Source organism: Gossypium arboreum, chromosome 8 (genome assembly GCF_025698485.1).
Source record: "Gossypium arboreum isolate Shixiya-1 chromosome 8, ASM2569848v2, whole genome shotgun sequence".
Taxonomy (NCBI): Eukaryota; Viridiplantae; Streptophyta; class Magnoliopsida; order Malvales; family Malvaceae; genus Gossypium; species Gossypium arboreum.
This window is the reverse complement of record NC_069077.1, coordinates 73,460,537-73,532,625: the sequence shown is the minus strand read 5'-3', so window position 1 is coordinate 73,532,625 and position 72,089 is coordinate 73,460,537. Positions and strand designations below refer to the sequence as shown.

At 38.4% G+C, this 72,089-nt stretch overlaps 1 pseudogene; it reads left to right on the top strand.

Annotated features, from left to right (window-relative positions):
- Positions 1 to 31,431: 31,431 nt before the first annotated feature.
- Positions 31,432 to 71,348, top strand: LOC128296618 (uncharacterized; annotated as a pseudogene).
- Positions 71,349 to 72,089: the final 741 nt, after the last annotated feature.

Genomic DNA, 72,089 nt, shown 5'->3' with positions numbered 1-72,089 from the left:
TAATAGTGATATTTTAAAAAAAAGACAAAAAAAAAGAAAATTATAAAAAAAAGTGAAGTGATCAAGTTCTTCTGTTGTTTATATTTTGACCCAATCGACAAAGTGTTCTTATCATCAACTTTGCACCCCATTCCCAAAATGCCACACTACACCAAAGACTATTTTTCTTTTAGCCTACCCGTACATCGTGACATTCTAATCTTTGTAACCATCTTGAAACCGACCCCAAGGCACCAAGACAAGTCGAAAGAAACAAAATACGAGGTTACGAGAGTAAGCTTGAGTGGTAAAAGGCTAGAGCGAGAAAGATCATTCGAGTGGAGGTAAAAGCCAAACGAGTGTAAACACGAGCGGGAGTGACACCTTTTTTCTTCTTCTTTCCAAGCAAAATTGTGAGGTTTGTGGTGAGGTACTTAATTTTTATTTATTTATTTTGTTTTGTGATCTAACGTTTTCTTTTTAGCAACAAAAATCATGTCACGTGAAGATTTCACCGAATCGAAATACCAATACTTGGTTCAAGAAATGCGAAGAATGGCGACTAAACGAGACTAAAGTGATCGAGTTTCTTCAAGTTGTAAAACGGAACCAAGAAGCCCACGGAGATATACCCTCGACTACTACCTGAAAAAAAGTTCCAATCGTGATTCCTTTTCGTCATCTACTTCGAGACAAAGAGATTCATACTATGACTCATATTCATCGGTGAATTAGAAGTGACTTGATCGAAAGTCCTTTTCATCAAGAAATTCGAGAAGGCGAGAAGCTGATTACGATTTTGATTCGTTCAAGATGGCGTTGAAGAGAAAGGCGTACTCTACTAGATCTTCAAAGAAATCTTACTCGGAGTATTCTTCACAAAGTTTTGATTGTGAATCATCGTAAATAGTTCTTCATCTTTCGAACAAGATTTGTATTCTCATTATTCTTTTGTACATTTTGTAAAGAAAAAAAAAAAAGAAAAGAAAAAGCAAAAGAAGAAAAAAAAAAGCGAAAGAAAAAGAAAAGAGAGGCAAGAGGCAAGTAAGAGAAAATGAGCGAATCTTGAGAGAACTTGAAAAAGCCTTTGAAAAGCAAAAGAAAATGAAAAAGAAAATGAGATTGAAAAGAGAGCGAAAAGAAATTTGAGAGTGAAAAGAAGATGAAAAAGAAATTGAAACAAAAGAAGCGAGTGATTCAAAAGAAAAAGAATCGAGTGAGAAAACAAGTGAGCAAGTGAGGATTATTTCTACTAACCCACCTGTTCGATCTTCTTGTGAATTAACTTTTCAGGTTCCTAGAAGTTTGTGCAACCAATTCCATCTACATTACCTTCCAAGCGAGAGGTGTTTTAGGTTGTTGAAAAAGGTAAGTTCACGAATGACTACCACCCACTTGCGATCGAAGGTAAGGAAGGTAAGGATTCTTTGTTTATCGAATCAAAGTCACTTGATTTGGATAATTTTGTTCACTTCTTGTTGTTAACGAATTTGTTTTAAAGGTGCCATATCTGACTTTTCTTATGACGATTACTACATTGGCAAATTTGTTGACAACATTGGATTAGTTTTCTCTAAGCGAATTTTGAACATGTTTGATCAAAGTCATCACGTAAAAATTCTGATGTGTTTGACCACGCAAACTTTTTGAACTCATGTGTTAAATCTTTATGTTTAAATATGCTGCTCAATTGATTTGTGATAAATCTTTGTTTGAAAAGTTGCATGTTAGTTAAAATTCTTTGTTTGGCATCCATGTTAAAAGATCTTCACATGATATGTGCAATTGTGTTCTTCATGAACTATCTTTGAGTTTTTGTGCAAAATTTTCATGTAGTGATTTACATTCCCGATTAATACTCTTGAAGTATGAACCTTTGCATTTTGGTATGCTCGGTTTTGTCAAATCAACATGTGTGTTTAAACTAGTGAAATATAATTCGTGTGGTGAGTTGATTATATCTTTTTCTAATATGTTTCTTGTTGGAATTCCTAAACAAGTTCGTGTGTTCAAGCCTAGTATTTGCTACATGAATTCATTTTATGGAAACATTAAGCACTTTGCATCATTTGCAATCAAAATATGTTTGCTTGATGTTCAAACTTTTGATAAGAAGGTGAAATTCAATGATTTGGGTTTCAATTTTGATTCATTTATTAATCACCTTGTTTGGCCACATTTGAAATTTTTGTTTCATTTCGAGAAGGTAAGGCCAACCTATGTTTTTGGAATTGAATCAAATTTCCATGGTAACTTTCCTTTTCCATTTAAGTCCATAGTTTTCGATAATACTAACCAGTCTTATTTTTGTGAATTCCACCCCTCGACGAGCAAGACATGTCATGGTGCGTCACCACCTATTCAAATTTATCGGAGTAATAGGTTTGTCTTACGTTATCTATCCAAAGAGAGAAGATTCATTTTGACCGAGAAAGGTAAACCCAATCCTCAATTGTCTTCTCTTTATATTCGTCAAGGTAAGTCATTTGAAAATTTTCAAATATCTTTGCTCAATTCGATTGAAGTTGAAAATTCCATTGATTGGTTGTTTGGAAATTATTTATACTTTGATGTGATGGATTTTTCCTTTTGGCATTGTGATGATGTGATTATTACGTTGGAATTTGGAGACTCCCCTCATGTTGTTCAAAAACGAAAGGAAGAGTTAGCATACCTTTGGCCATGGCATACCTTGCATGAGCAAGACAAGGGACCAAATGAGTTGCTATATTCGATTAAAGAAATTAAAATGTTTTGGATGAGGAATAATGTGTTTAAGTGCCTACCATCATTTTCAACCAATTATCCCTTTATCCAACTTAGTTTTCATGTTTGTAACAATGGTCTAACGAAACTCTTTGATAAATTTACGTGTGCTTGCTTTGTCCAATTGAGATCTTTGGCATATGTTCGATTGAATGAATATTTTATGAACTATCGAACACATTTGAATTTGACTCATTTGAGTTTCTTTTTACCGGCTGTGGTAAGAATTTTTCAGGTTTGTGTGACATCTTCCATCCCATTTGAATGAGGAAAACCATGCACAAGTCGCCTAAAAGAGGGGGGAATGATATGAGCACGCCCCGCGAACTTTATCGAGCAAGTCTGTCAAGCCGAGCAATGACATGTTGGCAAGCTGATCCAAGCTCGTTTCCGCTCCACGAGCTCAGTCCAGCTCAAATCCGACTTATTCGAGCTCAATCCATCTTGCTGAGCTAAACCGAGCTCACTCCTAGCTCACTTTCAACTCACAAGCTAAACCTTAGCTCAACTTCACAGGAGTTTAGCCTCGGCTCAACTTTAGCTCACGAGCTAAAGCTTAGCTCATTTTAGTTTAAACTTCGGTTTTGTCTTTAATGCATTAAATAAAAATTTGCACATATTTATTTAAGCATTAAACTTGTCTTATATTAATATTTGTTATTAATATGCCATAGTCATTACATAAATTGATTATGTTCACATAGCTGAATTAATGCATGACATTAATGTGTTCACATCATGCCGAATTTATGAGTGTCCATGAGATATCTTAATGACTTGTTTATTTCATGTAGGTACATCCCTTTCTTTGGACGGTACAATGTATGGATGAAGAAACATCTCTTTTGGGCATTCCACACTCATGAATGAAGAAGTATTAAATGCTGGTGCATGTACGGCTAGATGCAAGGTTTCTACAAATCCATGCATGTGTCGAATGCATGTATGGACATTAAAGGCTAGTCCATGAATGAATCAAATGCATGGGATGATAGAATGCATGAATGGCTTAAGTGCATGTATGGTGGCTGTCTCCTAACTTTCCAAGGCACTTATTCGGCCAAGAAGTAGCTATTCACACTTTCAATTGACCTATAAGCTACTACACATGCATGGATGGGTTCAAGAACGTCCAAAGGAAGGAATTAACTCAATAATTCAACACATTGATTGAATTAAGTGTATGCACAAAGGGGAGAACGAATTTACTAGGTTCATGCTGCCATTTATGAACCTACATGCTATTAAAGAGTTTAATTATGAGGATACATGTTCCATACAAGTGCATGAACGTCCCAAGGAGATGAATGCAACCTTTGGTGCACATACAAGTCACTTGAAGCCTTTCTTTATGATTAAGCATTCATGCACACACTTAGGGGGAAGAAAGTGTCCATTCAACTAGTTCATGAATCTGCCAAATTTATGAACTATTTTAATACATTAGTGTGAGCGTTTTTATTATTGTGTGAACACCTAGATGCCGAATTTGAATAGTCATCTATGTGCCTATAAGTATTTGTTTTCTTTTAATTGTAAGGGACTTTTTGCCAAATTTTTTATTGAATTTAATCTTGTGAGAATTTTCTTCTCTAAACTTTGTTTGAGACTTTGTTGACTTATCTACCTAGTAGTGGCGTCAACCCTATTTCTTTCACCCTTATACCGAGGTTCCTACTTTGCTAAGTAGCGGGTCGAGGTTTTATCACTTTCATTCTCCACCTTGAAAGCCTATAAGCAATTGGGTCAATACTCTCTAGTATTGGTTCGTGCTTGCTTTTGAGTTCCTTCTTTCCATTCTTTCATTTACTTTAAACCGAACCTTAATATTCATATTTTAAACCCTTTCTTTGAACCCCTTGAATAGCTTCCGTATAATTCATTTAGAAACATCCTTTTTGAACAAACCGAACGATACTTTCTCGTAGATGATCGGGCAAACTCGCATACGACTCGACTCTCCCCGAGGCGGTTCGTATCACTTATCTAGTTTGTGCTAGTGGCGTCTACCGATCTTGTTTGAACTTATCACCAGCTTTGGTGTGGCGTTCACCTATCCATCTATCCATATTTTTCACCTTAACCATATAGGAATCGGGGTGACACTTTTTAGTGTTGAATCATTCCTGACGTTGAGTTCATTTTCTATTCCCATTTCAAACATCTATCTTGTTAACCAAACCGAACCATTTAGCCATCATCCATCTCTGCTACATAAACCGAACCTATCACTAAACTTACCTACTTTGAAACCTTCCGCTTAACCTTTTCTAACTCTGTTATTACTATTACTTAAATCTGAGGCACGAACGACTTTCTCGAACTACGATCGGGCAACTACGTGAATTCGACTCACCTACCCGGGCCGGATCACATCAGAATATATCTTCAAATTCTTGTAACAAAGATACAATGGGAGACGGAAAAGAGTTTTCAATTTCGTTAGTATCCAAAAGACATTCTTTGTACATATGTGCAAGAATGGGTTGTCTCGCCAAGAATAACTTTTGAATTTCTCGCTTTTTCACAAAGACACTCATTTTTTCATTCTTACTCTCGTTCTCTTTTTCTTTTACCACTTGCATTTTTAAATCACTTTTCTCACTTTTTCCTCTTTTTTACCACTTTCTTTTCTTTTTATTTTTCATTCTTTTTTTCTTGCTCTTTTTCTTTTGACTTTTCTATAGATTGCTTCATCTTGAGCTGGTCTTTATAGACTTGCTTCGATGTAAGAGGGCTAAAGTGATGTTCCTTTTGAAATGCTTGAATGAGTATCTATTCGTGTAACCATCATGGACAACTCATCGGTCGAATTGCCAAGTACGACCCAACAGAAGGTGTCCCGCATGCATCTGCACAACATCGCAAATCACCTCATCTTGGTACTTTCCTATTGAAAACGGCACCTTCGTTTGCTTGGTTACTTTGAGTTCACCACCGTCATTTAACCACTATAATTTGTAAGGGTTTGGATGCTTCGTCCTGGCTACATCGAGTCTTTCAACGAGCATGGTACTCACTACGTTGGTGCAACTCCTTTCGTCGATTATCAAGCTGCACACTTTTCCTTGAACGTGGCAGTTAGTTTGAAAAATGTTTTCTCGTTGTTGTTCATCTTCAACTCCTTGGATGTTTAAACTTTGTTTTACAATGAGAATCTCTTCTTCGACAGGCATCTCAAGTTCTTCTTCTTCGTCGATAGGGGTTTCAGGTTCTTCCTCCATTTCATCTTCGAACTCAATTTCACCATTTGGTCGAACCACCATCACCCATCGATTGGGACATTGACTAGCAATGTGTCCCCTCCCTTGACACTTGAAACACTTAATATCTCAAAAATGATTGGAAGCAGGTTCGTTCTTATTCTTAATTGCCTCATCACTTGGTTGATTGGATTTAGTGGCTATGACAGGCTCCTTGGGACGAATGGGATCTTTGCTTGGCCCTTGACTCCACTTGTTAGCAGAAGAGGATGGATAAGCTCGATTGGCTCCCTTCCGCTTCAATTGTTTCTTGACTTTTATTTATGGATCATGTTCATCACTTCAACATAGTGCTGAATTCCACTATATTGGCGATGTCTTGATTCAAGCCCGCTAGAAATCTCGCCATTGCTGCTTCACGATCTTCCTCCACGTCAGCTCGTATCATAGAAACCTCCATTTCTTTGTAATAATCTTCAACGCTTCAGTTGTCTTGAGTAAGATTTTGTAGCCATTGGTACAAATCTCGGTGATAGTATGAGGGAACAAAGTGTTTCCGTATAGCAGCCTTCATTTCGGCCCAAGTCAAGATAGGCCTTTCTCTGTTCCTCCTTCGGTTAGTCATGAGCTGATCCCACCATAGATTACATAATCAAAAAACTCTATGGCAGCTAACTTCACTTTCTGAGTAGTTATGACACTCGAAGACGAGATCTATTTTTTCCCCACTCCAGATATGCTTTCGGATCATTTTTGCCTTGGAATGATGGTATAGACATTTTAATGTTCTTAAGGTTGTCGTCGGGTTGATCTCTTTCTCGATGACCCTAGTTTCGTTGACCTTGATTCTACACACTCCAAGCAGATGAGTGGTTGCTCTCTTGATCACTTGACTCATAAGGCTCTTCGCGATTTTGATTAGGTTGCCCACGTCCTCGCCTTGCAACCTCACGGGTTCTTTCATGTTGTTTCTGTGCCTCCACTCGGAATAGTCGATCCTCGATGGGCTCGAGCTTTCAATTGAAAAGCCTCTCCATTTTATGCATGAAGGCTTGCAAAGTCAAGTCAGGAACTCCTCTACCAGCAACATTGCGAAACCTTCATCCATTTGATTCCTTTTCGGACTTCTAGACATGGAATTTTAATCACTCAAAAAATCCTCACACTTCTCTCACAAAGAAAAGTTCACAGAATATGGATTTTTGTTCTCTTGGATAGTCTCACCGCACTTTTTCCTTTTTCCACTCAAGTTTACCTCTCAAAGTTCTCCAAGGACTACTTAGACAAATCAGAATCTCGTTGTGAGTCAATTTGCAAAAGTGATGTTGGGTGGGGTGAGAGATTGATGTTGGGACAATGGGTAGGCTAACAAAAAAAATGAAAGGTTTTAAGCGTGGCCGTTTGGTATAAGGAAGGATTGAAAAGATTTCGGGTAGAAAGAAATTGATGTAACTAAACTTCACTTTTTTTCTAAATTTCATAATTCTTTTTTTTACTATTTCTGAATTTTACACTTCAAATATATATTCTTTTCCTTTTTTCAATTTTTTTAGCTAAAATGCAATCCCGAGAATATCAAAAACATCAATTCTTACCTCAATTTAACCAACTCTGATACCAAAATGATACGCACTCGCCTCGGTTAAGAATTGAGTCATAAAGTTTGCCCAATCGTTAAATTGAGTAAGCTTAAAACGGTTTGCAAATAGGCTTGAAATTGAAGAAGAAAGGTTCAAATCGGAATGGGCCAAAGTTGACTAGGGAAAACAGGAATATGGTTCGGCTAAGATTCAAGAATGAACTAACACAATAATCATGTGTTAACCTAAAACTTATAAGAACACTTAGGAAAAAGGAATGGCAATGGAAAGGTAGGTGGATAGGTTAATGACCGAGACCCTTTATCTCTGCGAGATAAGAACCTTCGGTATAGTGAACGCCACACTTTGGGACAAAGTGATAAGTTTGGAAACAAAGATGGATTGACACCACAAGGGTTGCTTGATCAGCCAGGTCAGTCTTTGGAGAACGATGAGAGTTGAACTCACTTACAATATAACTTAAAGTTAATAAAATGTTCATTAACCTTTTAAAAGAGAAAAACATCTCATATTTATAGCCTAAACAATGGGTAGCCGAATGGCTATATGTGATGTGATTCGGCTCAGGTGTTCGAGCCAAGTTCACGTAAGTTTCCTAATCATCGACGAGAAGGATCGTTCACAAAATTGTTGATTGGTTTGAATCAGTTTAGTAGGCTGAATGTTAATGAAATGGGGTTCAAAGTTGGCTAAGTATATATAATGGTAGGTTTAGTGAGAAAGAATCAAGGATGGAAGCTAATTGAATGGACTCGATTTAGGATAATAAGTGAAAGAAGGATAGAAGATGGAAATGGAAATCAAACTTAAACTTCAGGAGTGATTCAACACTATGATGAGTGTCACTCCAGTTCCTATATAGTTTAAGGTGGAAGAGATTATAGGTAGTTGGATAGGAGAATGCCACACCAAGTGATGGTTATAATTTCTAAAAACAAGTTCGGTTGATGACACTAGCAAGCTAGATAAGTCACTCGAGACTCGTACGAAAGTTGAGAGGAAGTAAACCTCACAGAAACAAAGTTTCATTAAACAAATTGTCAAAAGTTTTTTTAAAAAAATGAAAAAAGCTGAAATTTATAGCCAATACATGAGCTAGCCGAATAGTCATTTAAGTCTAAATTTAATGTGCTAAAACTTCTTGGAAATTGCTTGGCAGCTTCCTTGAAGCTTCCTTCAACCTTGGAGACGCCAATGGATAGCCCTTTGAAGCTTCTAGTAGCTGAATATTTATGGAAGTGAAAGAGGAGCTAAAATGAGCTGAAGGGACATGCTTGAATTCGGCCAAGGGGGTGCATTTGATTAATTGGACAGCCATGGTTAGCTGAAAAGTGTTGAGCTAATTAAAGGCAACTTGGGGCACTTCAATAGTCCTTTAAGTACGAAACTGAATGTGAACAAACCTTTTGTGTGAACACATAAAACCGAACAGCCCATAGGTGTGATGATACGCACTCGCCTCGGTTAAGACTTGAGTCGTAATGTTTGTCTGATCGTAAATTGCGTAAGTTAAGATTCTTTCGAGAATGTTTGTTTAGAAAGAAAGAGCTAGGCTCAAAATGGTTCGATGTGGTTATTGGATAGTTTAAGAAATGGTGGATAGGATTCGGCTAAGGGTTCAAGTATGAACTAACACAATATCCGTGTGTTAACCCGTAACTTATGAGAACACCTAAGTCGGGAAGATGATGGATGGATATTGGATAGTTGATGAAGACCTCGACCCGCTATCAAAGATGATAGGAACCTCGATATAATTTGAAAGCCACAGTTTGGGAACAAAGTGATAAGTTCGAACAAAGACAGGTTGACGCCACAAGGTTACTTGATAAGTCGGACAAGTCTTTAGAGAACAATGAGAGTTGAAAACAAACTCACAAAGTAAGCAAAAATTCATAAATTTTTCATTAGCCTTTTCAAGCAAAATGAACTACATATTTATAGTCTAAAATAGGAGCTATCCGAATAGACACTTAGGAGACTTAAATGGACAGCAACTTAACACTTAACGAAGTGGAAACTTCCTTGAAGCTTCCTAACACTTTCCATGAAGCTTCCTTGGACTTGGGGACGTCAATGGACACTCTTGGGAGATCTCAATCAGCTGAAAATAATTAGAACAATTTAATGGGCTGAATAACATGGGTAGATTCGGCCAAGGTGATTTAAGGCTGCTTGGATGCTTCTTTAATATACTGCTTGGATGCTTCTTTAATATGCTGCTTGGATGAGCTAAAAAGTCTTGACTTTAATGAGCATTTTGGGGTACTCCAATGGCCATGCAAGTGTGAAACCCGAATGTGAGTGGTCCTTTGGTGTGAATGCACGAAAATGAATGGCCATTCTATATGAAAAGTTGCTGCTGTAATGTGAAAGCTCTAAGATGCTATTTTAGAGAGCTGGGCAGCCAGCCTTGAAGAGAGGAATCATCAGTTCCCTTGGCCCTTGATGCCCATGAAGAGGTGTTGAATAATGAGCACTTATGAACTGCTCAAATTCATGCCGTTCCATGCATGTTCCTAGACAAATTAAATGAATTAGTTTAAAACATCTTTAATTTGGTTGAATTAAGACAAATTAAATACTTAGATTTGGCTGGACAAATTAAATAGCTATAGCTAATAAATTTGTCCCAACTAAGACACATTAAATGGATGCATGAACTAAGACACATTTAATACTTTAATTTATTATGTCCAGATTTTGATATATTTATTTGATCTTAAATATTTTAATAATTTAATAATTTTATTCCAGCAACAATAATGCATAAATTTAAATAAAAATGAAACCAAGCTCCTTAAGCTAGCTTCAAGACGCCATGAGCTCCTTAGAGCTAAAACGAGATAAGTCAGCTTGTACAATATTGCAAATTGAGCTACTTGACACTTGATGTTCGGCCATTCCTTCTATTCCAAATCGAGCAATGTAACTTGACAAAGCTTCTTGAAACCTCTTGGCACGAGCTCGAGTGATTGGTCCCAATGGCATCTCCATAGGTTCGGCATCTAACTCCTTGGTTGAGCTCGCATCATGTGAACAGAATGTTCAACAAGTGTGAAAACATTCAAGTTGCTTTGGGGAGCTAATCGGCCATCTTGGGAACATGAGGGAGCAACTTGGAAGAAAGGAAACAACATCTCTTTTGGCCCTTGACATGCACGAAGAGTTGCATGGAAAAGATGAACCATCAGCACACCTTACTCGTGCCGTCCATTACACATTGCTGCACCAAATAAAGAAGAAAAATTAATTATTTTAAGAAACATTAATTTGGCAGCAACTATAATTAAAATTGCACATTAATTCAGCTTAAAGACACATTTGATACGATCTGGCTCGGAAGAGTCGAGTCGTATTAGTGTGCCCAATCATCAACAAGAAGTTACGTTAGGTTTAATTGAAAAGGTCGGATGAAGGAAGGAAGGATATTGGTTTTGGGTTCGAATTAGAATAGGTAAGAAGAATTTGAAAGTTTGGGTTTGGAGTCCGAATAGGTATGGATGAATGAATTGGTTCAATTAGGTAAGGGGGAATTGAAGAAAAGGACGTAATGGAATGAAGGGTAAGAATGAAATGGTATTAAGAAATGGTTCGAATAGAATAGTCGGTTTAGGTACAATTGGTAAATGGAGAAATGGGGTTGAACAAAAAGTGCAAACAAGAACCAATACCGATTTGGTATCGACCCGTTGTTTATAAGCTCTTTTAGTTCGGTTTGGAATTGGTAAATGAAAACCTCGACCCACTATCTAACAAGATAGGAACCTTGGTATGTTTGAACGCCACACTACGAGTAGTGATAATGATGTGATCCGGCTCGGGATGATGAGTCGAATTCACTTAGTTGCCCGATCGTCGTTCGAGAGAGTCGTTCGTGCTTCGGATTTTAGAACTAGAAGTGAATGAAAAGATACGGGTAAGCGAAAGGTTTCAAAGTAGGGTGAATTTAGTAATAGGTTCGATTTAGTAGCAAAGATGGATGATGGTTAAATGGCTCGGTTTGGAATAACAAGAAAATAATTCAAAGGATGGGAATGGAAAACGAAGTTAACGTCAGGAATGATTCAACACTAAGAAGTGTCACCCGATTCCTATATTGTTAAGGTGAAAAGCTGGATAGATGGATAGGTGAGCATACACCAAGATTGGTGATAAGTTCAAACAAGACGATTAGCGCCACTAGCACAAGCCGGATAAGTCTTTGAAACTTGTACGAGATATGAGAGGAAGCAACCTCACAAGAACAAATGTTCATTAACAATTTTGGCAAAAGTCCTTTACAAATGAAAGAAAACAAATATTTATAGGCACATAGATGACCATTCAAATTCGGCATCTAGGTGTTCACACAATAATAAAAGCGTTCACACTAATGTATTAAAATAGTTCATAAATTTGGCGATTCATGCACTAGTTGAATGGACACTTTCTTCCCCTTGGTTTGTGCATGAATACTTAGTCATAAAGAAAGGCTTCAAGTGACTTGTATGTGCACCAAAGGTTGCATTCATCTCCTTGGGACGTTCATGCACTTGTATGGAACATGTATCTTCATAATTAAACACTTTAATGGCATGTAAGTTCATAAATGGCAGCATGAACCTAGTAAATTCGTTCTCCCTTTGTGCATGCACTTAATTCAATCAATGTGTTGAATTATTGAGTTAATTCCTTCCTTGGACGTTCTTGAACCCATCCATGCATGTGTAGTAGCCTATAGGTCAATTCAAAGTGTGAACATGTTCAAGGAGCTCTATGGTCAACATAGAATTAGTTAGCGACTACTTCTTGGCGAATAAGTGCCTTGAAAGTTAAGAGATAGCCACCATACATGCACTTAAGCCATTCATGCATTCTATCATCCCATGCATTTGATCCATTCATGGACTAGCCTTTAATGTCCATACATGCATTCGACACATGCATGAATTTGTAGAAACATTGCATCTAGCCGTACATGCACTAGCATTTAATACTTCTTCATTCATGAGTGTGGAATGCCCAAAGAGATGTTTCTTCATCCATACATTGTACCGTCCAAAGGAATGTACCTACATGAAATAAACAAGTTATTAAGACATCTCATGAACACTCATAAATTGGCATGATGTGAACACATTAATGTCATGCATTAATTGACTATGTGAACATAATCAATTTATATAATGACAATGACATATTAATAACAAATATTAATATAAGACAAGTTTAATGCTTAAATGAATATGTGCAAATTTTTATTTAATGTATTAAAGACAAAACCGAGTTTAAACTAAAATGAGCTAAGCTTTAGCTCGTGAGCTAAAGTTGAGTGAGGCTAAACTCCTAAGTGAAGTTGAGCTAAGGTTTAGCTCGTGAGCTGAATATGAGCTAGGAGTGAGCTCGGTTTAGCTCGAGCAAGTTGGATCGAGCTTGAATAAAATTTGGATTTGAGCTGGGCCGGAGCTCGTGGAGCTGAAGCAGTGGGATCAGCTTGCCAACATGTCAATGCTCGGCTTGACAGACTTGTTCGATGAAGTTCGCGGGGCGTGCTCATATCAGATAAGTTCAGTTTCGACAAAGAACAACGGTTGACACACTAGACGCTAGGAAGCCAATCGAATCTTTGAACTAAATCGTCATCTTCTTCATCACTTAAAAAGCCAAAATACCATAGATTAGGGACTTATAGCCGAAACTTTAGATCTCCTGGATTCGAGTTCTACTATCGTTTAGAGGATAGATCTGCATCAGATCTGCGTAGAAATCAAAGAGGAATAAGTGGTAAGTGCTCATCACCTCAGATCTAGTCTTATTTTACGATTTAGAAAAGCCGAAGTCCCTAAAATCTAGGGAGGCTATCGATTTGGGCATAGGGCTTTAAGGGTCTTTAATCGACGATTTCTTTTGGTGATTAGTGTCTTCTAGAGGTTTGATCGAATGCTTGGATCTTTGGAACAACTAGACTTAGATCTAGTCATCGGCTTTCGATAAAAAGGTAAGATTCTAAAGGCTTAAGGGGCATGGTTCGAATATGGGTAGGTGAATATTGGGATTGGTTGTTGTGGTTTGCAAGCTACGAATTGTGGTAATCAATTGTAGGACATCGTAAGGGATCTCAGTAGCAGTCGTCGCAAAACAGGTGTGTATCGAACACCCTCTCATAGTTCAAATCGGCAAAAGCCAAAATGCCGAAAATCCGGCATTCCGTGGGCTTGTGAGTGTGCAAGTGCTCACAAGACATTTAGAAATCATTAGATCTGAAATCACAAAGTGGTAAGTTAGTCGTGTGTGAAATTTCATGCACTTCGGTAATTGGGCCTCGATAGGCTAAAACTGGGCCCAAAGGGCTTGCGGGCCCATACGGGTAAAATAATAAAAAAATAGGCAATAAGTATGTTCTGTTAGACTGTGGAATCGAAATTGCTTAAACCGGTAAACTGGTCATAAAACTTGAATTAAATGGGCTTAAATTGCTAGTGGATACTATAGGGCCCATTAGGGGTTTTAGGGCCCAATGGCTAAAATTGTGAAATTGAGATAAATAAATTATTGCAATGACAAATGGGCCAGTAAGGACTATAACATTCATGAGAACCCTTAAAATTGATAAAATTACTGAAATACCTTTATAGGTGGAAAATTTACAGATTTACCCCTAGGAGTAAAATTCTTGATATACCTCTAGGGTTAAGGTTGACTGAATGCATGTTTGGTATTACTATTTATTGCATGCCATGTTATTATCATTTGATGCATGAGGCGGGTTATTGATGGAGGAAATCTTGAAAGTGGCTTGTCCACGTATTGGAGGCTTTGCCTCAACTTCTTGATAACTAGCGGCGATCTTTGCAAGCTGTGGAGTGTGAAATTTGGGTGGGTTGAGCTATTCCCACATGGAGTGTAGGGCTGAATGCAGGAGTGTAATGGTTGGTTATAGGTTGGGTTGGGCTACATGAATATGCCTGTTACGTTACGGAATGGGCCTCTGAGCCATCTTGTTATCAGAAAGGGCTAAGGCCAGTTACTATATTCTAAAAGGGTTTCGACCCAGTACCCTTGTTATCTGAATAGGGCTTAGGCCCAATGGGCTTGAGTGACTTGGGCTTTAGATGGGTTTTCTATACACTTGAGTTTTCCAAACTCACCCCTTTCTCTTCCATCCTTGCGGTGAGCCCTAGTTGGTGGACTTGGGTGGGCGGGATTCGAGTGGCCACGAAGATTAAATTTCTGGTTTTTTAAATAAGTTTCAATTATCTTCCTTTTAAATTTCGCATTTATTTTTGATTATTTCTATTTTGGTTAAAGTTGTAATAAGGCCGCTCTATTATTTTTATTTTGAGTTTTTAAATTACTTAAATCGTTTTCAACTTGAGATTCACATCACTTAAATTAATTCCTTAAAATTGGTTAGCTCTAGGGCGCGTCTTATAAAAGTTACTTATTTTCAAAATATCACGATAACTGAGCAAAGCTTCCGCAATGTAAATGTTTTCAAAGGAAATAAATATTTTAAATAGACTTAAACTTAATTTGTTGTTCGTGGACAAGTAATAAGCTTAAAGTGTGGTAATGGATGTGTGCATGTCTAGGATTGGAACATGGAAGAGCTAGGTACTTAAGCAGTCTAATTGACTCACCTCCTCTTTTCTTGAATCCTACCTGGTGCGTAGTATCCATTCACTTTGAGCCATAATAAAGAAGGTTTTATTTTTTTAAAAAGCTAAGGTTTTATACAAGTTTAAACGATAAAAGTTTCTAAACATCAAGAAGGGTTTTCAATGAAAATATGAATTTCGAAAAACACTTCAATGTGACACACCAGACTTGGCCATAATGTCTGGGCCGGGTTTGGGGTGTTGATGTGATCCGGCCCGGGTGGTTGAGTCGAATTCACTTATGATATGAGCACGCCCCGCGAACTTTATCGAGCAAGTTTATCAAGCCGAGCAATGACATGTTGGCAAGCTGATCCAAGCTCGTTTCCAGCTCCACGAGCTTCGTCCAGCTCAAATCCAGCTTATTCGAGCTCAATCCATCTTGGCTGAGCTAAACTGAGCTCACTCCTAGCTCACTTTCAACTCACAAGCTAAACCTTAGCTCAACTTCAGCTTAGGAGTTTAGCCTCAGCTCAACTTTAGCTCACGAGCTAAAGCTTAGCTCATTTTAGTTTAAACTCGATTTTGTCTTTAATGCATTAAATAAAAATTTGCACATATTTATTTAAGCATTAAACTTGTCTTATTTTAATATTTGTTATTAATATGCCATAGTCATTACATAAATTGATTATGTTCACATAGCTGAATTAATGCATGACATTAATGTGTTCACATCATGCCGAATTTATGAGTGTCTATGAGATATCTTAATGACTTGTTTATCTCATGTAGGTACATTCCTTTGGACGGTACAATGTATGGATGAAGAAACATCTCTTTTGGACATTCCACACTCATGAATGAAGAAGTATTAAATCTTTGGTGCATGTACGGCTAGATGCAAGGTTTCTACAAATTCATGCATGTGTCGAATGCATGTATGGACATTAAAGGCTGGTCCATGAATGGATCAAATGCATGGGATGATAGAATGCATGAATGGCTTAAGTGCATGTATGGTGGCTGTCTCCTAACTTTCCAAGGCACTTATTCGGCCAAGAAGTAGCTATTCACACTTTGAATTGACCTATAAGCTACTACACATGCATGGATGGGTTCAAGAACGTCCAAAGGAAGGAATTAACTCAATAATTCAACACATTGATTGAATTAAGTGTATGCACAAAGGGGAGAACGAATTTACTAGGTTCATGCTGCCATTTATGAACCTACATGCTATTAAAGAGTTTAATTATGAGGATACATGTTCCATACAAGTGCATGAACGTCCCAAGGAGATGAATGTAACCTTTGGTGCACATACAAGTCACTTGAAGCCTTTCTTTATGATTAAGCATTCATGCACACACTTAGGGGGAAGAAAGTGTCCATTCAACTAGTTCATGAATCTGCAATTTATGAACTATTTTAATACATTAGTGTGAACGTTTTTATTATTGTGTGAACACCTAGATGCCGAATTTGAATGGTCATCTATGTGCCTATAAGTATTTGTTTTCTTTCAATTGTAAGGGACTTTTTGCCAAATTTTGTATTGAATTTAATCTTGTGAGAATTTTCTTCTCTAAACTTTGTTTGAGACTTTGTTGACTTATCTACCTAGTAGTGGCGTCAACCCTGTTTCTTTCACTCTTATACCGAGGTTCCTACTATGTTAAGTAGTGGGTCGAGGTTCTATCATTTTCATTTTCGCCTTGAAAGCCTATAGGCAATTGGGTCAATACTCTCTAGTATTGGTTCGTGCTTGCTTTTGAGTTCCTTCTTTCCATTCTTTCATTTACTTTAAACCGAACCTTAATATTCATATTTTAAACCCTTTATTTAAACCCCTTGAATAGCTTCCGCATAATTTATTTAGAAACATCCTTTTTGAACAAACCGGACGATACTTTCTCGTAGATGATCGGGCAAACTCGCATACGACACGACTCTCCCCGAGGCGGTTCGTATCATTTGGTATTAGAGCTACTAAAATGAGAAGTTCATGCGAAAAAATCATTCACAAGCTAGTCCAAGTGTACGCAAGTAGGATCCGGAAAAAAAAAGAGTATAGAAAAAAAATTTCGTATACCGAAGTTTTCTCATTTTGATTGGTTTGTTGCTATTATTATAAAAGCAAAAATCTACACAGCCGAAGAAAAAAAAATCGTGTACAAAAGTGCTTCTATTGTATTTAGTTTGCTGATATAGTACAAAAAAAAGTTATACAAGTTTGAAAAAAAAACCCGAAAAAAAATTCGGAAAAAAATGATTTATGCAATTTTTTTTTTGCTATTTGAACATCAAGTCTTGATCTGATATAGTTTCCCGATCCATCTTCTGTTCTAAACCCCCTAATCATATGCACGCCACACTTTCTTACCCAATTCCCTGTTCTTTCAGCTAACCTTAAACCTATCTGCGTCTCCTTGTTACCCTATTGAAATGACCCTAAGCCTACGATAAAGCCTTGGCAAGTCCGACTCTGAAGTTGAGAGAAAAGATTGAGAGGTAAAAGGCACGGCGAGTGAGATCATTCGAGTGGAGGTAAAAGCCAAGCGAGTGTAAACACGGCGGGAGTAACACCTTTTCCTTCTTCTTTCGAAGCGAAATTGTGAGTTTGTGGTGAGGTACTTAATTTTTTTATTTTGTTTTGTGATCTAACATTTTCTTTTTAGCAACAAAAATCATGTCACTTGAAGAGTTCACGAATCGGAATACCAATACTTGGTTCAAGAAATGCGAAGAATGGCGACTAAACGAGACCAAAGTGATCGAGTTTCTTCAAGTCGTAAAACAGAACCAAGAACCCCACGGAGATATACCCCCGACTACTACCTAAAAAAAAGTTCCAATCGTGCTTCCTTTTTGTCATCTACTTCGAGACAAAGAGATTCATACTATGACTCATATTCATCAGCGAATTAGAAGTGACTTCGATCGAAAGTCCTTTTCATCAAGAAATTTGAGAAGACGAGAAGTCGATTACGATTTTGATTCGTTCCAAGATGGCGTTCGGAGAGAAAGACATACTCCTACTAGATCGTCAACGAAATCTTACTCGGAGTATTCTTCACGAAGTTTTGATTGTGAATTATATGCAAATAGTTCTTCATCTTTCGAACAAGATTTGTATTCTCATCATTCTTTTGTACATTCTTGCAAAGAGAAAACAAAGAAAAGAAAAGAAAAAGAAAAAGAAGAAAAAGAAAACGAAATAAAAAGAAAAGAGAGGCAAGAGGCAAGTAAGAGAGAAAATGAGCGAATCTTGAGAGAACTTGAAAAAGCCTTTGAAAAGCAAAAAGAAAAAGAAAAAGAAAATGAGATTGCAAAAGAGAACGAAAAGAAATTTGAGAGTGAAAAAGAAGATGAAAAAGAAATTGAAACAAAAGAAACAAAAGGAAGAGTCCAAATTGAAACATGAGTGAAAAAGTCCTTTACAAATGAAAGAAAACAAATATTTATAGGCACATAGATGACCATTCAAATTCGGCATCTAGGTGTTCACACAATAATAAAAACGTTCACACTAATGTATTAAAATAGTTCATAAATTCGGCAGATTCATGCACTAGCTGAATGGACACTTTCTTCCCCCTTGGTTTGTGCATAAATGCTTAGTCATAAAGAAAGGCTTCAAGTGACTTGTATGTGCACCAAAAGGTTGCATTCATCTCCTTGGGTCGTTCATGCACTTGTATGGAACATGTATCTTCATAATTAAACACTTTAATGGCATGTAAGTTCATAAATGGCAGCATGAACCTAGTAAATTCGTTCTCCCCTTTGTGCATGCACTTAATTCAATCAATGTGTTGAATTATTGAGTTAATTCCTTCCTTGGACGTTCTTGAACCCATCCATGCATGTGTAGTAGCCTATAGGTCAATTCAAAGTGTGAACATGTTCAAGGAGCTCTATGGTCAACATAGAATTAGTTAGCAGCTACTTCTTGGCCGAATAAGTGCCTTCGAAAGTTAAGAGACTGCCACCATACATGCACTTAAGCCATTCATGCATTCTATCATCCCATGCATTTGATCCATTCATGGACTAGCCTTTAATGTCCATACATGCATTCGACACATGCATGAATTTGTAGAAACATTGCATCTAGCCGTACATGCACCAACATTTAATACTTCTTCATTCATGAGTGTGGAATGCCCAAAAGAGATGTTTCTTCGTCCATACATTGTACCGTCCAAAGGAATGTACCTACATGAAATAAACAAGTCATTAAGACATCTCATGAACACTCATAAATTCGGCATGATGTGAACACATTAATGTCATGCATTAATTCGGCTATGTGAACATAATCAATTTATATAATGACAATGACATATTAATAACAAATATTAATATAAGACAAGTTTAATGCTTAAATGAATATGTGCAAATTTTTATTTAATGTATTAAAGACAAAACCGAGTTTAAACTAAAATGAGCTAAGCGTTAGCTCGTGAGCTAAAGTTGAGCTGAGGCTAAACTGCTAAGCTGAAGTTGAGCTAAGGTTTAGCTTGTGAGTTGAATATGAGCTAGGAGTGAGCTTGGTTTAGCTCAGGCAAGTTGGATCGAGCTTGAATAAGCTGGATTTGAGCTGGACGGAGCTCGTGGAGCTGGAAACGAGCTGGGATCAGCTTGCCAACATGTCAATGCTCGGCTTGACAGACTTGTTCAATGAAGTTCGTGGGGCGTGCTCATATCAACGACTCTCCCCGAGGCGGTTCGTATCAACTTAGTTGCTCGATCGTAGTTGAGAGAGTCGTTCGTGCCTCGAATTTTAGTAATAGAAGTAAAAGAATAGAATAGGATAAGCAGAAGGTTTCGAAGAAGGGTAAGTTTAATAATAGGTTCGGCTATGGGTAGCAAAGATGGATGAAGGATAGAAGGCTCGGTTTGGTTAACAAGAAAGAAATTTGAAATGGGAATGGAAAACAAACTCAACGTCAGGAATGATTCAACACTAAAAAGTGTCACCCCGATTCCTATATGGTTAAGGTGAAAAATATGGATAGATGGATAGGTGAATGCCACACCAAGATTGGTGATAAGTTCAAACAAGGACGATTGACGCCACTAGCACAAGCTAGATAAGTCTTTCGAAACTTGTACGAGATATGAGAGGAAGCAACCTCACAAGAACAATGTTCATTAAACAAATTGGCAAAAGTCCCTCTTACATGAAATGAGCAAACTATTTATAAGCCTAAGATGCCTATTGATATTCGGCATCTATGATGTTCACGCTTACTTAAATTCTATTCACATTTGTAGTTAACATGTTCACACAAAAGCATTAAAATTTGGTTCGTGCTTGAAGATGGTGCATGAATTGGCCGAACCATCATGTTGCTTCACTTGATGCATTCATGCATACTTAGCCTAGAAGAAAAGCTATAGTTCATGAATGTGCAGCCCTTTAATACTCCTACATCTCCCTTGGTCAAATAAGGCTTGAATGTACCTTGAATACTTGAATGGACATCTTGGATATGCATGATACATGCATGAAACGTCCCAATGCATGTTCTTCCTTAATTACGGTCCATGAATCTTCAAATACATGTACATAAAATAGCCCCCACTTGCATGAACGCCCCCAATACATGAATTCCTTCAAATGCCATCCATTGAGCACTAGTTGTGCATGCATCCTTCCATATGATGTATTAAGCCATGCATGTACTTGCATTAATGGCTCCTTCATGTATTCGGTCACTTTGTGGAACTTAACTCTTGGCCAAAAGGTTGCTTAAGGATCACCAATAGCCAGCCACCATGCATAAATTCGTTCATGCATGAACTCTTATATTCCATGTACCTAGCCGTGCATGAATCTCATTAAATGTACTCAATACATTCGACTGAACCTACAAGAAACATGAACACATTAAATCCCAATGTATATTCAGCTGAACATGTTAAGAGCATGAACTAAGCATCATAAACATCATGCTAAGCTAAACTAAACACATTAATTAAAGACTAGCTAGTAGCATTAAGTTCGGCTAGCTCAAACTAAGTGAACACATTTAATGAACTTAATTGAGCTAGGATTTTTGTTAATGAGCTGTAGAAAACTAATTAGTATAAAACTAAAACTTAGTTTAATTTATTGAAATAAAGAACGAGCTGAAAGTAAGCTCGGTTGAGCTCAAACTAGCTGAAACGAGCTCAAATGAGCTGAGTTGAGCTGGACGGAGCTCGAGAAGCTGGAAATGAGCTAGGATTAGCTTGCCAACAATGCACAGGTTCTTTGGATAGTTGCTTCGAGCTGATTTTGTGAGCATTGGCCCTTGTTTCAAACCAAGGTTTTGCATTAGAAGCTAAAACAGCTTCTAGGAAATGCTTAGCACAAGCTTGAGTTATGGGTGTTTTTGGAAGCTCAATTGAATCTTGATATGCATTCGAGGATGCCCCGGGCGTGCTCACACCAGGTGTTACATTGGCCCACTATTAATTAGTGATAGGAACCAAAGGTATATGAACACCACACTTGAAAGTGATAAGTTCAGTTAACAATGGAAAGGATAGACACCACAAGCAATGCTTGATATGTTAGATCAGTTCCAAAAGAACAAAGAGAATTGGATAACTCACAAAACTCAAGTTTAACATAAATTCAGCAAAAAAGTTCTCTTACAATAGGCTGATTACAATTATTTATAATGTTAAAAGAGGCTAGCCGAATGGTCACATGTGATCATCTTAATGAGCTACTAATGAGCTGAAATAAAGCTTAAAAACTCTTAAAATTTTGAACCTAAGTAACTCCAATCTTCAATTGATAGAACTCAAATATGAATGCACGAGTCATGTTGTTGCCCGATCGTTTAAATTGGGTAAGATTGACAATTTGGAAAAAATAGGCTTAAGATATGATGAGAGCTCAGCCAAGGAGTTAGATGCCGAACCTATGGAGCTGCCATTGGGACCAATCACTCGAGCTCGTGCCAAGAGGTTTCAAGAAGCTTTTTCATGTTAGATTGCTCGATTTGGAATAGAAGGAATGGCCGAACAACAAGTGACCAGCTCAAGTAGCTCATTTTGCAACGTTCTACAGGCTAACTTAGTTTATTTCAGCTCAAGGGAGCTCAATTCGACACAAAGCTAGCTCATTGAGCTGATTTCAGTTTATCTTACTTAATGCATTTATATGGCTGGAATAAATTTAATTAGTTGTGTTAGTTAATTAGTTAAATTTCAGGTCAAATAATTAATTAATTTAATGTGTCTTAAATCTAGACATTTTAATTTAAACTATTAAATATGTCTTATATTAATACATAGTTTTAATGTGTCTAGTTTAGGACATCAATTTAATGTGTCTAGCTTAGGGACAAATTTAATAGCTGATGCTAATTAAATTTGTCTTAGCCGAATTAATGGTGTCCTAACTCATTTAATTTGCTGCCATTTAATTTGTCTAGGAGCATGCATGGGACAGCATGGAATGTGCAGCCAACAAATGCACCTCTTCATGGACACCAAAGGCCAAAGGTGGTGGTGATTTATCTCCTCAATGATGGCCGGGCAACTCCCCCAAGCAACATCTTTGTGTTCACATTTTGCTGAAGGTTCTTTTCACACTAAGGGCTGATCGGCTCCATGTTTTCACACCTAAAGGCTATACATATTCGTCCTTTCACACTTTAGGCACTGTTGGAGTGCCCAAAAATGCTCATTAAAGCTGAGTCCTTTTAGCTCAACCAAGCAGCACATTTAAGGAGCAATCAAGCTAGTTTTAAACACCTTGGCAGAACATAGACAACACCATTCAGCTACCTCATCAACTCCATCAATGCTCAGCTAAATAACTAGCATCTAGAAGGTGTCCATTGATATTTTTCAAGCTAGGAAGGTTCTAAGGACGCCCAAGAAGCTACCAAGAAACTTCCAGCCCCTTTCTAACTTAATTGAACCGTCCATTCAGCATCCCATATGGGCATTCAGTAGCTCTTTGTTTAGGCTATAAATATAGTAGTTTGTCACTTGTAAAAGGCTAATAAACATTTTATGAGCTTTGTTTACTTTGTGAGTTTGTTTTCAACTCTCATTGTTCTCCAAAGACTTGTCTAACTTATCAAGTAACCTTGTGGCGTCAACCCGTCTTTGTTTGAATTTATCATTTTGTTCCCAAAGTTTGGTGTTCAAATTATACCGAGGTTCCTATCATATTTGATAGCGGGTCGAGGTCTTCATCAACTATCCAATACCCATCCATCGCATTCCCGACTTAGGTGTTCTCATACTTGAACCCTTAGCTGAATTCCAACCACCATCTCTTAAACTATCCAATAGCCACATCGAACCATCTGAGCCTAGTTCTTTCTTCCTAAACAAACATTCTCGAAAGAACCTCAAGTTACTTGATTTACGATCGGGCAAACATTACGACTCAAATATCAACCAAGGTGAGTACGTATCAAGTTGGTATCAGAGTTGGTTAAATCGATGTTAGAATCAACATTTTTGTACCCTGAGATTGAATATTAGCAAAAAAAATTGAAACAAAAAGGGAAAGAATATACATTTGAAGTGACAAATTCGAAAAGTACAAAAAAAAAGTTATTACGAAAATAAAAAAAGAAGTGAAGTTCAGTTATTCCAATTTTCTTTTCTACCTGAAAACATTTCAAATCTTCTTCATACCAAACGGCCATACTTAAAAACCTTCATCTTTTGTTTGTTAGCCTGCCATTGTCCCAACATCAAAATCTCACCTAACCCAACATCACTTTTGTAAGCTGACCCCAACGTATTAATTAGTCTACATAGTTCGAGGAGAACTTTAAGAGGCAAAAACTGAGTGGTAAAAGGCAAGAGAGTGGTGAGACTATCCGAGAGAAATAAAAGCCAAAATTGAGTGACTTTTCTTTGTGAGTGGCGTGTGAGCTTTGTTGTGTGAATAACTTTCCATGTCGCAAAGCCCCGAAAGGAATCAAATGGAGGGAGGAGGATTGCAACGCATTCGCAATGTTGCAGGTGGAGGAGTGCCAGATTTGAATATACAGGCCTTAATATGTGAGATGGAAAGGCTTTTTGATTGTAAACTCGAGCCCATTGAGGATCGACTCTACCAAGTGGAGGCACGAGGACAACGAGAAAGAACCCCCTAGGATGTAAGGCGTGGGCGTCCTAATCAGAATCGGGAGGTGCCTTATGAGTCAAGTGATCAAGAGAAAGACTGTTCATCTGTTTGGAGTATGCGGAATTGAGGCCGATGTAATCGAGGTCATCAAGAAAGAGATCGTCCTGATGACAACCTCAGAAACATTAAAATGTCCATACCGCCATTCCAAGGTAAAAATGACCCAGAAGCACATCTAGAGTGGTAAAAGAAAGTCAAGCTCACCTTCGAGTGTCATAATTACTCAAAGATTAAAAAGGTGAAACTCGCAACCATAAAGTTTTCAGAGCACGCAACCGTATGGTGGGATCAGCTCGTGACTAGCCGAAAGAGGAACGGCGAGAGGCCTATCTCTACGTGGGCCGAAATGAAGGCTATCATGAGGAACCGATTCATTCCCTCATACTACCATAGGGACTTGTATCAATGGTTGCAAAATCTCACTCAAGGCAACCGTAGTGTCGAAGATTACTACAAAGAAATGAAGGTTGTCATGATACGAGCTGACATGAATAAAGATCGCGAAGTGACGATGGTGAGATTCCTAGCTGGCTTGAACCATGATATTGCCAATATCGTGGAACTTCAACACTACGTTGAAGTGATGGACATGGTCCATATGGTAATAAAAGTCGAGAAACAATTGAAGCGGAAGGAAGCCAATCGATCCTACCTATCATCTTTTTCCAACAAATAGACTCAAGGGACGAATAAAGTTCCTAATCGTCCCAAGGAGCCTTTCGTTGCTACCAAACCCAATCAATCAAGTGGCGAAACTAAAAAGAACAAGAACGAGCCTGCTTCCAACTATTCTCGAGATGTCAAGTGTTTTAAGTGCTAAGAGAGGGGACACATTGCTAGTCAATGTCCCAATCATCAGGTGATGGTGGTTCGACCAAATGGTGAAATTGAGTCCGGAGATGAAAAGGAGGAAGAACCTGAAACTCCCACCAACAAAGTAGAAGAACTCGAGATGCCCATCAAAGGAGAGATCCTCATTGTGAAAAGAAGTCTAAACATCCAAGGAATTGAAGATGAACAACAACGAGAAAACAATTTTCACACTTGCTGCCACGTTCAAGGAAAAGTGTGTAGCCTTATAATCAACGAAGGGAGTTGCACCAGCGTCATGAGTACCATGCTCATTGAAGACTTGGTTTAGCCACTATGAAGCATCCAAATTCTTACAAATTACAATGGCTAAATGACGGTGGTGAAATCAAAGTAACCAAACAAGCGAAGGTGGCGTTTTCAATAGGCAAATACCAAGACGAGGTGATTTGCGATGTTGTGCCGATGCATGCGGGACACCTTCTATTGAGGCATCCTTAGCAATTTGACCGAAGAGTAGTTCATGACGGATACATGAATAGGTATTCATTCAAGCATCTTGGAAGAAACGTCACATTAGCCCCTCTCACACCAAAGCAAGTTTATGAAGATCAACTCAAAATAAAGCAATCTGTGGAGAGATTAAAAGAAAAAGAGAAAAATAAAAAGAATGAAAAGAAACAGAGTGGAAAAAGTGAGAAAATTGAGTTAAAAACACGAGTGACAAAAGAAAAAGAAAATGAGAGAGAGAATGAAAAAACGAGTGTTTTTGCAAGAAAGAGAGAGATTCAAAAGTCATTATTGACAAAGCAACCCATTCTTGTACTTATGTACAAAGAATGCTTGTTGGAAACTAACGAGATAGAAAAATCTTTGCCTTCTCCTATTCTCCTATTTTTTCTTTGCTGCAAGAATTTGGAGACGTATTTCCCAATGAAGTGCCGAACGGGTTGCCTCCCATTTGAGGCATTGAACACCAAATTGACTTTGTGCCAGGAGCATCTATTCCGAATAGACCGGCTTATTGGAGTAATCCTGAGGAAACGAAAGAGTTGCAAAAGCAAGTAGCGAGTTGATGGAAAAAGGCTACATCCGCAAAAGCTTAGGTCCATATGCGGTTCTTGTCTTGTTGGTGCCCAAAAAGGACGGTTCATGGTGAAGGTACGTTGACTACTACGCCATCAACAAAATCACCGTCAAATATAGACACCCCATTCCCCGTCTTGATGACATGCTCAACAAACTCAACGGAGCCCAACTCTTCTCAAAGATTGATCTAAATAGTGGCTATCATCAAATCCATATGTGGGAGGGAGACAAATAGAAAACCACATTCAAGACTAAGTACGGTTTGTACGAATGGTTGGTAATGCCATTCGGTCTTACAAATGCACCAAGCACTTTTATGCGTTTAATGAATCATGTTTTGCATGCTTTTATTGGAAAATCATGCGTTGTATATTTTGATGATATTTTAATCCATAGCAAGTCATTGGAGGATCATGTTTAGCATCTGCGTGCGGTGTTAGAAGTTTTACGAAAAGAGGTACTTTATGCTAACGTAAAAAAATGTTGTTTTTCCACTGATGAGGTTGTGTTCTTAGGTTTTGTGGTGAGTGCCTGAGGTTTGCAAGTTGACCAAGAAAAGGTCAAAGCAATCAATGAATAGCCGCGCCCAATGAACATCAGCCAAGTAAGGAGCTTTCAGGGGTTGGCAAGCTTCTACCGAAGGTTTGTGCCTAATTTTAGTACCTTAGCCGCCCCCTTAACATGTATTATCAAGAAAAACTCACCCTTTAATTGGACTAATGATCAAGATAATGCATTTAATAAGATCAAGGAATGTCTAACTAATGCTCCGTTATTGTCTTTACCTGATTTTAACAAGACATTCAAAGTTGAGTGTGATGCCTCAGGAATTGGCATTAGAGCCGTTTTGACACAAGATGGAAGGCCTGTAGCCTACTTTAGAGAGAAACTAAATGGTGCCATGTTGAACTATCCAACTATGATAAGGAGATGTATACCTTGATCCGAGCCTTAGAGACTTGGCAACATTATCTATGGCCAAAGGAATTTTTAATCCATACAGATCATTAGGTCTAAAAAGCACCTCAAAGGAAAAACGAAGCTCAATAAACATCATGCCAAGTGGGTGGAATATTTGGAGTCTTTTCCTTACATGATAAATTATAAGAAAGGTAAGGAAAACGTTGTTGCCGATGCATTATCACGAAGGTATGCACTTGTCAACTTATTGGACTCTAAACTAATTGGTTTTGAGTTTATAAAAGATGTTTATCAAAATGATGTTGATTTTGGTGCAATATATAAGTGTTGTTCACATGGTGCATATGAAAAGTATTTTCAGCATGAAGGTTATCTTTTTTCTTGAAGGCAAGCTATGTATACCCCAAGGCTTCGTTAGGGAAGTGTTTGTCAATGAAGCCTATATTGGTGGACTTATGGGTCACTTTGGAGTTGCAAAGGCCTTAGCCACATTGCACGAACACTTTTATTGGCCCAAGATGAAGCATGGTGTAATAAGGAAGTGTGATCGATGCATTACTTGTAAGAAAGCAAAGTCACGGATCAAACCACATGGTTTGTACACACCATTGCCTATACCGGATGCACCATGGGTTGACATTTCAATGGACTTCGTTCTAGGTCTTCCTAGAACCAAATGAGGAAAAGATTCGATATTTGTTGTTGTGGATCATCTCTAAAAAATGGCTCATTTTATATACCTTATAGTAAAACTGATAATGTTACTAATGTTAATAATTTATTTTTCAAGGAAGTTGTTAGGTTGCATGAGATCCCTCGTACTATCGTCTCTGACCGTGACACAAAATTTCTAAGTCATTTTTGGAGAATGTTGTGGGGCAAGTTAGGCACCAAATTGCTATTTTTGACAATGTGCCACCCCCAAACGGATTGCTTAAACGGAGGTAGTTAACCGAATTCTGTCAACCTTACTTTGAGGCTCATGTGTCACAATATAATTTCATATACATATATTAGTTATGTAACCAAATATACCACATCATATATACACATATTTAAGGATTATTCATAACGTACAAGTTACTCATTCACAAGGCCAAATACACATATCAGATACACATATTTTCTTCATTTGCATCTTAATATTTACAACAAATAACCAAGGTACTTACTTATCGTACCTCAAATAGGAAACAAGTTAATTCATACCTAGCATATAGCTCATCTTAGACATTCGAACTCGATTTACCTTTGCTTGATGAACCATTCGGAATTGGATAGGACACTCGGATAATCACACATATCATACAATGCCAACATCCCAGACGTGGTCTTACATGTAGTCACATATCGATGCCACTGTCCCAGATAGGGTCTTACTCATACACATATATCGAACCACATATCGATGCCACTGTCCCAGACAGGGTCTTACCCGTACACATATATCGGAACCACATATCGATGCCATGGTCTTACTCACACACATATATTGGAATCCTATGTCATGACATATGTATCCTAGCTATTCCTAAGTTCATATGGGGGTTTCGGATGTTGTAACTCGGTCGAAACGAATTCGGAAACATATTATTCACATTTGGCCAATGCATAATTAAAATCACATATTTCATTTCAGCAAGTATAATTTGCACATAATTATAGTTAAGTATGTCTATTTGCTTATAAACTTACCTCGAACATTACAAAACGGAAGAAAGTAGCTAGTCTACAACTTTCGTTTTTCCCTGATTCAAATCAGATTTCTTTGGTTCTTGATCTAAACATATTCAAATTAAGCTCATTCAAACATATTTTCATTCAATTTAATCCAAAAACACATAAATGGGAAAATTATCATTTTACCCCTAACATTTACACCTTTTAAAATTTAGTCCCTATTGCACAAAACACAAAATATACAAAATTTCAATATACCCATGTTGGGCTGAATTTTACCCATACTCATTGATACGATCACGGCTTCCCATAAGTCAAGTCCAAGCCGAGATCCGATGGTGCTACCTCAAGAGCCGATCACAAGGGCTCGTGCAAAACAATTTAAAGAAGCCGTTATAGCTTTAGTTCAGCATGTGTGGGATGATGTCAATGCTAGACCTATCGAACCAGTTAGTGGCCATTTTGGAAATCCATGCCGAACTTTTCTACAAGTTCAGTTCAGCTCACCAAGCTCACTTTCAGTTCAAGTTAGCTCCCTCGTAGCTCTACACCAGCTCATTAGCTCGGGACCAGCTCATTATCAGCTCATGAGTTTAAGCCCAGCTCGGGTTTAGCTCATGAATTAACCATCAGCTCATGGAGTTCACTTTGAATTCATTTGACTACTATTGACTTTTTAATTAATAAGTTCAATTATTAGCTAATTAATATCCTACATATTAAATTTAGTTCACATTAGTTATATTAAGTATGTCTTAAAAGTGTTTATTGATGATAATTAAATTTGTCATAACCAAATTTAATGTTGATATTTGTGTTCACATTAGTTTGAATTAATTCTGTTCACATTTCTTGTAGAAACGCAATGAACATATGGAGATTAAAAGCAAGCATGAATTTTGAAGGTGCATGGACGGTTGGGGGACTTGAATCTCTTAGGTGCATGTTCGGCCAAGTGCATGTATGACCATATTCAATGTCTTTAAGGTTCGTGAATGTTTCCATTCATGTATGATGTGCTATCTCTTCATTCTCCAAGGTGACCATTCGGCCAAAGGACACTCACACATGCATGAAGATAGCTTGGCCAATTAACTTCCCCATGACTCTCCTTAATTCGTTCACACCTATGTTCACATGGCAAGACTATTCGGTTCACCTTGTTCACACTAGAAGACTCTTCAACATTCGGTTTCACACACATGATGGCCCTTGGAGTGTCCACAATTAATTCGTACTTTTTGGCCAAACATTGCTTCATTTAACAAGGATGGCCGAACCTACAAGTGACCATTGGACATCATGCATTCACTTTGAGTTTTCTTAAGCATGAAGATTCATTCATTTCCTATTACCATAGCCGAATCTAGACATGCACATTAAGGGTCATTTTTCTAGAATTTTCTTTAATTAATGTGTAAGCATGAAAGGCTAATCGGCTACCTAGACTTAGGTCTATAAATACTTGTTCAATTTCCATGTAAAGGACTTTTGAAACTTATGTTAATGTTATGCTGCCGAAATTGTGAGGCAAACTTTTCTTATATTTCATTCAAAGATTCGTTTGGCGTTCCTAGCGTTCTAGTTGTGTCAACGTGTTCTTTGACGTACCCGAACTTATCACTATTCATAGTGTGGCGTTCAACATACCGAGGTTCTTATCTTGTTAGATAGTGGGTCGAGGTTTCCCTTACCAAACCTATAACCGAACTCAAAAGGCTTAATCAACGGGTCGATACCATTTCGGTATTGGTTCTTGAAAGTACCTTTAGTAGTTCAAACCCGTTCTCTTCTTTACCTAATCGAACCTAAATCGACCAATTTTTTCATATCATTTTGTTCCTACCCTTTCGTTCCTACCATTCCATTTGTACCCCTCTTTCTACTTTGACTATACCTTCAACGCAACTAAACCTAACGTAACTTCTCGTAGACGATCGGGCAATCTACATACGACTCGACTCTTCCCAAGACGGTTCGTATCATCTGGTATCAGAGCTACCTAAAACGAGAAGCTTAGATGTTCGAAGCGGAGCATTCCCGAGGTAGGTTCAGAAAAAAAAATTGTATACCGAAGTTTTCTCATTTAGATTAGTTTGTTATTGTTGCTATAAAAACAAAAATCTACGCAGCCGAAGAAAAAAAATCGTGTACAAAAGTGTTTTTATTGTATTTAGTTTGTCGATATAGTACAACAAAAAAAAGTTATACAAGTTAAAATAAAAAATAAAAAAAAAGTGATTTATGCAATTCAATTGTTATTTGATCGTCAAGCTTTGATCTGATATAGTTCCCAACCCTTCTTCTATTCTACTCTCCCTAATTCGCCACATTTTTTTACCCAATTTCCTATTCTTTCAGCCTACCCTATATCGAATACATCAATCACTTGTTATCCCTTTTGAACTGACCACCTAGACCAAGGACTGAGCCTTAACGAATCTGCTTACGAAATTATGAGAAAAGTCAAGAGAGGTAAAAGGCAAGAGAGCGTGAGCGCATTCGAGGGGAGCTAAAAGCCGAACTAAGAGTGTAAATACGAGTGTGAGTGTCATCAAGCTTCTTTCTTTCTGAGCGGATTGAGAGGATTTGTTTGTGAGGCTATCTTAAACGAATAGATGTCCCAAAATAGTGGACAAAACATGGAAGAACAACAAGGGCGACAACCCGTCAGAAACGTTCTAGATTTGCAAATGCAAGCCCTTTTATGTGAGATGGAGCGATTACTTGATCGAAGGCTTAATCCTCTTGAAGATCGACTCTACCAAGTTGAGGCCCAAAGACAACGCGATGAATATCCTGAAGTTGCTAGGCAAAGACGTGAAGGGCCCAATCAACGACGAAGACAACCAAGGGTTCAAGATGATGATGTTAATGAAAATAGTGAAGATGAAAGCGATCACGGGTCTAACATAAGCCTAGAAAGGAGACGACCCCGAAATCATGGACAAGTAGATCGAAGGCGGGAAGATGATGACTTGAAGAATATCAAACTCTCCATTCCTCCTTTCCAAGGTAAATTTGATCCCGAGGCGTACCTTGAGTGGGAGAAGAAAATCGAACTAGTGTTCGAATGTCATAACTACTCTGAAACTAAGAAAGTCAAACTTACCGCAATTGAGTTTTCAGATTACTCAATGATATGGTGGGATCAGTTGACCACTAGTCGGAGGCGTAACGGGGAGCATCCCATTTCCACTTGGACTGAAATGAAGGCAGTTATGCGACGACGATTCATTCCATCCTACTATCATCGGGAGTTGCATCAAAAACTCCAAAATCTCATCCAAGGGACGAAGAGTGTGGAAGATTATTATAAACAAATGGAAGTGTGATATGAGCACGCCCCGCGAACTTTATATAGCAAGTCTGTCAAGCCAAGCAATGACATGTTGGCAAGCTGATCCCAGCTCGATTCCAGCTCCATGAGCTCCGTCCAGCTCAAATCCAGCTTATTCGAGCTCAATCCATCTTGTCTGAGCTAAACCGAGCTCACTCCTAGCTCACTTTCAACTCACGAGCTAAACCTCAGCTCAACTTCAGCTTAGGAGTTTAGCCTCAGCTCAACTTTAGCTCACGAGCTAAAGCTTAGCTCATTTTAGTTTAAACTTGGTTTTATCTTTAATGCATTAAATAAAAATTTGCATATATTTATTTAAGCATTAAACTTGTCTTATATTAATATTTTTATTAATATGTCATAGTCATTACATAAATTGATTATGTTCACATAGCTGAATTAATGCATGACATTAATGTGTTCACATCATGCCGAATTTATGAGTGTTCATGAGATATCTTAATTACTTGTTTATTTCATGTAGGTACATCCCTTTGGACGGTACAATGTATGGATGAAGAAACATCTCTTTTGGGCATTCCACACTCATGAATGAAGAAGTATTAAATGCTGGTGCATGTACGGCTAGATGCAAGGTTTCTACAAATTCATGCATGTGTTGAATGCATGTATGGACATTAAAGGCTAGTCCATGAATGGATCAAATGCATGGGATGATAGAATGCATGAATGGCTTAAGTGCATGTATGGTGGCTGTCTCCTAACTTTCCAAGGCACTTATTCGGCTAAGAAGTAGCTGTTCACACTTTGAATTGACCTATAAGCTACTACACATGCATGGATGGGTTCAAGAACGTCCAAAGGAAGGAATTAACTCAATAATTCAACACATTGATTGAATTAAGTGTATGCACAAAGGGGAGAACGAATTTACTAGGTTCATGCTGCCATTTATGAACCTACATGCTATTAAAGAGTTTAATTATGAGGATACATGTTCCATACAAGTGCATGAACGTCCCAAGGAGATGAATGCAACCTTTGGTGCACATACAAGTCACTTGAAGCCTTTTTTTTTATGATTAAGCATTCATGCACACACTTAGGGGGAAGAAAGTGTCCATTAGTGTGAACGTTTTTATTATTGTGTGAACACATAGATGCCGAATTTGAATGGTCATCTATGTGCCTATAAGTATTTGTTTTCTTTCAATTGTAAGGGACTTTTTGCCAAAATTTTTATTGAATTTAATCTTGTGAGAATTTTCTTCTCTAAACTTTGTTTGAGACTTTGTTGACTTATCTACCTAGTAGTGGCGTCAACCCTGTTTCGTTCACCCATATACCGAGGTTCCTACTTTGTTAAGTAGTGGGTCGAGGTTCTATCATTTTCATTTTCGCCTTGAAAGCCTATAAGCATTTGGGTCGATATTTTCTAATATTGGTTCGTGCTTGCTTTTGAGTTCCTTCTTTCCATTCTTTCATTTACTTTAAACCGAACCTTAATATTCATATTTTAAACCCTTCATTTGAATCCCTTGAATAGCTTCCACATAATTTATTTAGAAACATCTTTTTTGAACAAACCGAACGATTCTTTCTCGTAGAAGATCGGGCAAACTCGCATACGACTCGACTCTCCCTGAGGCAGTTCGTATCAAAGTGGCTATGATCCGTGCCGATATACAAGAAGATTGAGAAGCCACAATGGCTCGCTTTCTAGCGGGACTTAATCGAGAGATTGCAAATGTCGTAGAACTGCAACATTACATTGAGGTTGTGGACATGGTCCATATGGCTATCAAAGTGGAGAAGCAGTTGAAGCGAAAAGGTACCACCCGGGCCTATCCTAACACCAATCCTTCTAAATGGGGCCAAAGCACAAGCAAGGGTTTTCCAACAAATCGAACGAAGGATTCTTCAACAATATCTAAGGCGAATAAGCCTATTGTCGAGTCAAGTAAAGGTAAGGCTCCTGAAAGTTCCACCGCTCGTTCAAGGGACATAAAGTGCTTCAAGTGTCTTGGTCGTGGACATATAGCAAGTCAGTGCCTGAATAGACGTACTGTGGTGATAAGGGCCGACGGTGGATTGAAACGGAGGACGAGGAAGAGAACGATCTTGAATCAAATTCCGAAGTTGAGGAGGACTTAGAACAACCCATTGAAGGTGAGTTACTCATCGTCAAGCGAAGCCTAAGTCTTCAAAGTGTGGAAGAGGAACAACAACGTGAGAACATTTTTCATTCGAGATGTCAAGTGCAAGGGAAAGTGTGTAGCATCATAATCGATGGAGGGAGTTGCACAAACGTGGCAAGCACCCTCATGGTAGAAAAGTTGGGGCTATCAACCACCAAGCACCCGAATCCATACAAGCTTCAGTGGCTTAACGATGGCGGTGAACTCAAAGTGACAAAACAAGTCCTAGTGTCCTTTAGCATCGGGAAGTATTCTGATGAAGTATTATGCGATGTAGTGCCGATGCACGTGGGCCATTTACTTCTAGGACGACCATGGCAGTTCGACCGACGGGTGATGCATGATGGTTACACTAATAGATACTCCTTCAAACATCTTGGCAAGAACGTGATGCTTGCACCCCTCAGTCCGAAGCAAGTGTACAAGGATCAACAAAAACTTAAACTTTCAGTGGAACAAGCGAGAGAAAAAGAAAAGAGTGCAAAAGAGAAAATTAAGGAAAAAGAGAGAGAAAAGACTAAAAATGCGAGAGAAAATGAAAAGAAACAAAACAAGTAAAAAGTGGAGAGGAAAAAGAAAGTGGAAAAATGAGTGTGTTTGCGAGGGTTAGTGATATCCGGTGAGCGATGTTTTTGAGACAGCCTATGTATGTATTTATGTACAAGGAGGCATTGTTGAATACTAACGAGTTACCTGAAAACTTGCCTGCTTCTGTATTGTCTTTGATTCAGGAATTTGAAGACATATTTTCGGACAAAATACTAAGTGGGCTGCCCCCTATCCGAGGCATCGAACATCAAATAGACTTAGTACCCGGAGCTGCACTACCCAACCGTCCTGCTTATCGGAGTAATCCCAAAGAAACGAAGGAATTGCAAAAGCAAATTACTGAACTCCTAGACAAAGGATACATCCGAGAGAGCTTAAGTCCTCGTATGCGGTCTTGCGGTCTTGCTTGTACCCAAGAAAGATGGGTCGTGGCGGATGTGCGTGGATTGTCGCGCCATCAACAAAATCACTATCAAGTATCGACACCCGATACCCCGTCTTGACGACATGCTTGACGAATTAAGTGGAGCCTAGATTTTCACAAAAATCGATCTTAAAAGTGGCTATCGTCAAATACGAATGCGAGAAGGCGATGAATGGAAGACGACCTTCAAAACGAAATTGGGGTTGTACGAATGGTTGGTAATGCCATTCGGCCTTACAAATGCTCCCAGCACTTTTATGAGATTGATGAACCATGTATTACGTGCGTTTATTGGTAAATTTTGTGTTGTATACTTTGACGATATCTTGGTCTACAGCAAAACTTTAGAGGAGCACGTACCACATTTACGAGCGGTGTTGGAAACTTTACGAAAAGAGGTATTGTATGCTAATCTCAAAAAGTGTTCATTTTGCACTGATAAAGTTGTGTTTTTAGGTTATGTGGTGAGTGCCAACGGTTTGGAGGTGGATCAAGAAAAAGTTCAAGCGATTCAAGAATGGCCGCATCTGACGAACATTAGCCAAGTTCGAAGCTTCCATGGATTGGCTAGCTTCTACCTTCGATTTGTGCCTAACTTTAGTACCATTGCAGCACCCTTAACAAGCGTGATTAAGAAAAACTCCTCATTTCACTGGTCTGAAGATCAAGAATGTTCATTTAATTTGATTAAAGAATGTCTTGTGAAAGCTCCTCTATTGTCCCTTCCAGATTTTACTAAAACATTTGAAATTGAGTGTGATGCTTCAGGTGTAGGGATCGGGGCTGTGTTGACCCAAGACGGAAGACCGGTGGCGTACTTTAGTGAGAAATTAAGTGGCGCTTCCCTCAATTATCCGGTGTACGACAAAGAGATGTATGCCTTGATTCGATCACTTGAAACTTAGTAGCACTATCTAAGACCGAAGGAGTTCGTGATTCATTCCGATCACGAAGCACTTAAGTTTATTAAAGGTCAGCATAAACTCAACAAACGACATGCAAAATGGGTCGAGTATTTAGAATCATTTCCACGTCATCAAATACAAGAAAGGTAAAGAAAATGTAGTGGTGATGCCTTGTCACGAGATATACCTTATTGACCACTCTTGATTCTAAGTTACTTGGTTTTTATCATATGAAAGAGTTGTATGCTAATGATGAGGATTTTGGAAATATATATGCTGCTTGTGAAAATGGGTCTTTTGAGAAATTTTTCAGTCTGAAGGGTTTCTTTTAAAGAAAATAGGTTGTGTATACCACAAGGCTCCATTCAAGAGTTACTTGTGTTGGAGGTGCATAGTGGTGGCCTGATGGGACACTTTGGAATAAGCAAGACATTGTCGACCCTCCATGAACATTTTTATTGGCCGCGAATGCAGAGAGACATGGAACGGATCTGTGAGCGCTGCCTAATTTGTAAAAGGGTTAAGTCAAAGGTCCAACCTCATGGACTTTACACACCACTTCCCATTCCCGACACCCCGTGGACCGATGTCTCTATGGATTTTATTCTTGGATTACCGAAAACTAAGACAGAGAAGGACTCAATCTTTGTTGTAGTCGATAGATTCTCTAAAATGTCACATTTTATTTCTTGTGCTAAAACTGATGACGCTGTGCATATTGCTAATTTGTTTTTTAGGGAAATTGTACGACTGCATGGATTACCAAGAACGATTGTTTCCGATCAAGATACAAAGTTCTTGAGTCACTTTTGGCAGACATTATGGGGAAAACTTGGGACGAAGTTATTGTTTGCAACCACTTGTCATCCCCAAACGGATGGCCAAACCAAGGTGGTAAACCGAGTTTTGTCAACTTTGTTGCGAGCGTTGGTATGAAAGAACCTCAAGACGTGGGAAGAATGCTTACACCACATCGAGTTCGCTTATAATTGCTCTGTTCACTCGACAACCAAATTCTCTCCTTTTGAGACTGTCTATGGATTTAATCCTCTTACTCCTCTTGATTTATTACCTTTTCCTGTTGATCAATTTGTCCATACAGATGCAAGGAAAAAGGCTAAATTTGTCAAGGAATTACATAGGAAAGTTCGAGAGAATATTGAATCTCGAACCGAGCAATACGTCCAACGAGCCAACAAAGGACGAAAACGAGTTGTATTTGAACTCGGAGACTGGGTCTGGGTGCACATGAGAAAAGAAAGGTTTCCAGCTCAACGAAGATCTAAGTTGTTGCCGTGAGGAGACGGCCCCTTCCAAGTCATCGAGCGAATCAATGAAAATTCGTATAAGCTTGACTTACCAGGTGAGTACAATGTTAGTGCTAGTTTTAATGTCTCTGACTTGACTCCTTTCGATGTAGATAGTGACTTGAGGACAAGTCATTTTCAAGAGGGGGAGGATGATACGATCACGGCTTCCCATAAGTCAAGTCCAAGCCGAGATCTGATGGTGCTACCTCAAGGGCCGATCACAAGGTGATACAACTACACCTCCCGAGTTGTCGGCTGCCAATGAAGATCCTCTCGAATTGCCCGTAGGACCGATCATCCGAGCTCGAGCAAAGAGATTCAAAGATGCAACAACAACCTTAGTTGATAGAGTTTGGGGTGAAACCGTTGCTGGACTTCTTGAAAGCTCTTGGACCAGCAAGCCAAGCAAACCATGCATACTCCTTCAAGCTCAAATCAGCTCAACTTCAACTTAACTTAGCTCAATGAGCTCGTTTCAGCTCATTTCATTATTGCGTTTATTATGCTGGAATAAATCATTTAAGTTGCTGTTAGTTTTATTAGTTATTTGTTTTAATAATTAATTTGTCATAATCTGGACATGTTTTAATTATGTTCTAAATTAAGTACTTAATTAATTAGGACCAATTAAATATGTCTTAACTATTACAAAGATTAATTATGTCCAGCCTAATTTATGGTGCAAGTTTTATTTATGTTGCTGAATTTAATGTGTCTAAAAGGGATTTAATTTGCTGAATTAAATGTTGTAGGTACATTACCCCTTGGACGGCATAGGTGCATGGATGATTTAAAATTGGTGTGCTGATCTTTGGTGTTCCCTAAGTGACCATTCAGCCAAACCTTACAACTCTTCAAGAAGACCGATTGGCTGCCCAAGACAAATTAAGGCTGTTCACACCCACCTGATTATTCCTTTCACACCAAGGGCTGTTTGGTTTTGTTTGTTCACACATGTGTGGCTGTTCAAATCGGTTTGTTCACATTCTAAGACTATTGAAGTGCTCTAGACAGCTCCTTAATCACATGAACATTCGGCTGAATCAAGCAAAGAAGATTAATTCCAAATTCAAGCATTTGGCGAACCTATTGATGGCATTTCAGCTCCCAAAAATTCATTCAATTTTTCTATTGAATCAAGGCATCTAGAAGCTACCCTTACTGTTCTCCATGCACAAGAAACTTCAAGGAAGCTTCATCAAAAATTCTGGAATTTTCGAAACCATTTAGCTACCTCAAGAGCCTATTCGGCTATCCCTTGCATTCACTATAAATTGTGGCTTGTGTTACTTTGTAAAGAACTTTTGGACTTTTGTTAATGTTATGCTGCCAAATTTGTTAGGCAAAAACTTTTCTCAAATTTTGTTCAAAGATTCGATTGGCTTCCTAGCGTTCTAGTGTGTCACCTGTTGCTCTTTGTTAAAACCGAACTTATCACTACTCGTAGTGTGGCGTTCAAACATACCGAGGTTCCTATCTTGTTAGATAGTGGGTCGAGGTTTTTCCTTTACTAATTCCAAACCGAACTAAAAGATCTTATAAACAACGGGTCGATACCAAATCAGTATTGGTTCTTGTTTGCACTTTTTGTTCAACTCCATTTCTCCATTTACCTAATTGAACCAATTCCTTCATCCATACCTATTTGGACTCCAAACCCGAATTTTCAAACTCTTCTTACCTATTCTAATCCGAACCCAAAACCAATACCCTTCTTTCCTTCATCTGACCTTTTCAATTAAACCTAATGTAACTTCTTGTTGACGATCGGGCACACTAATACGACTCGACTCTTCTGAGGCGGTTCGTATCACAAGGGCTCGTGCAAAACAATTTAAAGAAGCCGTTATAGCTTTAGTTCAGCATGTGTGGGATGATGTCAATGCTAGACCTATCGAACCGCTTAGTGGCCATTTTGGAAATCCATGCCGAACTTTTCTACAAGTTCGATTCAGCTCACCAAGCTCACCTTGATTCAAGTTAGCTCCCATGTAGCTCCACACCAGCTCATTAGCTGGGACCACTCATTATCACTCACGAGTTTAAGCCCACTGGGTTTAGCTCATGAATTAACCATCACTCGTGGAGTTCACTTTGAATTCATTTGACTACTATTGACTTTTTAATTAATAAGTTCAATAATTATCTAATTAATATCCTACATATTAAATTTAGTTCACATTAGATATATTAAGTGTGACACCGAATGTGACCCTAGTGGGAGAGTGGTTTTGGGACCACGAAACCGAGTCACAAGAATAATTAAGTGTTATATTCCGTACTTATTGTATGTGGAATTGGTATGCGTAAATATTTCGTGTCTCGATTTTTATTAATTAGGTGCTAAATTATAAGAAAGGACTTAGTAGTGAACTTTGAAAGTACGATAGGAAAATAGGTGATGACTAATTAAAGCATGCATGCAAAATAATGGACTTGCATGTCAAATTCCCCTTTTACAAGTAATGGCCGGCCATGACAAAGAATATGGGTCAAACATGTCATGAAACATGTTTTGTTGGGCATTAGGAGAAATAGTAAACAAATAAGCATGGGTAAGAAAAGAATGAAAAAAAAATGTGTGTGAGAGAGTGGCATACCCCATTGCCGTGAGTTGTAGAGAAGGAAAGAAAAAATTTTGTTCATCCTTTCTTTGAGCCAAAACTAAGGAAGAAGGAGGATTTTTGCTTCATGCTTGGTTTGGAAGAGATCTAGAAGGAGATTTGGCTAAGTTTGCATCAAGATTAAGGTATGTATGAGGTTGTGTTGGGAGTTTCATGCATGTTTTGGTTGCTAACTTGATGTGCATGTTAGCCATGGCTCAAATCTTTGGTATGCCATGGAAATGGTATTTGGCCAAAGTTGTTATAGTGATAAAGCCATTGCATGCTAAGTGTGAAGCTTGATGATGATGCATGCAATGATGGATTTTCTACTCATGAGTAAGATTTTGAGTTTTCTCTTTGTTTTATCATGATTAAAGTTGAAAAGGAGCATGATTGTCATACTTGGCCATGATGCATTCTTGAGCATGATTCATGCTTCTTGCATGTTAGTTAAAAGTTTGTGTTTTGGATGGCTATGGACACTTTGAAAATTCGCCATGCTCATATATGCATATATATGATTGCACATTTTGTTTGGTTATGAACTAAGTGATGAATATATTGATTTAAAGAAGAAAATGTGGAAGAATGCTTGTGAAATTGCAAGCACAATTCGCCTAGCACACATATAAGTGCTTGATGCTATATTATAAGTTTTGGGCCACAATGTGCAAGCATTAATTAGTAGATTGCATGCTGTTTTTGTGAGGTATTATGCAAATTTTGACCTCAACAAGTACATGAATATTCGCCTTGGGTAGCCCATTGAAGGCCTTAGCATTTCCTTGATGTTCAAACAAATTGTATTGAATTGCTTGATGTAGTATAAAATGTGCATGACCATTGTGTATTCAAGCTAAAGAGTGGCCATATGACCATCTAAAATCCTTGTCATATTCGCCATAAGCAAGCACAATGAGGTTTTAATAAATTGAATTTGTTTGAATTAGCTCAAGAGCCAAGAGGGCCACAATTGGACAAGGGAAGGAAAAGGTGATCGAATAGCAGAAAAAGCCGTTCGACAACATCCGAGGTAAGTCCTCAAGAAGTGACCTTACTTGAATTATGTGAGATGAAATATGGATGTGTATGATTATTGATTATGTGTGTATGATTATTTGAATTCCACCGGGCTAAGTCCCAAGGCGAATATGCTAATGATATTAATTGTGTTTGAGCCTTAGTAACGAAAATGAAATATGTATGTCCAATGATTATTGATGTATGTGTGCATGAGAAATTGAATGATATCGGGCTAAGCCCAAGACAATTATGTTGAAATTATATCCGGTTAAGACCAAGGCAATTGTGCTAGTGGTTATATCAGGGCTAAGGCCCAAGGCATTCGTGAAGTTATTCTATCAGGGCTAAGACCAAGGCATTTGTGCACGTGATTATATCCGGTTATATTCAAGAATCTTGGGCTGGAGGTGAGTGTTGGTTGCTGAAATGAATTTAATTAGTACACTCGGACAGCCCAAAGGATAAGGTACGTTATATGTGCATTGGAAAGTCGACGTGTTTGAGCAACATTCGCTCAATCGACTAATGAATTTCAGTTATTGAATTGATTGATGCTTTGCGAACTTATACAATGATGAAGTATGAAGTAAGAATGTGTATTAATGAAATGATGCATTTGGCTATGTGAATGTATTGCTGTAAATTATAGTTCATTATATTCCTTGAGACTTACTAAGCATAAAATGCTTACCCGTTGCTTTGGCTCTTAGTTTTCTAGATTTCGCCGAGGCAATCGGATTTGGGATCGTTGAAGTCAAGTCATCCACACTATCAAGCCTCCATTTTGGTATAAATTTTGTTTGAACTTGAGATGGCATGTATAGGACTACCCCTTGTTTGTTAAATATGTTGTAATGTAAGTATGTACGGTAGATGCGAAAATGGCTCGAAAAGGAAGTATGAACTTAGACTAATTGTGGGTTGTATGTATATATTTTGTGTCATGATGTGGCTATGGCTTGAAATGAGAATGTTGGTCATATGATCAGCCATTGGCACGGTTAAAATGATCATATATGAACCTATGTATGGTAAGGCTAGTTGAATCATGGAGACCACCAAATAGGTGAGTCCTATCTTAAAACAGATGCTGCCAGCTGCAGTGGCGTGAATGTGAAAAATCACCAAAATTCATAGGAATGGAATTAGATAGTGAATAAGCTATGTAAATGAACCTTGATGAGTCTATTTTCATATGGAAGAAATGAAACGGTCATAGGAGTTACAGGTTAAGAGATATTAAAGCTATTGTGAGACAGGGCCAGAATGGTTTCTGGGTTCCCTGTCGCAACTTTAAAATTCACTATAAATTATCCAAAAGAATTAGGAGATATATCTTATATGTACAGATTCCATTTTGCGTCTAGTTTCATTAGAAATAAACGACACCAGAATTAAAGCCCTGTACAGAGAGATATTCAAGTTATACCGCGCGAAGGTCGGAGCAGTCGATCCCTGTAACAGGGGTAACTTTAACTAATAAACTGTACCAATTGGCCCGACAAAAAATCCTAGAAATAAATCCATGGATGGATATATGAGTCTAAATTCAGGGAAAATTTACGAAACCAGTTTCCGAGTTTTGAAACTCGAGATATGATTTTTAAGGCGACAATGACGCAGTTTTCCACTATTGGAAATGTCAAATTGGTGGGCAAAAACATGTGAACTTGGTTTGTTAACCCTCGGGTCCGACACGCGATGGTCTCGGTTTTGGGGTGTTACAATTTTATTGGTATCGAGCCACGGTTTAGTCGATTCTAGGACTACCGTGATGTGTTTGGGGTCTAGCTATACATGCCATTAAATGATGAATCGATAGTGTGATGAATTCGACAATTTGACTTCATGATTGTTTATAGCAATGGATCCCGATCCCAACCGAAGCGATAGCTGATGATGTGGAGAGTGTGGCGCTGCTCCGCGCAAGGGACAATGGCCACGGACTCTCAACCTATGGCCAATAATCCTAATGATGAGGCTAGGCAAGCCTTTTATAGTGTGATGAACGAATGGTTCAATCAATACATTCGAACCAACACTACTGTTCCACCACCTCCATTCCCGACGAATGCAACCCCGCACCTACAATACCTCCGGTGATCGACCCAATAAGGTCGTAAGCCCCAGTCGATAGGATTCGAAAACATGGGGCCACTTGAATTTAAGGCTACGGATGATGATGATGCCGAAGCGAGCTGAATTATGGTTAGATAACACTATCCGGTGCTTGATGAGCTATCCTGCATACACCGATGAGTGCTTAAAGTGTACCATCTCCTTGCTACGCGAGTCCGCCTACTATTGGTGGAGTACTCGACTTGTGGTGCCTAGAGAGCAAGTGACTTGGGAATTCTTTCTAACCGAGTTAGAAAAAAGTATATCATCAGAGATTCATCGACCAAAAGCGGAGGGAGTTCCTTGATCTTAAGCAAGGTTCTATGTCCGATTCTGACTACGAACGAAAGTTTGTGAGGCTTAGCCAGACGCGAGAATGCATTTCGTCCGAAGCTATTATGTGCAAACGCTTGAGGATGGGCTGAATGATGATATAAGGATGTTTGTTGGCATTCTCGAGATACGAGAGTTCGTAGTACTTGTTGAGCGAGCTTGTAAAGTCAAGAGCTTAGAAAGGAGAAACAAAAAGGTGATGTGGGGATTGGAGAATTCGAAAGAGGTCTCGGAAAGTCTCTTCAACAAGCATCAAGAGATTTCGAGATGATGCGAGCCGGTCTAGAGGCGTTTGGGATTTTCTAGACGAGGACGCGATCGACCCTGTGACCACACGAGTCACCTCGATTGCGGTGGCGGAAATGATCGCCGAGAGAGGATGAGTGTCCACATTGTGGCAAATGGCATTCGGGAGCTGTTGGTTTCGTGATCGCTCTCGCTATAAGTGTGGATCGGCCGACCATTTTATGAAGGATTGCCCGAGGATGCATGAGCAGAATGCAAGTCGAGTGCAAACCCGGTGCTACCATCGCCGAGGTAGGCCACCTAGAAATATGGGCAATGTCGGTGGCGGTCGAGAGGATCTAGAGATGCTACCATCGATCTCGAGGCTCGTGCTCTGCTAGGACTTATGCCATACGCCAGCACGCCGAGGATGCCGCCTCCGGATGTTATTACCGCAGACTTTCACTCTTTTCAATACAAATGTAATTGCTTTGATTGACCCCGGTTCTACTCATTCTTATATATGTGAAACCTTAGCATCCAAGAAGACTTTGCCCATTGAGTCTCTCGAGTTTGTAATTCGGTGTCAAACCCTTGGGTCATTACGTGCTTGTTAACAAAGTGTGCAAGAAAAGTCCCCTAGTGTTCCGAGGTTCTTGTTTTCCGCGGACTTAATGCTTTTGCCATTCGATGAGTTCGATGTTATTCTTGGTTTGGATTGGTTGACCATGCACGATGCGGTTGTAAATTGCAAGAGCAAGACTATCGATTTGAGGTGCGCGAATAATGAAATAATTCGGGTTGAGTCCACGGACTTAAAGGGTTGCCACCGTAATATCGCCGATGTTGGCCCGTAAATATGTAAGAAAAGGGTGCGGAAGCGTACCTTGCGACGTACTTTCGATGACAAGGAATCGAGAAGAAACCCGAATCTGTGCTCGTGGTTTGTGAATACCCGGATGTTTTCCCAAGAATTGCCGGGTTTACCACTGCTCGAGAAATAGAATTTGGCATCGAATTGGTACCGGTACCACCCCAATTTCGATAGCTCCGTGATCGTATGGCACCAACGGAATTGAAGGAGTTGAAAACTCGGTTGCAAGAATTGGTGGATAGAGGTTTTGCTCTTGAGTTTTTCGCCTTGGGGTGCGCCGGTGTTGTTCGTGAAGAAGAAGGATGGAACCATGCGACTATGCATCGACTATCGTCGACTTAACAAAGCGACGATAAAGAACAAATATCCGTTGCCACGTATTGATGACTTGTTCGATCAATCAAGGAGCCTCGGTGTTCTCGAAAATAGATTTGAGATCGGGCTACTATCAATTGCGAATCCGAGATTCAGACGTGCCCAAGGCGCCTTGAACGAGATATGGTCACTATGAGTTCTGGTGATGCCGTTTGGGCTCACTAATGCCCTGCGGTATTTATGGATTTAATGAATCGAATCTTTAGACCATATTTGGATCGATTAAGTAGTCGTGTTCATTGATGACATCTTGGTCTATTCAAGAAATGAGACCGAACATGCTGAACACTGCGGTTAGTCTTTGCAAATTTTACGGGACAAGCAATTATATGCTAAGTTCAGCAAGTGTGAGTTCGTTAAGAGAGGTAAGCTTCTTGGGTCATGTGGTATTCGTGACGGTATTCGAGTCGAATTCAATAAAATTTCAGCCATACTAAATTGGAAGCCTCCGAGAAATATTACCGAGGTTCAAGCTTTTTGGGGCTTGGTTACTACCGACGATTTGTAAAGGCTTCTCAACGATAGCCACGCCGATGACGGCTACTCCAAAAGGATGTTAAGTTGAATGGACGGAGAAATGCCAAAAAGCTTCGATCAATGAAAACTTATTTGGTGAAGCCCCAATTCTAGTGCAACCCGAGTCCGCAAGGAGTTTGTCATCTATAGCGACGCCTCTCTACTTGGGTTAGGTTGCGATTAATGCAAGAAGGTCGAGTTGTGGCCTATGCGTCGAGGCAATTAAAGCCACATGAGAAAATTATCCGACTCATGATCTCGAATTGGCCGCCATCGTATTCGCCTTAAAGATTTGGCGACATTACTTATTCGGTGAAAGGTGCCATGTATACTCGGATCACAAAAGTCTCAGTATTTGATGACCCAACGAGACTTAAATCTGCGACAAAGACGTTGGCTCGAGCTGTTAAAGGATTATGAGTGATCATTGACTATCACCGGGAAAGGCGAATGTAGTTGCGGATGCCTTGAGTCGTAAATCGTTATTCACTTTACGAGCGATGAATGTGCACTTGTCTATCCGATCCGACGGTGTGTTAGTGGCTGAAATGAAAGCCAAACCATTATTGACACACCAAATTCGAGAAGCTCGTAAAGTCGATGACGAGTTGGTTGCAAAAGCGGGCGCGTGTGTTCGAACAAGGACTCGGAGTTTCAAATCGACGATGACGATTGTTTGAGGTTCAAAAGTCGTCGTGTGTCCCAAAGAATTGAACTCATTTCGATAATTCGAATGAAGCCCATTGTAGCCGAATGGCAATCCACCCGGGAGTACGAAGATGTACAATGATTTGAAACGCCGATTTTGGTGGCATGGTATGAAGCGAGACATCTCCGACTTTGTTTCAAGATGTTTAATATGTCAACAAGTGAAAGCGGAACATCGGTGCCTTGAGATTACTTCACCAATCACGATACCCGAGTGGAAATGGGATCGAGTCACAATGGACTTTGTATCCGGACCGCCATTGTCGCAAGTAAGAAGGATGCGGTTTGGGTCGTGGTAGATCGATTGACTAAGTCGGCCCACTTTGTCCCCGTGACGCACGGATTTTTCAATGGACAAATTAGCGGAATTGTACGCTTTCGATTGTGAAATTACACGGGTGCCTATTTCTATCGTGTCGGATAGAGATCCGAGATTTACCTCGCGGTTTTGGAAAAAGTTGCAAGAAGCTTTGGGTACCAAGTTGCATTTCAAAGACCGCCTTCCACCCCCAAACCGATGGTCAATCCGAAGCGGGTAATTCAGATACTTGAGGATATGTTAAGATGTTGCGTCCTCGAGTTTAGTGGTTCATGGGAACGGTATTTGCCGCTGATTGAATTCGCTACAACAACAACGACTTTCAATCGAGTATTAAGATGGCACCTACGAGGCTTTGTACGGCGTAAATGCCGTACACCATTGTTTTGACCGAGCTTGGTGAAAGCAAGATTTTCGGTGGATTTGATTAGGGATGCCAAGAAAGTGAAAGTAATCCGTGAAAGTTTGAAGATAGCCTTCGATCGTCGTAAGTCGTGCGCGGATATGAAGCGTAAGGATATCGAGTATCGTGGGTGATAAAGTGTTCCTCAAGGTATCGCCTTGGAAAAAATACTCGTGTTGGTAGTAAGGGCAAGTTGAGCCCGAGGTTCATTGGGCCATATGAGATATCGAGCGAGTCGGTCCAAGTGGCATATCGCTTGATTTTGCCCCGAACTCAAAAGGTTCACGATGTCTTCCACGCTTCGATGCTTCGACGTTATAGATCCGATCCATCGCACGTGATTAGTCCATCGAAATTGAAATTCAAGCTAATATGAGTTATGAGGAAGAACCAATTCGTATCCTATCACGAGAAGTGAAAGAGTTATGAAACAAGCGGGTTCCGCTAGTGAAAGTGTTATGGCTCAAGCACGGGATAGAAGAAGCTACTTGGGAGACCGAGAACTCAATGAGAGAGCGATATCCGAACCTATTTACGGTAAGCTTTTCGGGACGAAAATCTCTTGAGTGGGGAGAGTTGTGACACCCGAATGTGACCCTAGTCGGAGAGTGGTTTGGGACCACGAAACCGAGTCACAAGAATAATTAAGTGTTATATTCCGTACTTATTGTATGTGGAATTGGTATGCGTAAATATTTCGTGTCTCGATTTTTATTAATTAGGTGCTAAATTATAAGAAAGGACTTAGTAGTGAACTTTGAAAGTACGATAGGAAAATAGGTGATGACTAATTAAAGCATGCATGCAAAATAATGGACTTGCATGTCAAATTCCCCTTTTACAAGTAATGGCCGCCATGACAAAGAATATGGGTCAAACATGTCATGAAACATGTTTTGTTGGGCATTAGGGAGAAATAGTAAACAAATAAGCATGGGTAAGAAAAGAATGAAAAAAAAAATGTGTGTGAGAGAGTGGCATACCCCATTGCCGTGAGTTGTAGAGAAGGAAAGAAAAAATTTTGTTCATCCTTTCTTTGAGCCAAAACTAAGGAAGAAGGAGGATTTTTGCTTCATGCTTGGTTTGGAAGAGATCTAGAAGGAGATTTGGCTAAGTTTGCATCAAGATTAAGGTATGTATGAGGTTGTGTTGGGAGTTTCATGCATGTTTTGGTTGCTAACTTGATGTGCATGTTAGCCATGGCTCAAATCTTTGGTATGCCATGGAAATGGTATTTGGCCAAAGTTGTTATAGTGATAAAGCCATTGCATGCTAAGTGTGAAGCTTGATGATGATGCATGCAATGATGGATTTTCTACTCATGAGTAAGATTTTGAGTTTTCTTTGTTTTATCATGATTAAAGTTGAAAAGGAGCATGATTGTCATACTTGGCCATGATGCATTCTTGAGCATGATTCATGCTTCTTGCATGTTAGTTAAAAGTTTGTGTTTTGGATGGCTATGGACACTTTGAAAATTCGCCATGCTCATATATGCATATATATGATTGCACATTTTGTTTGGTTATGAACTAAGTGATGAATATATTGATTTAAAGAAGAAAATGTGGAAGAATGCTTGTGAAATTGCAAGCACAATTCGCCTAGCACACATATAAGTGCTTGATGCTATATTATAAGTTTTGGGCCACAATGTGCAAGCATTAATTAGTAGATTGCATGCTGTTTTTGTGAGGTATTAGTGCAAATTTTGACCTCAACAAGTACATGAATATTCGGCCTTGGGTAGCCCATTGAAGGCCTTAGCATTTCCTTGATGTTCAAACAAATTGTATTGAATTGCTTGATGTAGTATAAAATGTGCATGACCATTGTGTATTCAAGCTAAAGAGTGGCCATATGACCATCTAAAATCCTTGTCATATTCGCCATAAGCAAGCACAATGAGGTTTTAATAAATTGAATTTGTTTGAATTAGCTCAAGAGCCAAGAGGGCCACAATTGGACAAGGGAAGGAAAAGGTGATCGAATAGCCGAAAAAGCCGTTCGACAACATCCGAGGTAAGTCCTCAAGAAGTGACCTTACTTGAATTATGTGAGATGAAATATGGATGTGTATGATTATTGATTATGTGTGTATGAGTATTTGAATTCCACCGGGCTAAGTCCCAAGGCGAATATGCTAATGATATTAATTGTGTTTGAGCCTTAGTAACGAAAATGAAATATGTATGTCCAATGATTATTGATGTATGTGTGCATGAGAAATTGAATGATATCCGGCTAAGCCCAAGACAATTATGTTGAAATTATATCCGGTTAAGACCAAGGCAATTGTGCTAGTGGTTATATCCGGGCTAAGGCCAAGGCATTCGTATGAAGTTATTCTATCCGGGCTAAGACCAAGGCATTTGTGCACGTGATTATATCCGGTTATATTCAAGAATCTTGGGCTGGAGGTGAGTGTTGGTTGCTGAAATGAATTTAATTAGTACACTCGGACAGCCCAAAGGATAAGGTACGTTATATGTGCATTGGAAAGTCGACGTGTTTGAGCAACATTCGCTCAATCGACTAATGAATTTCAGTTATTGAATTGATTGATGCTTTGCGAACTTATACAATGATGAAGTATGAAGTAAGAATGTGTATTAATGAAATGATGCATTTGGCTATGTGAATGTATTGCTGTAAATTATAGTTCATTATATTCCTTGAGACTTACTAAGCATAAAAATGCTTACCCGTTGTTTTGGCTCTTAGTTTTCTAGATTTCGCCGAGGCAATCGGATTTGGGATCGTTGAAGTCAAGTCATCCACACTATCAAGCCTCCATTTTGGTATAAATTTTGTTTGAACTTGAGATGGCATGTATAGGACTACCCTTGTTTGTTAAATATGTTGTAATGTAAGTATGTACGGTAGTGCGAAAATGGCTCGAAAAGGAAGTATGAACTTAGACTAATTGTGGGTTGTATGTATATATTTTGTGTCATGATGTGGCTATGGCTTGAAATGAGAATGTTGGTCATATGATCAGCCATTGGCACGGTTAAAATGATCATATATGAACCTATGTATGGTAAGGCTAGTTGAATCATGGAGACCACCAAATAGGTGAGTCCTATCTTAAAACAGATCTTTGCCACTGCAGTGGCGTGAATGTGAAAAATCACCAAAATTCATAGGAATGGAATTAGATAGTGAATAAGCTATGTAAATGAACCTTGATGAGTCTATTTTCATATGGAAGAAATGAAACGGTCATAGGAGTTACAGGTTAAGAGATATTAAAGCTATTGTGAGACAGGGCCAGAATGGTTTCGGGTTCCCTGTCGCAACTTTAAAAATTCACTATAAATTATCCAAAAGAATTAGGAGATATATCTTATATGTACAGATTCCATTTTGCGTCTAGTTTCATTAGAAATAAACGACACCAGAATTAAAGCCCTGTACAGAGAGATATTCAAGTTATACCGCGCGAAGGTCGGAGCAATCGATCCTCGTAATAGGGTAACTTTAACTAATAAATCCATGGATGGATATATGAGTCTAAATTCAGGAAAATTTTCTGAAACCAGTTTCGAGTTTTGAAACTCGAGATATGATTTTAAGGCGATAAGGACGCAGCTTTTCCACTGACCGAAATGTCAAATTGGTGGGCAAAAACATGTGAACTTGGTTTGTTAACCTCGGGTCCCAACACCGGCGATGGTCTCGGGTTTTGGGGTGTTACATTAAGTATGTCTTAAAAGTGTTTATTGATGATAATTAAATTTGTCATAACCGAATTTAATGTTGATATTTGTGTTCACATTAGTTTGAATTAATTCTGTTCACATTTCTTGTAGAAACGCAATGGACATATGGAGATTAAAAGCAAGCATGAATTTTGAAGGTGCATGGACAGTTGGGGGACTTGAATCTCTTAGGTGCATGTTCAGCCAAGTGCATGTATGACCATATTCAATGTCTTTAAGGTTCATGAATGTTTCCATTCATGTATGGTGTGCTATCTCTTCATTCTCCAAGGTGACCATTCGGCCAAAGGACACTCACACATGCATGAAGAAAGCTTGGCCAATTAGCTTCCCCATGACTCTCCTTAATTCGATCACACCTATGTTCACATGGCAAGACTATTCGGTTCACCTTGTTCACACTAGAAGACTCTTCAACATTCGGTTTCACACACATGATGGCCCTTGGAGTGTCCACAATTAATTCATACTTTTTTACCAAACATTGATTCATTTAACAAGGATGGCTGAACCTACAAGTGACTATTGGACATCATGCATTCACTTTGAGTTTTCTTAAGCATGAAGATTCATTCATTTCCTATTACCATAGCCGAATCTAGACATGCACATTAAGGGTCATTTTTCTAGAATTTTCTTTAATTAATGTGTAAGCATGAAAGGCCAATCGGCTACCTAGACTTAGGTCTATAAATACTTGTTCAATTTCCATGTAAAGGACTTTTGAAATTTATGTTAATGTTATGCTGCCGAAATTGTGAGGCAAACTTTTCTTATATTTCGTTCAAAGATTCGTTTGGCGTTCCTAGCATTCTGGTTGTGTCAACCGTGCTCTTTGACGTACCCAAACTTATCACTATTCATAGTGTGGCATTCAACATACCGAGGTTCCTATCTTGTTAGATAGTGGGTCGAGGTTTCCCTTACCAAACCTATAACCGAACTCAAAAGGCTTAATCAATGGGTCGATACCATTTCGGTATTGGTTCTTGAAAGTACCTTTAGTAGTTCAAACCCGTTCTCTTCTTTACCTAATCGAACCTAAACTGACCAATTTGTTCATATCCTTTTGTTCCTACCCTTTCGTTCCTACCATTCCATCCGTACCCCTCTTTCTACTTTGACTATACCTTTAACGCAACTAAACCTAACGTAACTTCTCGTAGACGATCGGGCAATCTACATACGACTCGAATCTTCCCGAGACGGTTCGTATCACACTATCTAACAAGATAGGAACCTCGGTATATTTGAACGCCACACTATAAGTAGTGATAAGTTCAGTTTTGATAAAGAACAACAGTTGACATACTAGAACGCTAGGAAGCCAATCGAATCTTTGAACGAAATTTGAGAAAAGTTTTGCCTAAAAAATTCGGCAGCATAACATTAACAAAAGTCCAAAAAAGTTCTTTTCAAAGTAACACAAGCCACAATTTATAGTGAATGCAAGGGATAGCCGAATAGGCTCTTGAGGTAGCTAAATGGTTGCTGAAAATTCCAGAATTTTTGATGAAGCTTCCTTAAAGTTTCTTGTGCATGGAGAATGGTAAGGGGCAGCTTCTAGATACCTTGATTCAATAGAAAAATTGAATGAATTGTTTGGGAGCTGAAATGCCATCAATAGGTTCGGCCAAATGCTTGAATTTGGAATTAATGTCTGCTTGATTCAAATTAATGTTCATGTGATTAAGGAGCTGTCTAGAGCACTTCAATAGTCTTAGAATGTGAACAAACCGATTTGAACAGCCACACATGTGTGAACAAAACAAAACCGAACAGCCCTTGGTGTGAAAGGAATAATCGGGTGGTGTGAACAGCCTTAATTTGTCTTGGGCAGCCAATCGGTCTTCTTGAAGAGTTGTAAGGTTTGGCTGAATGGTCACTTAGGGACACCAAAGATCAGCACACCAATTTTAAATCATCCATGCACCTATGTCCGTCCAAGGGTAATGTACCTACAACATTTAATTCAGCAAATTAAATCCCTTTTAGACACATTAAATTCGCAACATAGACAAATAAATCTTGCACCATAAATTAGGCTGGACATAATTAATCTTTGTAATAGTTAAGACATATTTAATTGGTCCTAATTAAATAAGTACTTAATTTAGAATATAATTAAAACATGTCCAGATTATGACAAATTAATTATTAAAACAAATAACAAATAAAACTAACAGCAACTTAAATGATTTATTCTAGCATAATAAACGCAATAATGAAATGAGCTGAAACGAGCTCGTTGAGCTAAGTTAAGTTGAAGTTGAGCTGATTTGAGCTTGAAGGAGTATGCATGGTTTGCTTGGCTTGCTGGTCCAAGAGCTTTCAAGAAGTCCAGCAACGGTTTCACACCAAACTCTATCAACTAAGGCTGTTGTTGCATCTTTGAATCTCTTTGCTCGAGCTCGGGTGATCAGTCCTACGGGCAATTCGAGAGGATCTTCATTGGTAGCCGACAACTCGGGAGGTGTGGTTGTATCAATCATGCATTCACTTAGTGTTTTCTTAAGCATGAAGATTCATTCATTTCCTATTACCATAGCCGAATCTAGACATGCACATTAAGGGTCATTTTTCTAGAATTTTCTTTAATTAATGTGTAAGCATGAAAGGCCAATCGGCTACCTAGACTTAGGCCTATAAATACTTGTTTAATTTCCATGTAAAGGACTTTTGAAACTTTTGTTAATGTTATGCTGCCAAAATCATGAGGCAAACTTTTCTTATATTTCGTTCAAAGATTCGTTTGGTGTTCCTAGCGTTCTAGTTGTGTCAACCGTGTTCTTTGTCGTACCCAAACTTATCACTATTCTAGTATGGCGTTCAACATACCGAGGTTCCTATCTTGTTAGATAGTGGGTCGAGGTTTCCCTTACCAAACCTATAACCGAACTCAAAAGGCTTAATCAACGGGTCGATACCATTTCGGTATTGGTTCTTGAAAGTACCTTTAGTAGTTCCAAACCCGTTCTCTTCTTTACTTAGTCGAACCTAAACTGACCAATTTGTTCATATCCTTTTGTTCCTACCCTTTCGTTCCTACCATTCCATTCGTACCCCTCTTTCTACTTTGACATACCTTCAACACAACTAAACCTAACGTAACTTCTCGTAGACGATCGGGCAATCTACATACGACTCGACTCTTCCTGAGATGGTTTGTATCACAGACCCAGTCTCCGGGTTCAAATACAACTCTCTTTAGTCCTTTGTTGGCTCGTTAGACGTATTGCTTGATTCGAGATTCAATATTCTCTCGAACTTTCCTATGTAGTTCCTTGACAAATTCAGCCTTTTTTCTCGCATCTGTATGTGATACGAACCGTCTCGGGAAGAGTCGAGTCGTATGTAGATTGCCCGATCATCTACGAGAAGTTACGTTAGGATTAGTTGAGTTGTAGGTATAGTCGAGTAGAAAGAGGGGTACGAATGGAATGGTAGGAACGAAAGGGAAGGATCAAAAATGGTATGAACAAATTGGTCGGTTTAGGTTCGATTAGGTAAAGAAGAAAGAACGGGTTTGAACTACTAAAGGGACTTTCAAGAACCAATTACCGAAATGGTATCGACCCGTTGAGTTAGCCTTTTGAGTTCGGTTATAGGTTTGGTAAGGGAAACCTCGACCCACTATCTAATAAGATAGGAACCTCGGTATGTTGAATGCAACACTATGAATAGTGATAAGTTCGGGTATGACAAAGAACACGATTGACACAACTAGAACGCTAGGAACGCCAAACGAATCTTTGAACGAAATATAAGAAAAGTTTGCCTCACGATTTTGGCAGCATAACATTAACAAAAGTTTCAAAAGTTCTTTACAAAGTAACACAAGCCATAATTTATAGTGAATGCAAGGGATAGCCGAATAGGCTCTTAAGGTAGCTAAATGGTTTCTAAAAATTCCAAAATTTTTGATGAAGCTTCCTTGAAGTTTCTTGTGCATGGAGAATGGTAAGGGGCAGCTTCTAGATGCCTTGATTCAATAGAAAAATTGAATGAATTGTTTGGGAGCTGAAATGCCATCAATAGGTTCGGCCAAATGCTTGAATTTGGAATTAATGCTGCTACTTGATTCAGCCGAATGTTCATGTGATTAAGGAGCTGTCTAGAGCACTTCAATAGTCTTAGAATGTGAACAAACTGATTTGAACAGCCACACATGTGTGAACAAACAAAACCGAACAGCCCTTGGTGTGAAAGGAATAATCAGGTGGGTGTGAACAGCCTTAATTTGTCTTGGGCAGCCAATCGGTCTTCTTGAAGAGTTGTAAGGTTTGGCTGAATGGTCACTTAGGGAACACCAAAGAGCAGCACACCAATTTTAAGTCATCCATGCACCTATGCCGTCCAAGGGGTAATGTACCTACAACATTTAATTCAGCAAATTAAATCCCTTTTAGACACATTAAATTCGGCAACATAGACAAATAAATCTTGCACCATAAATTAGGCTGGACATAATTAATCTTTGTAATAGTTAAGACATATTTAATTGGTCCTAATTAATTAAGTACTTAATTTAGAACATAATTAAAACATGTCCAGATTATGACAAATTAATTATTAAAACAAATAACTAATAAAACTAACAGCAACTTAAATGATTTATTCCAGCATAATAAATGCAATAATGAAATGAGCTGAAACGAGCTCGTTGAGCTAAGTTGAGTTGAAGTTGAGCTGATTTGAGCTGATTTGAGCTTGAAGGAGTATGCATGGTTTGCTTGGCTTGCTGGTCCAAGAGCTTTCAAGAAGTCCAGCAACGGTTTCACCCCAAACTCTATCAACTAAAGCTGTTGTTGTGTCTTTGAATCTCTTTGCTCGAGCTCGAGTGATCGGTCCTACGGGCAATTCGAGAGGATCTTCATTGGCAGCCGACAACTCAGGAGGGGTGGTTGTATCAGTATGGACAAATTGATCAATAGGAAAAGGTAATAAATCAAGAGGAGTAAGAGGATTAAATCCATAGACAGTCTCAAAAGGAGAAAATTTGGTTGCCGAGTGAATAGAGCGACTATAAGCGAACTCGATGTGGGGTAAGCATTCTTCCCATGTCTTGAAGTTCTTTCATACCAACGTTCACAACAAAGTTGACAAAACTCGGTTTACCACCTTGATTTGGCCATCCGTTTGGGGATGACAAGTGGTTGAAAACAATAATTTTCGTCCCAAGTTTTCCCCATAATGTCTGCCAAAAATGACTCAAGAACTTTGTATCAACGATCGTTCTTGGTAATCCATGCAGTCGTACAATTTCCCTAAAAAACAAATTAGCAATATGTACAGCGTCATCAGTTTTGGCACAAGAAATAAAATGTGACATTTTAGAGAATCTATCGACTACAACAAAGATTGAGTCCTTTCCTGTCTTAGTTTTCGGCAATCCAAGAATAAAATCCATAGAAACATCGGTCCACGGAGTGTCGGGAATGGGAAGTGGTGTGTAAAGTCCATGAGGTTGGACCTTCGACTTAGCCCGTTAACAAATTAGGCAGCGTTCACAGACCCGCTCCACGTCTCTCCACATTCGCGGCCAGTAAAAATGTTCATGGAGGTGATACGATCCGCCTCGGAAGAGTCGAGTCATATTAGTGTGCTCGATCGTCAACAAGAAGTTACGTTAGGTTTAATTGAAAAGGTCGGATGAAGGAAAGAAGGGTATTGGTTTTGGGTTCGGATTGGAATAGGTAAGAAGAATTTGAAAGTTCGGGTTTGGAGTCCGAATAGGTATGGATGAAGGAATTGGTTCAATTAGGTAAGGGGGAATTGAAGAAATGGACGTAATGGTATGAAGGGTAAGAACGAAATGGTATTATGAAATGGTTCGAATGGAATAGTCGGTTTGGGTACAATTGGTAAATGGAGAAATGGGGTTGAACAAAAAGTGCAAATAAGAACCAATACCGATTTGGTATCGACCCGTTGTTTATAAGCTCTTTTAGTTCGGTTTGGAATTGGTAAATGAAAACCTCGACCTACTATCTAACAAGATAGGAACCTCGGTATGTTTGAATGCCACACTACGAGTAGTGATAAGTTCGGTTTCGATAAAGAACAACGGTTGACAAACTAGACATTAGGAAGCCAATCGAATCTTTGAACGAAATTTGAGAAAAAGTTTTGCCTAACAAATTTGGCAGCATAACATTAACAAAAGTCTCCAAAGTTCTTTACATGAAAAAAATAACAAGTATTTATAGGCCTAAAGTCTAGGTTGCCGAATGGCTTTCATGCTTACAAATTAAGTAAAAGAAAATTCTAGAAAATTAATCCTTAATGTGCATGACTAGATTCTGCTATGGAACATGAATTGTGAATGCTTCATGTTTAAGAAATGACAAGTGAATGAATGAAGCTCCAAGGGACACTTGCTGGGTTCGGCCTCCCTTGTTTAATGAAGCAATTAAGTGGCAACCTTTAGCCAAAAATCATGAATTAAATGGTGTAACTCCAAGGGCCAAAATAGGTGTGAATGCCGTAACCTGAAGAGTCCATAAGTGTGAACATGGTGAACCAAAAGGACTTGTTGTGTGAACACAATGTGAACAGAATGTAGAGGTTCATGGAGGAAGTCATTCGGCCAACCATCTCATGCATGTATTATGTCCCTTTGACCGAATAGTCACTTGTGTAGATGAAGAGGTAGCACAACATTCATGGCTCTTGGTCATTCATGAACCTTTGGAATTAATGTACCTTGCCATTCATGCATTTCACCAATTCATGCATCTTGAGTGGCCATGCACCTTAGCCGTTCATGCACCCTCCAAAAGACATGTTGCTTCAAGCTCCATACATCCATTGAGTTTCTACAAGAAAATGTGAACAGAATTAATTCAAGCTAATGTGAACACAAATGTAAACATTAAATTCGGTTATGACAATTTAATTAATATCAATAAACACTTTTAAGACATATTTAATAAAACTAATGTGAACTAAATTTAATATGTGGTTTATTAATTAACTAATTAATGAACTTATTAAATAAAAATTTAATAGCAGTCAAATGAAGTCAAAGTAGTTTTCATGAGCTAGAATTCAACTCATGAGCTAAAACCGAGCTGGACTTGGACCCATGAGTTGGTAGTGAGTGGACCCGAGCCGGGAACCTGAAGTGAGCTGGTGGCGAGCTCGATGAGTTGAGCCGACTTGCGTGTAGTTGCATGGTGAGTTCAAGGAACTGAATCAGCTTTCTCAAGCGCCCTAATGGCTTTCAATCCAAAGTTGAGCTATAAAAGCTCTGATGGACTCCTTAAACTTCTTGGCTCGAGCTTGAGTAACAGGACCTTGTGGTAGCACCATAGAATCCTCGCTCGAACTAGCTGAACCATGGGGCGCGATCACATCAGGAGGGTCGACAATGTCTTGCTTATTCCAAAGTGTCCCATCAGGCCACCAGTATGCGCCTCCAACACAAGTAACTCTCAAATGGAGCCTTGTGGTAGACACAACCTATTTTCTTTAAAAAGAAACCCTTCGTGCCTGACAAATTTCTCAAAAGAACCATTTTCACAAGCAGCATATATAGTTCCAAAATCTTCATCATTAACATACAACTCTTTCATATGATAAAAACCAAGTAACTTAGAATCAAGAGTAGTCAATAAGGTATACCTCTGTGACAAGGCATCAGTGATACGAACCGCCTCGGGGAGAGTCGAGTCGTATGCGAGTTTTCCCGATCGTCTACGAGAAAGTATCGTTCGGTTTGTTCAAAAAGGATGTTTCTAAATAAATTACGCGGAAGCTATTCAAGGGGTTCAAATGAAGGGTTTAAAAAATATGAATATTAAGGTTCGGTTTAAAGTAAATGAAAGAATGGAAAGAAGGAACTCAAAAGCAAGCATGAACCAATATTAGAAAATATCGACCCAAATGCTTATAGGCTTTCAAGGCAAAATGAAAATAATAGAACCTCAATTCGCTACTTAGCAAAGTAGGAACCTCAAGATAAGGGTGAAAGAAACAGGGTTGACGCCACTACTAGGTAGATAAGTCAACAAAGTCTCAAACAAAGTTTAGAGAAGAAAATTCTCACAAGATTAAATTCAAAAAAAAAAATTTGGCAAAAAGTCCCTTACAATTGAAAGAAAACAAATACTTATAGGCACATAGATGACCATTCAAATTCGGCATCTAGGTGTTCACACAATAATAAAAACGTTCACACTATGTATTAAAATAGTTCATAAATTCGGCAGATTCATGAACTAGTTGAATGGACACTTTCTTCCCCCTAAGTGTGTGCATGAATGCTTAATCATAAAGAAAGGCTTCAAGTGACTTGTATGTGCACCAAAGGTTGCATTCATCTCCTTGGGACGTTCATGCACTTGTATGGAACATGTATCCTCATAATTAAACTCTTTAATAGCATGTAGGTTCATAAATGGCAGCATGAACCTAGTAAATTCGTTCTCCCCTTTGTGCATACACTTAATTCAATCAATGTGTTGAATTATTGAGTTAGTTCCTTCCTTTGGACGTTCTTGAACCCATCCATGCATGTGTAGTAGCTTATAGGTCAATTCAAAGTGTGAACAGCTACTTCTTGGCCGAATAAGTGCTTTGGAAAGTAAGGAGACAGCCACCATACATGCACTTAAGCCATTCATGCATTCTATCATCCCATGCATTTGATCCATTCATGGACAGCCTTTAATGTCCATACATGCATTCGACACATGCATGAATTTGTAGAAACCTTGCATCTAGCCGTACATGCACCAGCATTTAATACTTCTTCATTCATGAGTGTGGAATGTCCAAAAGAGATGTTTCTTCATCCATACATTGTGCAGTCCAAAGGGATGTACCTACATGAGATAAACAAGTCATTAAGATATCTCATGGACACTCATAAATTCGGCATGATGTGAACACATTAATGTCATGCATTAATTCAGCTATGTGAACATAATCAATTTATGTAATGACTATGGCATATTAATAACAAATATTAATATAAGACAAGTTTAATGCTTAAATAAATATGTGCAAATTTTTATTTAATTCATTAAAGACAAAACCGAGTTTAAACTAAAATGAGCTAAGCTTTAGCTCGTGAGCTAAAGTTGAGCTAAGGTTTAGCTCGTGAGTTGAAAGTGAGCTAGGAGTGAGCTAGGAGTGAGCTCGGTTTAGCTCAGGCAAGATGGATTGAGCTCGAATAAGCTGGATTTGAGCTGGACGAAGCTCGTGGAGCTGGAAACAAGCTTGGATCAGCTTGCCAACATGTCATTGCTCGGCTTGACAGACTTGCTCGATAAAGTTCGCGGGGTGTGCTCGTATCATTCCCCCCTCTTTTAGGCTACTTGTCCTCAAGTCGAGCTGTTTATCCATGGGAGAACTTTGACTCGTGCATGGTTTTCCTCGATCAAATGGGATGGAAGATGTCACACAAACCTGAAAAATTCTTACCGCAGCCGGTAAAAAGAAACTCAAAGGAGTCAAATTCAAATGTGTTCGATAGTTCATAAAATATTCATTCAATCGAACATATGCCAAAAATCTCAATTGGACAAAGCAAGCATACATAAATTTATCAAAGAGTTTCGTTAGACCATCGTTACAAACATGAAAACTAAGTTGGATCAAGGGATAATTGGTTGAAAATGATGGTAGGCACTTAAACACATTATTCCTCATCCAAAACATTTTAATTTCTTTAATCGAATATAGTAACTCATTTGGTCCGTTGTCTTGCTCATGCAAGGTATGCCATGGCCAAAGGTATGCTAACTCTTCCTTTCGTTTTTGAACAACATGAGGGGAGTCTCCAAATTCCAACGTAATAATCACATCATCACAATGCCAAAAGGAAAAATCCATCACATCAAAGTATAAATAATTTCCAAACAACCAATCAATGGAATTTTCAACTTCAATCGAATTGAGCAAAGATATTTGAAAATTTTCAGATGACTTACCTTGACGAATATGAAGAGAAGACAATTGAGGATTGGATTTACCTTTCTCGGTCAAAATGAATCTTCTCTTTGGATAGATAACGAAGACAAACCTATTACTCCGATAAATTTGAATAGGTGGTGACGCACCATGACATGTCTTGCTCCTCGAGGGTGGAATTCACAAAAATAAGACTGGTTAGTATTATCAAAAACTATGGACTTAAATGGAACAGGAAAGTTACCATGGAAATTTGATTCAATTCCAAAAACATAGGTTGGCCTTACCTTCTCGAAATGAAACGAAAATTTCAGATGTGGCCAAACAAGGTGATTAATAAATGAATCAAAATTGAAACCCAAATCATTGAATTTCACCTTCTTATCAAAAGTTCAAACTTCAAGCAAACATAATTTGAATGTAAATGATGCAAAGCGCTTAATGTTTCCATAAAATGAATTCATGTAGCAAATTCCAGCTATGTGAACACATTAATGTCATGCATTAATTCAGCTATGTGAACATAATCAATTTATGTAATGACTATGGCATATTAATAACAAATATTAATATAAGACAAGTTTAATGCTTAAATAAATATGTGCAAATTTTTATATAATGCATTAAAGACAAAACCGAGTTTAAACTAAAATGAGCTAAGCTTTAGCTCGTGAGCTAAAGTTGAGATGAGGCTAAACTCCTAAGCTGAAGTTGAGCTAAGGTTTAGCTCGTGAGTTGAAATTGAGCTAGAAGTGAGCTCGGTTTAGCTCAGGCAAGATGGATTGAGCTCGAATAAGCTAGATTTGAGCTGGACGGAGCTTGTGTAGCTGGAAACGAGCTTGGATCAGCTTACCAACATGTCATTGCTCGGCTTGACAGACTTGCTCGATAAAGTTCGCGGGGCGTGCTCGTATCAATGAGTCATAGTATGAATCTCTTTGTCTCAACATAGATGGCAAAAAGGAGTCACGATTGGAACTTTTTTTCAGGTAGTAGTCGGGGGTATATCTCCGTGGGGTTCTTGGTTCCATTTTACGACTTGAAGAAACTCGATCACTTTGGTCTTGTTTAGTCGCCATTCTTCGCATTTCTTGCACCAAGTATTGGTATTCCGATTCGGTGAACTCTTCGCGTGACATTATTTTTGTTGCTAAAAAGAAAATGTTAGATCACAAAACAAAATAAAAAAAAATTAAGTACCTCACCACAAACCTCACAATTTTGCTCGGAAAGAAGAAGAAAAACAAAGGTGTCACTCCCGCTCGTGTTTACACTCGTTTGGCTTTTACCTCCACTCGAATGATCTCACTCGCTCATGCCTTTTTCCGCTCCTTTCTCCTCTTATAACCTTGTAATAGACTTAGTATAACTTGATCTCTAGTATTGTGGGTCGGTTTCAAATGGTTTTACAAAGGATAACATATGAGGGGTTACGGGTTGGCTAAAAGAAAAGGAAATTGGGTAAAAAAAAAAAAGTGTGGCGTGGATGAGATTAGAATAGAAGATGAATCAGGAACGATATCAAACCAAGGGCTTTGACTTTCGAACAACAATCGAATTGCATTAAACACTTTTTTTTTCAGATTTTTTTTTCTTTTCGAAATTTTTTTTTGAATTTTTTTTCAAATTTTTTTTACTTGTATAACTTTTTTTTGTACTATATTGACAAACTAAATACAATAAAACACTTTTTGTACACGATTTTTTCTTCTTATTATGTAGATTTTGTTTTTATAGCAAAGCAGCCTAACTAATCAAAATAAGAAAACTTCAGTATACGAAATTTTTTTTCTATACTCTTTTTTTTTTCCGGATCCTACTTACTTGCGTTCACTTGGACTAGCTTGGGATTAATTTCGTCGAACGATCTTTTCGTTTTAGTAGCTCTGATACCAAATGATACGAATCGCCTCGGGAGAGTCGAGTCAGATCTTGAGTTTGCCCGATCGCTCACGAGAAAGTATCGTTCGGTTTGTTCAAAAGGATGTTTCTAAATAAATTATGCGGAAGCTATTCAAGGGGTTCAAATGAAGGGTTTAAAAATATGAATATTAAGGTTCGGTTTAAAGTAAATGAAAGAATGAAAGAAGGAACTCAAAAGCAAGCACGAACCAATATTAGAAAATATCGACCCAAATGCTTATAGGCTTTCAAGGCTAAAATGAAAATAATAGAACCTCGACCGCTACTTAGCAAAGTAGGAACCTCAAGATAAGGGTGAAAGAAATAGGTTGACGCCACTACTAGGTAGATAAGTCAACAAAGTCTCAAACAAAGTTTAGAGAAGAAAATTCTCACGAGATTAAATTCAATAAAAATTTGGCAAAAGTCCTTACAATTGAAAGAAAACAAATACTTATAGGCACATAGATGACCATTCAAATTCGGCATCTAGGTGTTCACACAATAATAAAAACGTTCACACTAATGTATTAAAATAGTTCATAAATTTGGCGATTCATGAACTAGTTGAATGGACACTTTCTTCCCCTAAGTGTGTGCATGAATGCTTAATCATAAAGAAAGGCTTCAAGTGACTTGTATGTGCACCAAAGGTTGCATTCATCTCCTTGGGACGTTCATGCACTTGTATGGAATATGTATCCTCATAATTAAACTCTTTAATAGCATGTAGGTTCATAAATGGCAGCATGAACCTAGTAAATTCGTTCTCCCCTTTGTGCATACACTTAATTCAATCAATGTGTTGAATTATTGAGTTAGTTCCTTCCTTTGGACGTTCTTGAACCCATCCATGCATGTGTAGTAGCTTATAGGTCAATTCAAAGTGTGAACAACTACTTCTTAGCGAATAAGTGCCTTGGAAAGTTAGGGAACAGCCACCATACATGCACTTAAGCCATTCATGCATTCTATCATCCCATGCATTTGATCCATTCATGGACCAGCCTTTAATGTCCATACATGCATTCGACACATGCATGAATTTGTAGAAACCTTGCATCTATCGTACATGCACCAGCATTTAATACTTCTTCATTCATGAGTGTGGAATGCCCAAAGAGATGTTTCTTCATCCATACATTGTGTAAAGTCCAAAGGATGTACCTACATGAGATAAACAAGTCATTAAGATATCTCATGGACACTCATAAATTGGCATGATGTGAACACATTAATGTCATGCATTAATTCAGCTATGTGAACATAATCAATTTATGTAATGACTATGGCATATTAATAACAAATATTAATATAAGACAAGTTTAATGCTTAAATAAATATGTGCAAATTTTTATATAATGCATTATAGACAAAACCGAGTTTAAACTAAAATGAGCTAAGCTTTAGCTCGTGAGCTAAAGTTGAGATGAGGCTAAACTCCTAAGCTGAAGTTGAGCTAAGGTTTAGCTCGTGAGTTGAAAGTTGATACGAGCACGCCCCGAGAACTTCATCGAACAAGTCTGTCAAGCCAAGAATTGACATGTTGGCAAGCTAATCCCAGCTCGTTTCCAGCTCCACGAGCTCCGTCCAGCTCAAATCTAGCTTATTCAAGCTCGATCCAACTTGCCTGAGCTAAACCGAGCTAACTCCTAGCTCATATTCAGCTCACGAGCTAAACCTTAGCTCAACTTTAGCTCATTTTAGTTTAAACTCGGTTTTGTCTTTAATAAATTAAATAAAAATTTGCACATATTCATTTAAGCATTAAACTTGTCTTATATTAATATTTGTTATTAATATGTCATTGTCATTATATAAATTGATTATGTTCACATAGCCGAATTAATGCATGACATTAATGTGTTCACATCATGCCGAATTTATGAGTGTTCATGAGATGTCTTAATGACTTGTTTATTTCATGTAGGTACATTCCTTTGACGGTACAATGTATGGATGAAGAAACATCTCTTTGGGCATTCCACACTCATGAATGAAGAAGTATTAAATGCTGGTGCATGTACGGCTAGATGCAATGTTTCTACAAATTCATGCATGTGTCGAATGCATGTATGGACATTAAAGGCTAGTCCATGAATGGATCAAATGCATGGGATGATAGAATGAATGAATGGCTTAAGTGCATGTATGGTGGCTGTCTCTTAACTTTCCAAGGCACTTATTCGCCAAGAAGTAGCTGCTAACTAATTCTATGTTGACCATAGAGCTCCTTGAACATGTTCACACTTTGAATTGACCTATAGGCTACTACACATGCATGGATGGGTTCAAGAACGTCCAGGGAAGGAATTAACTCAATAATTCAACACATTGATTGAATTAAGTGCATGCACAAAGGGAGAACGAATTTACTAGGTTCATGCTGCCATTTATGAACTTACATGCCATTAAAGTGTTTAATTATGAAGATACATGTTCCATACAAGTGCATGAACGTCCCAAGGAGATGAATGCAACCTTTGGTGCACATACAAGTCACTTGAAGCCTTTCTTTATGACTAAGCATTCATGCACAAACCAAGGGGAAGAAAGTGTCGATTCACTAGTGCATGAATCACGAATTTATGAACTATTTTAATACATTAGTGTGAACGTTTTATTATTGTGTGAACACCTAGATGCCGAATTTGAATGGTCATCTATGTGCCTATAAATATTTGTTTTCTTTCATTTGTAAAGGACTTTTCGCCAAAATTGTTAATGAACATTTATTCTTGTGAGGTTGCTTCCTCTCATATCTCGTACAAGTTTCGAAAGACTTATCTGGCTTGTGTTAGTGGCGTCAATCGTCTTGTTTGAACTTATCACCAATCTTGGTGTGGTGTTCACCTATCCATCTATCCATCTTTTCACCTTAACAATATAGGAACCGGGGTGACACTTCTTAGTGTTGAATCATTCCTGACGTTAAGTTCGTTTTCCATTCCCATCCTTCAAATTATTTTCTTGTAACCAAACCGACCCATTTATCCATCTCCCATCTTTGCTACACATAACCAAACCTATTACTAAATTCACCCTACTTTGAAACCTTCCGCTTACCCGTATCTTTTCATTTACTTCTAGTTCTAAAACCCGAAGCACGAACGATTCTTTCAAATGACGATTGGGCAACTAATTGAATTCGACTCATCATCCCGAGTCGAATCACAGCATTTGGTATCAGAGCTTGTAAATTGAGAGGCGCCGACATTTTTTATCAAGATCGAACTAGGTTCGTTGTAAAAAAAAAATTCAAGTTGTAATTTTCGTTCTCTCTCTTGTAATAGTGATATTGTGAAGTATTAAAAAAAAGACAAAAAAAACAAAAATTATAAAAAAAAAAGTGAAGTGATCAAGTTCTTCTGTTGTTTATATTTTGACCCGATCAACAAAGTGTTCTTGTCATCAACTTTGCACCCCATTCCCAAAACGTCACACTACACCAAAGACTATTTTTCTTTTAGCCTACCCGTACACTGCGACATTCTAACCTTTGTAACCATCTTGAAACTGACCCCAAGGCACCAAGACAAGTCGAAAGAAATAAAATACGAGCTTACGAGATTAAGCTTGAGTGGTAAAAGGCTAGAGAGAGTGAGATCATTTGAGTGGAGGTAAAAGCCAAACGAGTGTAAACACGAGCGGGAGTGACACCTTTTTTCTTCTTCTTTCCGAGCGAAATTGTGAGGTTTGTGGTGAGGTACTTAATTTTTTTTATTTTTTTTATTTTGTTTTGTGATCTAACATTTTCTTTTTAGCAACAAAAATCATGTCACGCGAAGAGTTCACCAAATCGGAATACCAATACTTGGTTCAAGAAATGCAAAGAATGGCGACTAAATGAGACCAAAGTGATCGAGTTTCTTCAAGTCGTAAAACAGAACCAAGAACCCCACGGAGATATACCCCTGACTACTACTTGAAAAAAGTTCCAATCGTGATTCCTTTTCGCCATCTACGTCGAGACAAAGAGATTCATACTATGACTCATATTCATCAGCGAATTCGAGAAGTGACTTCGATCGAAAGTCCTTTTCATCAAGAAATTTGAGAAGACGAGAAGTTGATTACGATTTTGATTCGTTCCAAGATGGCATTCGAAGAGAAAGACATACTCCTACTAGATCTTCAAAGAAAACTTACTCGGAGTATTCTTCACGAAGTTTTGATTGTGAATCATACGCAAATAGTTCTTCATCTTTTGAACAAGATTTGTATTCTCATCGTTCCTTTGTACATTCTTGTAAAGAGAAAGTAAAGAAAAGAAAAGAAAAAGCAAAAGAAGAAAAAGAAAACGAAATAAAAAGAAAAGAGAGGCAAGAGGCAAGTAAGAGAGAAAATGAGCGAATCTTGAGAGAACTTGAAAAAGCCTTTGAAAAAGCCTTTGAAAAGCAAAAAGAAAATGAAAATGAGATTGAAAAAGAGAACGAAAAGAAATTTGAGAGTGAAAAAGAAGATGAAAAAGAAATTTAAACAAAAGAAACGAGTGATTAAGAAGAAAAAGAATCGAGTGAGAAAACAAGTGAGCAAGTGAGGATTATTTCTACTAACCCACTGTTCGATCTTCTTGTGAGTTAACTTTTCAGGTTCCTAGAAGTTTGTGCGACCAATTCCATCTACATTACCTTCCAAACGAGAAGTGTTTTAGGTTGTTCGAAAAAGGTAAGTTCGCGAATGACTACCACCCACTTGCGATCGAAGGTAAGGAAGGTAAGGATTCTTTGTTTATCGAATCAAAGTCACTTGATTTGGATAATTTTGTTCACTTATCGTTGTTAACGAATTTGTTTTAAAAGGTGCCATATCTGCTTTTCTTATGACGATTACTACATTGGCAAATTTGTTGACAACATTGGATTAGTTTTTTCTGCTTAATTTTGAACATGTTTGATCAAAGTCATCACGTAAAAATTCGATGTGTTTGACCACGCAAACTTTTGAACTCATGTGTTAAATCTTTATGTTTAAATATGCCTACTCAATTGATTTGTGATAAATCACTGCTTGAAAAGTTGCATGTTCGTTAAAAATTCTTTGTTTGGCATCCATGTTAAAAGATCTTCACATGATATGTGCAATTGTGTTCTTCATGAACAATCTTTGAGTTTTGTGCGAAATTTCCATGTAGTGATTTGCATTCCCGATTAATACTCTTGAAGTATGAACCTTTGCATTTTGGTATGCTCGATTTTGTCAAATCAACATGTGTGTTTAAACTAGTGAAATATAATTCGTGTGGTGAGTTGATTATATCTTTTTCTAATATGTTGCTTGTTGGAATTCCTAAACAAGTTCGTGTGTTCAAGCCTGGTATTTGCTACATGAATTCATTTTATGGAAACATTAAGCACTTTGCATCATTTTCAATCAAAATATGTTTGCTTGATGTTCAAACTTTTGATAAGAAGGTGAAATTCAATGATTTGGGTTTCAATTTTGATTCGTTTACTAATCACCTTGTTTGGCCACATCTGAAATTTTCGTTCCATTTTGAGAAGGTAAGATCGACTTATGCTTTGGGACTTGAATCAAATTTCAACGATGATTTATTTTTTTATTTTCAGTCCATACCTCCTATTGAAACTAACCTTTTACATTTTTGTGAATGTAACCCTTTAAAAAGCACGAGCTGTCATGGTGCTTCGTCACCAACCCAAGTTGATCGAGGTAAAAGGTTTGTTTACATTATCTGTCCGAAGAGAGAAGATTTATCTTGTTTAAAAAAGGTAAAACCGATCCTAAATTTTCTTCTCTTCAAGATCGACAAGGTAAAGTTTATGAAAATTTTCAAATACATTTACTCTATTCGAATGTTGTTGAAAATCTTTTTGATGGTTTGATGTTTGGAAATTGTTTGTACCTTGTTGTGATTGATTGTTGTCTTTGGCCTAGTAGTGATCCGTTAGTGTTGGAAAGTGATTACACAAATCATGTTGTTTATAAGCGAAAGAGTGATTTAGTTTCCAATTGGCCATGGTACACTTTGCGTGTACATTCCCATGAATTGTTATTTTTGAATAAACATATTGAAATGTTTTGGATGAGGAATAATGTGTTTAAGTGCCTGCCATCGTTTACAACCAATTATCCGTTGATCCAACTTAGTCTTCATGTTTGCAACAATGGTCTAACGAAACTCTTTGATAAATTTACGTATGCTTGCTTTGTCCAATTGAGATTTTTGGCATATGTTCGATTAAATGAATTTTTTATGAACTTCGAAAACATTTGAATCTGACTCCTTTAAGTTTCTTTTTATTTGCTGTGGTAAGAATTTTTCAGGTTTGTGTGACATCTTCCCTCCCATTTGACCGAGGAAAACCATGCATGAGTCAAAGTTCTCCCATGGACAAATGGATCGACTTGAGGACAAGTCGCCTAAAAGAGGGGGGGAATGATACGAGCACGCCCCGCGAATTTCATCGAACAAGTCTTTCAAGCCGAGCATTGACATGTTTGCAAGCTGATCCCAGCTCGTTTCCAGCTCCACGAGCTCCGTCCAGCTCAAATCCAGCTTATTCAAGCTCGATCCAACTTGCCTGAGCTAAACCGAGCTCACTCCTAGCTCATATTTAGCTCACGAGCTAAACCTTAGCTCAACTTCAACTTAGGAGTTTAGCCTCAGCTCAACTTTAGCTCACGAGCTAAAGCTTAGCTCATTTTAGTTTAAACTCGGTTTTGTCTTTAATACATTAAATAAAAATTTGCACATATTCATTTAAGCATTAAACTTATCTTATATTAATATTTGTTATTAATATGTCATTGTCATTATATAAATTGATTATGTTCACATAGCCGAATTAATGCATGACATTAATGTGTTCACATCATGCCGAATTTATGAGTGTTCATGAGATGTCTTAATGACTTGTTTATTTCATGTAGGTACACTCCTTTGGACGGTACAATGTATGGATGAAGAAACATCTCTTTTGGGCATTCCACACTCATGAATGAAGAAGTATTAAATGTTGGTGCATGTACGGCTAGATGCAATGTTTCTACAAATTCATGCATGTGTTGAATGCATGTATGGACATTAAAGGCTAGTCCATGAATGGATCAAATGCATGGGATGATAGAATGCATGAATGGCTTAAGTGCATGTATGGTGGCTGTCTCTTAACTTTCCAAGGCACTTATTCGGCCAAGAAGTAGCTGCTAACTAATTCTATGTTGACCATAGAGCTCCTTGAACATGTTCACACTTTGAATTGACCTATAGGCTACTACACATGCATGGATGGGTTCAAGAACGTCCAAGGAAGGAATTAACTCAATAATTCAACACATTGATTGAATTAAGTGCATGCACAAAGGGAGAACGAATTTACTAGGTTCATGCTGCCATTTATGAACTTACATGCCATTAAAGTGTTTAATTATGAAGATACATGTTCCATACAAGTGCATGAACGTCCCAAGGAGATGAATGCAACCTTTTGGTGCACATACAAGTCACTTGAAGCCTTTCTTTATGACTAAGCATTCAAGCACAAACCAAGGGGGAAGAAAGTGTCCATTCAGCTAGTGCATGAATCTGCCGAATTTATGAACTATTTTAATAAATTAGTGTGAACGTTTTTATTATTGTGTGAACACCTAGATGCCGAATTTGAATGGTCATCTATGTGCCTATAAATATTTGTTTTCTTTCATTTGTAAAGGACTTTTCGCCAAAATTGTTAATGAACATTTGTTCTTGTGAGGTTGCTTCCTCTCATATCTCGTACAAGTTTCGAAAGACTTATCTGGCTTGTGCTAGTGGCGTCAATAGTCTTGTTTGAACTTATCACCAATCTTGGTGTGGTGTTCACCTATCCATCTATCCATCTTTTCACCTTAACAATATAGGAACCGGGGTGACACTTCTTAGTGTTGAATCATTCCTGATGTTAAGTTCGTTTTCCATTCCCATCCTTCGAATTATTTTCTTGTAACCAAACCGACCCATTTATCCATCTCCCATCTTTGCTACACATAACCGAACCTATTACTAAATTCACCCTACTTTGAAACCTTCCGCTTACCCGTATCTTTTCATTTACTTCTAGTTCTAAAACCCGAAGCACGAGCGATTCTCTCGAACGACGATCGGGCAACTAAATGAATTCGACTCATCATCCCGAGCCGGATCGCAGCAAAAGTGAGCTAGGAGTGAGCTCGGTTTAGCTCAGGCAAGATGGATTGAGCTCGAATAAGCTAGATTTGAGCTGGACGGAGCTCGTGGAGCTGGAAATGAACTTGGATCAGCTTTCCAACATGTCATTGCTCAGCTTGACAGACTTGCTCGATAAAGTTCACGGGGCGTGCTCGTATCAATCAGCCACTACATTTTCTTTACCGTTCTTGTATTTAATGATGTAGGAAAATGATTCTAAATACTCGACCCATTTCGTATTTCGTTTGTTGAGTTTATGCTGACCTTTAATAAACTTAAGTGCTTCATGATCGGAGTGAATCACGAACTCCTTCGGTCTTAGATAGTGCTGCCAAGTTTCAAGTGATCGAATCAAGGCATACATCTCTTTGTCGTATACCGGATAATTGAGGGAAGCGCCACTTAATTTCTCACTGAAGTATGCCACTGATCTTTTATCTTGGGTCAACACAGCTCCGATTCCTACACCTGAGGCGTTACACTCAATTTCAAATGTTTTAGTAAAATCGGGAAGGGACAATAAAGGAGCTTTCACAAGACATTCTTTAATCAAATTAAATGAACGTTCTTGATCTTCAGACTAGTGAAATGCAGTTCTTAATTATGCTTGTTAAGGGTGCTGCAATGGTACTGAAGTTGGGCACAAACCGACGGTAGAAGCTAGCAAATCCATGGAAGCTTCGAACTTGGCTAATGCTCGTCGGACGCGGCTATTCCTGAATCGCTCGAACTTTTTCTTGATCCACCTCCAAACCGTTGGCACTCATAACATATCCTAAAAACACAACTTTATCAGTGCAAAATGAACACTTTCTGAGATTAGCATACAATACCTCTTTTCGTAAAGTTTCCAACACCGCATGTAAATGTGGTACGCGCTCCTCTAAAGTTTTGCTGTAGACCAAGATATCGTCAAAGTATACAACACAAAATTTACCAATAAATGCACATAATACATGGTTCATCAATCTCATAAAAGTACTGGGAGCATTTGTAAGGCCGAATGGCATTACCTACTATTCGTACAAACCCAATTTCGTCTTGAAGGCCGTTTTCCATTCATCGCCTTCTCGCATTCGTATTTGATGATAGCCACTTTTAAGATCGATTTTCGTGAAAATCCGAGCACCACTTAATTCGTCAAGCATGTCGTCAAGATGAGGTATCGGGTGTCGATACTTGATAGTGATTTTGTTGATGGCGCGACAATCCATGCACATCCGCCACGACCCATCTTTCTTGGGTACAAGTAGCACCGGTACCGCACAGGGACTTAGGCTCTCTCGAATGTATCCTTTGTCTAGGAGTTCAGTAATTTACTTTTGCAACTCCTTCGTTTCTTCCGGATTACTCCGGTAAGTAGGACGGTTGGGTAATGCAGCTCCGGGTACTAAATCT